At 46.7% G+C, this 71,795-nt stretch overlaps 2 protein-coding genes across 4 annotated transcripts in view; both read right to left on the bottom strand.

The window, feature by feature from the left end:
- Positions 1-21,899: 21,899 nt before the first annotated feature.
- On the bottom strand, positions 21,900-62,417 carry C1QTNF12 (C1q and TNF related 12). 2 transcript variants are annotated; one of them, XM_055001562.1, is made up of 8 exons: positions 61,374-62,417; positions 45,770-45,886; positions 42,637-42,739; positions 39,973-40,154; positions 32,896-33,004; positions 30,979-31,069; positions 26,197-26,275; positions 21,900-24,284 (listed from the first exon to the last, which is right to left on the bottom strand). In XM_055001562.1, exons 1-8 carry the CDS (start codon positions 61,560-61,562, stop codon positions 24,186-24,188), a joined length of 969 nt encoding a protein of 322 aa, XP_054857537.1. In that variant the 5' UTR covers positions 61,563-62,417; the 3' UTR covers positions 21,900-24,185. The 2 variants fall into 2 exon arrangements, with proteins under 2 accessions (XP_054857537.1, XP_054857538.1); XM_055001563.1 differs by lacking the exon at positions 45,770-45,886.
- An 8,257-nt stretch (positions 62,418-70,674) lies between these two features.
- The window catches only part of UBE2J2 (ubiquitin conjugating enzyme E2 J2), an 18,157-nt gene continuing 17,036 nt past the window's right edge, over positions 70,675-71,795 (bottom strand). For both annotated transcript variants that reach the window (XM_055002044.1, XM_055002043.1), the window contains one exon: positions 70,675-71,795. This exon is cut by the window's right edge and continues 1,659 nt beyond it. The gene's annotated coding sequence lies outside the window, so the exon portion shown is untranslated.

The raw sequence follows: 71,795 nt of genomic DNA, 5'->3' as shown, positions 1-71,795 counted from the left end.
TGGCTTCAAGCAGTGGAGACTGGGGAATCAAACCTGCCTCTCCAGATTAGAGCCCTGCTGCTCTTAACCACTACACCAAAAAAATCCATAAAACACATCACTTTAATAATACCACACCATTTCTTATTATATAGCTCAAAGGTGGGTCTTCAAGCTCATCTGGAAGGCCTTCCAGTAAGCAAACTGTTTGAAAACCACCTTAAAATGCCATTAAACAAACCAGAAACACCAGTAAGAGAAAACAGGTAAAACGAAAAGGTGCACAATGGCAACATGCCGACAACATGAAAGAGTGGGAAAGAAGCCACGTCCTCCAGTTTGCAAGATCTGAGCAAGTCTGTTAATGAAAGGACATTTGGGAGGTTTTTCATTCATAGGGTCCAGTAGCACCTTTAAGACTAACCAACTTTATTGTAGCATAAGCTTTTGAGAACCATAGCACTCTTTGTCACATGCAGAGCTGTGGTTCTTGAAAGCTTATGCTACAATAAAGTTGGTTAGGCTTAAAGGTTCTACTGGACTCTTTACTATTTTGCAACTACAGACTAACACGGCTAACTCCTCTGGATCAATGATCCCTAGAGAAGATTGTGAATGTATGTATGTATGAATGAAAAACTGCTGTCTGACTTCTCTGTGGAATGCCATGCCTGAATGAGAGCAGCAGCCTGGCTTGGGAGGCCAGACAATTCCCCCCCAACCAAACGTGTTACAGATAAGACCATCGGGGCTATTACCTGGATTGACAGGCTGAAAACGGGAGGGAAACGCCTGGCTCCGGGCTACCCAGCGGAGCAGAAAGCAGCCCTGCTTGGGAGCAAGCCTAGGTCAAGTGGCTTGGCGCCTCGGGTGTATTAAAGCTATTTACAAGCAGGGATGGATTTATGGGGCCTCCCAGAGGAGGAACGTGTGCTAAGATACTCAAGATACATGATCATGCACCCTCTTGAACATCACACAAAATAATTTAACAAATTTTTATATTTAGGGTTGCCAAGTTCCCTTACCCTCCTGGCGGGAGAGGGGAGACCTGGCCTCGTCTTTGGGGACGTCTTCCCTGAAGTTCAGGAAGTGACGTCATTGCACAGGGTACAGGAGCACTCCTGTGCTTTGCAGCGAGCCAATTTGGGCCTCAAATGGGCCCAATTTGACCCATTGGGTGCTCAAATTGGCCCGCTATGAAGGAGCCGCGATGATGTCTCTTCCGGGAGTGACATTGTTGCTGCCCCCCCCAATGGGCGTATCTACAGCAAAAAGGACCATGGTGTGGAATGTAAGACTAACAAAAACTACAACCATGTAGTCTCTTCTTTATCCATCAATTACATTTTTATCCTCAAAGAAACACAGGGCAGTGTAAAGGGCCCAACAACAACCCTGTGAGGTAGGTTAGATTGAAAGAGAGTGACTGGCTAGGGTTGTCAACTCTATGTTGGGAAATTCCTGGAGATTTGGGGGTTGGATCCCAGAGAAGGTGGGGTTGGGAAAGAACCTCTTCAGGGTATAATGCCGTAGAGTTCATCCTCCAAAGCAGCCATTTTCTACAGGGGAACTGATCTCTGTCACCTGAAGATCCGTTGTAATTCTGAGTGACCTCCAGCTATCACCTGGAAGCTGGCAACCATAGTTTGTCACCCAGTGAACCTCATGGAGGAATGGTTCTTTGAACTAGGGTTACCAACCTCCAGGCGGGGCCTGGAGTTCTCCCAGAATTAGAAGTGATCGCCGGACTACAGACATCAGTTCCGCTGGAAGAAATGGCAGCTTTGGAGGGCAGATCGTATAGCATCACGTCCCAGAGGAGTACGCCATCCCCAAATCTCCAGGAATTTCCCAAAACAGAGCTGGCAACCCTAAATTGAGCCCAGGTCTCTACAATCCTAATACAACACTCTACTTATTCCAAATGGTAAGTAATAATAAATAAGGCATGGCAAAATGAACATTCCTAGCTGCTCCAATAAACGGACGAAAAATGAGTGGCAGAGCAGGAAAACTGGGAGCAGTCCCCTCCCTCATTCTGACAGGACACAGGGAGTCCGTTCTTTCCCACCTCTGTCCCCTATTCTTTCCCCCATTGCCTTCCATTGTAAATAACATCAGCAGTCACTTAACTGACGTCCATCTGCCCTATTGTTGCCCACTATTTATTGCCACCCTGGCTCCGTTCTTCCTGCTTCTGGAGATAACACGTTAACTTACAAGCCTAAAAAGAGCCTCCATAGCAAAGGCAGTGAACCTCTGAATACCGATGCTAGAACACAACGTCAAGGGAAGTTCTTGCCCTCTATGCCCTGTTTGTTGGTCTTCCTTGGCAGTTCGTTGGCCGCTGTATGAAACAGGGCGCTGGCCTTTCACTAGCACTGGATGTTCTTCTCGGGGTGTCAAACTAGCGAAGAGACTCTCAACATAATGGGATAAGATTCAGGTTGTGTCATTGCAACATTTTAAGCCAAATTTGGAAGTCGCAGCTTGAAAAATGCATGCAAAGGATTTCAGGTCTGGTGACCAAGTGAGCAGGAAAAAAACCAATCTGCATGCACATGTTAAGCTTTGGGGCAAGATTGTCAAAGGTAAAATCCAGATACACTGATTGCTATGAAGGCCGTTGTAGGGGGTAATTCAGGCAGGCCTTCACATTTCCCCAAACTGCTAATGCGTCCGACTGCCAGATATGAGTTCCTAAACTAGAAAGAACACATAAATGTCTCCTGTTATTCCTTTCTTTATTTGTTCCAAAGTTTTGCTGAGTCAAGATCTTTATTCCTCACCTGGCCAAACATCTCTGTGAATATCTATCGTCTTTGTCTGGATGCGGTGTATTTCCGATACACATGTCGACGTATTGATACAGCCTGTTTTATGCATATTTGATAGGCTCAAATTTGGTACAAGGTGGCTTGTGCTTTTGAGCTGAACAATGTGCCAGTTGGCCTTGATTTGCTTGTGTGGAATGGCCCTCTATTTGCAAATGAATCTTTTGCAACAATATTATGTTCTAACCTGTGTAGGGAAGGAAAGTATGGGTTTTACATGTAATTAGAGGAATGAGAAATGTGTGTGTGTGCGAGAGAGAGAGAGAGCGCGCACGCCAAATAGCTTGGAGCTGTAGTTATATGTCATATATGTTAAGTTGGGCGGCGAAGACAGTTCCTTTTAACAACATGTCAGTATTATTACTAATTCAGAAAGCAAATAACTGGCTCCAAGCATATTTCTCCTTTTTCTCTCCTGCCTCTCCCCCTTTTCCTTCTAGGCGGATTTAATGTTATGTTTGGGAATGATTCAGAAAGTAGTCAAAAGATAAGTACATTGGAACCTCTGCAGAAAATAGACTTCGGGAGGTGACAGGCCGCAGACTGGCGTGCAACTGCCTGCACGTGGTCAGAACTGCGGGCTGCCCTCTCTGTCTCTAGCCCTGGGGCTGCTAGAAACCTGTCTGCTAAGAACAGATCTGAGGGTTTGCAGTGCAGTCAGAAGTGCAGGAATTACTCTGCTCCCCAGCCCACGAGAGAAGGCCAGGCTCCCAGGTCTGGCCAATCCGCAGGTTTCATACCACCTGCCAATCACAATGTCCCTTACTGCAACCTGCTGTTCCATTCTGTGCCTGCAGGGGGTGCTGGAATTTAAACACACCACAATCACAGGAAGTTTAAATTAAGGATTTAAGCAGATGGATATGACAATTGATGCAAGCCTGTAAGAACATGGGGCATGTGTATGTCATGACTGGTTAAATCCCTCCACCCCAGTCTTCACCTTGCCCTGTCAAGCTGTCCTTCTAGCTGGAGCACAGGGGAGTACTGGATCAGATTCAAGGTTCTGGTATTGACCTATAAGTCCCTGTGCGGACTGGGACCAGCGTATCTACGGGACCGTCTCTCCCCATATATTCCTCAGAGGACACTCCGATCAAGGGACAAACAGCTGTTGGTGGTCCCTGCCCCCAAGGAGGCCCGCCTAGCCTCGACTAGAGCCAGGGCCTTTTCGGTCCTGGCTCCCACCTGGTGGAACGCTCTGTCTGCTGAAACCAGGGCCTGGCAGGACCTACTATCCTTCCACCGGGCCTGCAAGACAGAGTTGTTCCACCAGGCATATGGCTGAGGCTGGGCCTCCGCCGGCCTGGAAAAAGGGGTGCATAAATCTTAACCCTCCCTGTGAAGGCTGTCCACCATCCTGTTTTAAATGTGTTGTTTTTAATGTACATGAATTTTTTAATTGTATTTTTAATATGTTGTTATCCGCCCTGACCTGCTCGCGGGGAGGGCAGAATACAAATCTGAAATGAGTAAATAAATAAATAAAATAATTCCGGGGGGGGGGGAATCTGACAGTGGTGCCTTCCTTTGCAGAAAGTGAAAGGCAAACAGCTGAGCAGCTTTGCTCCCTAAGCATCTGGAACACTCATGCGCCTGCTCGGCATATCAGTGCCGGAGGTTTCACAGACAGAAGCAGGATGCAAGAGAAAGATGTGACTCAGCAAGACAGAGAAGCACGTAGCTCAGCTACTGTCAATGGGCACTTCAACAAGCAGAGAAAAAGGAGTGTGGTAGAATCCTTTTCTCTTTGACAGGCACCTTCCTTGGCCTTTTTAGGGTTGCCAACTCTAGGTTGGGAATTCCTGGAGATTTGAGGGGTGGAGCCAGGAGAGGGTGAGGTTTGGGGAGGGGAGGGGAGAGGCCTCAGAAAGGTAAAATGCCGTAGGGGCCACCCTTCAAAGCAGCCCTTTTCTCCACAGGAATTGACCTCTGTAGCTTGGCGATCTGTTGTAATTCTGGGAGTTCTTCACCCAAAACCTGGAGTTAGTGACCCTATTCAGCCACACCCAGTTCCTGCCTCACTTGCCTTGCTCATAAGTAGACTGTTCCATATGCAAATCTGTTACTCATAACCAATGGAACAGACTGTTGCTGCCTCCAGAACGGACTCCTGTGGCCTTACATCCTTTCACCAAATGCCAGTGAATTCCACTCCTATAGCTAGGAACTTTGGCCAGGCCCCGGGGTAAGCCCCTTGAATTCCAAAGAGGTTCTTTGCGGTGTGGTGGTTCGAGTGCTGGAGATGGCCTAGAGTGTTCCAGGATCTTTGCTTACTATGAAGTCTGTTGGGTGATATTGGGCCAGGCATTCGCTTTCTCTTTTATCCCACGATGAAGGAGGGGAGAATCGTGCAAGCTGCCCTGAGTATTTTAAAGGCAGAGCAGTAGGGTTGCCAGCTCCAAGTTGGGAAATTCCTGGAGACCTGGGGAGGGAAACCTGGAGAAACCTGAAGAAAGTGGGGTTTGGGGAGGGAAGGGACCTTGGCATGGCATAATTTCAAAGTCCACCCCCCAAAGTAGCCATTTTCTCCAGGTGAACTGATCTCTGTGGCCTGGAGACCGGTTGTAATTCCGGGAGATCTCCAGCCACTACCTGGAGGCTGGCAACCCTACAGAGCAGGACAAATAACAACAACAACAACATTCGATTTATATACCACCCTTTCAGGACAACTTAACGTCACACTCTGAGTGGTTTACAAAATGCATTATTATTATCCTCACAACAATCACCCTGTGAGGTGGGTGGGGCTGACAGCTCTGAGAAAGCTGTGACTGACTCACGGTCACCCAGCTGGCTTCAAGCGGAGGAGTGGGGGATCTAACCCAGCTATCCAGATTAGAGTCCTGCCGCTCTTAATCACCACACCGAACTGGCGCATAACAGATAAATTGGGAGGACAGTCTGCTAGCACTCCACTGTTGAGGCTTCAGTGTCCCAAACGGCTCTGCTTTTTTGCTCTTCCCTACAACCCATTTAAATTATGCAAACTAGTTTTAAAATGCGTTACAAAGGGTTGAAATAAGAGAGCATCCTGCAGAATTTTAGTGTGGTTTTTTTCCCAATTGCAGACTGCACTCAGATGTCTGTGTATAAGATAGCTAGCGATCCCAGGTCCCCTGGTGGGGATGGGGCATCCCCTGCTCCCACTCTCTCCCCCCCCACCAATCACCTAGCCGGCGAGGGGGAAGGCAGGGAAACAGGCTTCCTGGCACGCTCCCTGGGCAGCGCTGCATCGCGCTCCTATATTTCGCACTCCCCGTATCTCGCACTCCCGTATTTCGCACTCCCGTACAAGAGCACTCCCGTATTTTGCAGCAGGCCGATTTGGGCCCCAAATGGGCCAAATCGAGCCCATTTGGGACCCAAATTGGCCTGCTGCCGAGTGAGTGGTTGCACTCCCAGTCATGTGTGATGATGTCACTTCCTGGAAGTGATGTCATCTCGTTGCCTCAGGAGCAACAAGAGAGCAACAAAAAGGTGAGTGCTGGGGCCCCCCCATTCCCATCAGGATGGTAAGGGGAGCTAGAATTGATGCATTGTCGAAGGCTTTCACGGCTGGAGAACGATGGTTGTTGTGGGTTTTCCGGGCTGTATTGCCGTGGTCTTGGCATTGTAGTTCCTGACGTTTCGCCAGCAGCTGTGGCTGGCATCTTCAGAGGTGTAGCACCAAAAGACAGAGCTAGAATTATCTGAGCTTTTCATGCACCTATGCACTCAGTTGACAGCGTCGCTGTGCTTTTGTTCACTGCCTCCGTGCCTGGGGTCAGCTCTGGAACCACCTGCCACCATCATGCCAGAAAGAGAGAGGAAAAGAGGATATTGAATGAACGTTTGGCACAAGAATTGGTATACTTATTCCTACAGAGCTCATTTACATTCTTTGCACTGGAGTCAAGGCGACCACAATAAGCAAGAGAGGGAGACTCATGCTGGATTGAAATTTTAACAGATTTCTGGCTCCGGCTTGCTGGGCGCACTCTCTGGCAGGCATGTGGCGGGGCGGCGGGGAGGCCGGGCTCTCAACATCACAACTTCGAAATATTCCTAATGTCATGGGAGGAGGAAGAGAAAGGGATCGGGCAATTTAGGAAGTTGTTATGAGATTGTGATGAAAAACAAAACCTGTTTGCTCTGCGTTGCGCAATTCTGCTCCCATCTGCACCTGAGACGTGGTTCGTCTGAGGGACAATTTGCACTTTTCACAGCCCGAATGTTTTGCTGGGCATCTGCTGTGGTAAACACCGCACATAAGAACTGACTTGCCAGATCACGTCACCGAGCCCAGCATCCCGTTTCTGGCACGGAGCAGCCAAATTCCTGTGAGAAGCTCAGAAGCAAGGTGGGAACTGGGAAGACCTATCCTTGTTTCCCCTCCTCAGTAGGGAGGGGCCATAGCTCAGTGGTCCAGCATCTGCTTGGCATGCAGAAGGTTGCAGGATCAATCCTGGGCATCTCCAGATAAGAGTATCAAGTAGTAGTTGATATGAAAGACCTCATCCAGAGGTCCAATCTTGATTGTAAATTTCTTATTTAAATGATAAACAGCAAGCATAAAATATAAGAAAAGATATAGCACTTGCTCTACGGTGTCCCTCCCTGAGAGCTCTTGCTGCAAAAACAGATCCGAATTGCAGGTCTGACCTCCTGGCTTGGTGGGGGCGTTCATACTCACTTGCAAATGCAATCACACAAGGGGAGCTCCCATGAAAGCGGCGTGCATGTGTGCCGAGCAAGAGACAGCCTGCACGTGAACTGGGGACCGCACATACAATCCTACACTTGAGTGATCCCAAGTAATTCCCAACGTGTATTTCCACTCTCACAAGGTGACCTTAGACAAACTCACTCGCATGACTATTTGTAAAGGTCAAATATTTTTACCACTAAATAGCTACAGGCAGGGGACATGTCGGATTTGGGACACGATACTCCTTACTCTCGTGCGTCTTCGTTGCTTCCCTTTGCCCTCAGACCCTCCTGAATTTTAAGGCAATAGCCAAAAACACAGAGAGAAAATGGCTGTAATCAACAAAGATTGCTATCAGCTCTAAATACAGCTTCAAGCTTGCAAAAATTGGCAAGGGAAACCCCTAAAGAATGTGACCTGTTGAAAATGGCTGGAGTCGGCTGGAACGAAGGCTGTCGATATGGGGCTAAGATGTCAGGTCCCCACAAATGCATCCAGCCATTCTTTCTTTCTCTGATTTTCTGGCATTTCTCTTGAAAGTATAAAGCAGGGAAGGGAGGGAGACGAAGAACAGATCGTTTTACCTGCTTCAAAGGATGCCAGTAGAGCACATATATTTTATTTTTTTATTTACATATTCATTCCTCACTTCTTCCACCGCCGGGGACCCAAAAGCAGCTTACAACATTGTTCTCCCCTGTTCCACTTTAACCCCAGGAACAACAACCCTGTTAGGTAAAATAGAAAAGAGTCCAGTAGCACCTTTAAGACTAACCAACTTTACTGTAGCATAAGCTTTCGAGAACCACAGCTCTCTTCATCAGATGCATCTGTTACTGGAACTGCTCTTTATTTGGATGGGGAACTAGCTTAGCAGTCCAGAACTAAATTTAGCGCGGATCTAACCAATGTATACCAAGGTCCTTTTTCGGAAATTCACATGATAAAGAGGCAGACTACAATTATTCAATCAATAAGGTGTATTTTCTAATAGTGTGGCGTATGCCTGAACTTACACACACATACAAGATTACATATAAGAGCTAGGAAATACAGGGTAGGAAAATTAGAGACGGATGCAGGAGCCGGATACCACGATGACAAGGACATACTTACAATCCGTAGGCAGGTCAGAGATATAGCAGCGGCGTGGTCCAGCGCCAGCACTAGAACCACGGGAAGACAGCAAGGGGGCTGGGATAGGAATGGCACTCGCGCCATGTGGGCTGGGAGGCCATCTTATATACTTTCAAATTACCCAGGGGATGAAGCCCCTTTCAGTGGTTCTCACAACATAAATCAAAGGATTTGGGGCTATCGGAACAGCCTTGATTGGACAATGTTTGAAGGGGGTCAGGGGGAGTCCAGTGGCACCTGGCGTGGGCTTTCGAGGACCACGGTTCTCTTTGTCAGATGCATCTGGCGGGGAGGACTGTGGTTATCGAGGGCTTGTGCTGCAGTGCTGCTGAACTCTTTTTGATTTTGCTACTACAGACTAACACAGCAAACTCCTTTGAATCTTTACACAAGCAAACTGATCCCCACACCAAAAGGAGCTGTCTGCATCTCCATATCAAAGGAGTTGTTTACGTCCCCCCTCTCCTCCTTCCCCCCTTCCCCCCATCTCCTCCTCTATATTTGGCCAGTTTCCTTCTGCCCTCCATGCATCTGACGAAGAGAACGTGGTTCTCGAAAGCTTATGCTACAATAAACTTGGTTAGTCTTAAAGGTGCTACTGGACTCTTTTTGATTTTGAAAATGATATATGTTTGTCGTGGAGAAAATCGGAACTCAACATGTAGTTTAGGTTTTGTTTTCCTTTTTTCTCTTTTTCTCTATCTTTTAAAGTTGTATTTTCTTTTTATATTATTATTAGTTGCTTGTTCTGTTTGTTTTTCTTGTTTATATGTTCTGTTGGTATGTTTTTTTTTAATTGTATTTTTTCTTATCTTTTATGCTTACTGTTTATTGTTTAAATGGAAAAAAGGTTACAACAAAACAGCCATTTTCTCCAGGAGAACTGGTCTCTGTGGCCTGGAGACCAGTTGTGATTCCAGGAGATCTCCAGCCACCACCTGGAGGTTGGCAACCCTAGCTGCACCCCAGAGCGGGTAGTACAGGAGGGAACCTGGAAGGCTGTGCCCCCAGCTAGCCCAACCCCTTGCTGTGCTGTCTCTTCACATTGCATCTCAGTAATAGGAGATGATAGCATGGGAAGCAACTTTCCTAATCAATCGAACACCATCAGCATGAGGCAGGACGTTGATTAATTGCACGAAGACAGAATTATCACCTTGTTCTATCTGCAGGTACAATCCAGCCCTGGAGCCTACAATCCTTGGCAGGAGGGAGGGTTGGCTCCGAAGTTGTTTCATGAAGTTGTCCTTCACAACTTTCCTCCGGTGCTTGTTTTCCCATGAGAAATCCACCCAGAGACCTCAAGGAATGCGCTTCCTAGTTCCTAGTCCATTTCGGGGTCATGGAACATAGCATTCCCCACATGAACAGCAGCAGCCAGGGTTTTCACACTTCTTCTGAATTAGCTATGGAGAGGGGCAACAACATTCATCAGGGTTGCTCTTCTGCCTTGGAAGACATGCTAGAGGTCCCAAGTTCAAATGTTAATGAATAATAACAATTTTATTCACTTCAAAATATTACAGTATTGAACAATTATACCTCCAAAATGTGCTTTTCTGAAGAGTTCTACTCGTGCAATAAAAATATTTTAAATATTGCAAATAGAATTCTTCAGGAGACCCTCAAGATGGATCTAGGGCTATGTATTGCGGTCTAGTACCTCCCGTACCAGAGTCAGGCTGTCAGCTGCAGTTGTGAAAGACTGAAGTGCTGGAGGGGCCAGAAATACCTGAAAGCCTAGGGGCCCCGCCATGGGTTGATACGGCCCTGCATACACTAGCAATAAAGCATGTATGTTCAGGTTGCAGTGAAAAGGAAAAACCTTTGCCCGCTTCTTCAAATTGTCATCTTCATGTCTAAGTATGTAGGAGAGGACATCAGTTACTCTGTGGAGTGAGAAAGGCACTCTGTATGTGCTCAGAGGTCCCTTGCTGCATCTTTAAACGTGGGTCTTCTCCAATACCACTGTAAAGCATGGTATGTGGTAGGGTGGCCAGCTCTGGGCTAAGAAATTCCTGAAGATTTTGGGGGTGGAGCCTGGAGAAGGTAGGGTTTGGGGAGGGGAAGGATGTCCGCTGGGTATAACGCCCTAGAGTCCACATTCCAAGGCATCCATTTTCTCCAAGGGAACTGATATCTGTCACCTGCAGATCATGTGTAACTCCGAGAGATCTCCAGCCACCACCTGGAGCTTGGGAACCCTAGCAGGGGTCAAAAGCATAAAGAGGGGGCAGAATGCTGAACCCCACAAAGGGTTCAGCATCAGTCAGCCATGCACCCTTTTTCTGCACGGAATGGCATTCTTCATTTTAGGAGCAGACCCCTTCCACCACGGACCAACCTGGACCCGTCGGTTGTAGCACAGCCCGGAGTGGCAGAGAGGAAAAAAGCACAGATCATAAGGGGCAGATGGGAATGTCCCTTGCAAGACATCATTCTTTCCAGCTAGGAAAGTTACTCCTTTTTTTCCAGAGAGAATCTCTCTGCTTTTACAGACAGAAAGCCAACAGGTGAGTCTTTTCACACACACCCCTTCCCATCCTTCCACACCAGAAAAAAAATACACTTCACCTGTTGTGCTAGTGGCCATTTCCACACAAGTTGAATAATGCACTTTCAATGCACTTTAGCAATCCTTTGGAAGTGGACTTTTTGTTCCACACATGGGCTGATTCCGCACACGTTGGATAATGCACTTTCAATACACATTATCAATTGTTTAAGGTGGATTTTTTGTTCCGCACACAAAAAAATCCGTTCCAAATGATCTATAAAGAGGATTGGAAGTGCATTATCCAACGTGTGCGGAATCACTCATGGAAAAGCAGTTCCAAATGTTCGCTAAAGAGTATTGAAAGTGGATTATCCAACGTGTGTGGAAGCAGCCTATGTCTCTAAAGAGTCTCTAAGAAAGAATCCAGTTTTAGAAGAAGCTGATTCTAGCATTTCCTTCCAAATGCGGATTCTCTGCCAAGAGCCGGGGAACACACAGCAAACGGTGTGTGTGTGAGTGCGTCTGTGTGTATTTATTTGCCAGACATGGCTATAAACTTAAATAGAATTAAAAGCAGTTACAAGCAGGTGTTTTATAACATTTGGAGGCTGGTGGGGAGAGGCTGGCTTGTAACCCACAAAAAAACCATCAAGCGAAATTGCGGTCAGTTTTGGCAATATAAAATCACATTTCATGCTTGGCTGAAAGCTTGCCTTTCTCTCCTGCCCACCCCCTCCCCTTCTCAGAGTAGGACTTCAAAGTCCAAAATGATTTGTATTACATTGTAAACTCACACATAGCAAAGTTGGGGGGGGGGATGTGATCTGACGCCAGGGCTTCAGAATCAAGATGGGGGGAAGCGTTGCTTGTAAGCTAGGAACGCTCAGGCACTTTTCCCCACCAGAAGTTCTTCTTGAATATGGTGTTTTCCATGGTCATAGATCCAGAGGAGTCAGCCGTGTTAGTCTGTAGTTGCAAAATAGTAAAGAGTCCAGTAGCACCTTTAAGACAAACCAACTTTATTGTAGCATAAGCTTTCGAGAACCACAGCTCTCTTCGTCAGAGGCAGATGCCTCTGACGAAGAGAGCTGTGGTTCTCGAAAGCTTATGCTACAATAAAGTTGCATCTGACAAAGAGAGCTGTGGTTCTCGAAAGCTTATGCTACAATAAAGTTGCATCTGACAAAGAGAGCTGTGGTTCTTGAAAGCTTATGCTACAATAAAGTTGGTTCGTCTTAAAGGTGCTACTGGATTCTTTACTATTCTTGAATGTGGATGTCCCAAAAGATCTGAGCCTGTTTTCGGAGGGGCACTTGTCCATTCGTGATTTATTGCTTTTTGCACTTTGTTATATACATGCCTAGTTTGCCTTACTTTACCATTTCCAGAATGAGTCCCCCGCCCGCAACCCATGGATTGCCAATAGAGGTGAATACACATGCTCAATGATTAAAATACTGTGATGGGTCTTTTGTTTGTTTCTTGCATGCCATTGATATGCCACTCATGTTGGAAAATGTGTGCATTTTATAGGAACATTCAGCACAAGATAGCAGAAAATAAACTGGCAGATATTGATTTTTACAAGGGAGACACAAAAGCCCTGTTCACAAGTTACAGTGAATGCTCATACATCCTGCATGTATGTGGGTACTTCTGTTTGTAAGAAATAGCCAATGTATGTTCTCTTTACAAGTGAAACTGGGGACCTGTACCTGGATAAATGCATGGTTTCAATCACATGTTCTGCTGTGCATGTGTTGAATGTTACATGAAAATTACTCGATGTGCTTATCAAGAAAAATCAGCGTACACTGTACATGGATTGTACGTGCATTCGCTGTAATGTGTAAACAGGGCTAAATTCAAAATAGGAATGTTAAAATCAAACCAGCGTGCTTGCGAAATTTAGTCTAATTCCTAGTTCGAATCAGTGTGCCTATGTGCTCATGCGTGAGTAAAGATCAATGTGCATTCATGCTCTTAAGCTAGTAAGGAAGAAAAAGAGTGATAAATGTGTCAAGATGCACATATGTCAATTCCAAAATTAATTTTCCAAGTCAGACCAGGTGGGTGCAGGAGAACACAGCAGACAGCCGGTCTGTGGCGTTGTAACAAACAGAAAGGGGATAGTGAATCGAACAGAAAACCATGTGGCTGGCATACATTTTGTGGCACATGGTCTACGAAGTCTTGTCTCAGCACTAGATTGACAGAATTAAGACTCTGCCAAGAGCTGAGGCAGAAAAATGGCAACACGGTATCTTATAGCTCATGTTTTGAAACAAAGCCAGATTTTAAGGGATAGATTGGGGGTTGCGATGATGTTTCTCATTTGTGACGCAAGTGATGAGTAAATGACGCCTCCGGCGAGATCTTAGGAAATATTACCTCCTACAGCAAATTGTTTTCCTATCTTGCCCCAACCCAGCTGCTACCCTTCCCATAAACACAAACATCTCTATAATCTGGAGATCAGTTGTCATTCCAGGAGATCGCCAGATCCCACCTGGAACTTGGTGACCTTACTTGCCCCCTCCCACCAATAGGATTGCCAGCCTCCAGGTGGGGCCTTAACTCCAGACTACAGAGATCAATTCCCACGGTGGAAATGGCAGCTTTGGAGGGTGGACTCGACGGCCTCTCATCCTCGCTGAGCTTCTTTCCCTCCCCGAACTCTGCCTTCCCCCGGCTGCACCCTCAAATCTCCAGGAATTTCCCAAGCCAAAGTTGGCAACCCTACAGCCACTGAAGCTATGCCAGAGGGAACAGACCGCAGCTTTTTTGACCTCTGTATAACCCCCCACAGAATCTTCAGAAGCGCAGAAGAGGCACTGCTTCAATCCCACCGGGGTTCCTCCCTCCAGGAAATGCAAAATCACTCCAGAAGCCCCTTTCGATTCTCTTGCAATTTGCTTCCCTTGAGCACTTCTTTTCGAAACAGAGAGGTTGACTCAGAGCCAAGCTACAAGTGACGCCTGACACAGGTTGGACACTTGTCAGCTTCCCTCAAGTTTTGATGGGAAATGTAGGCGTCCTGGTCTTACAGCTTGGCTCTCCATTTAATTGAAGTTTACAGAACCCCCCCCCCTCCACACACACACACACACTCAGCGGAGGGGAAGGGGGAGTGCCCGGTGAGAGTCCGACGCCTGCACTCCCCTCCCGAATGCATGTTCTCCCTCCCATAGACAGCCGCTCTGTAAACTTCAATTAAATGGAGAGCCAAGCTGCAAGACCAGGACGCCTACATTTCCCATCAAAACTTGAGGGAAGCTGACAAGTGTTCAACCTGTGTCAGGCATCACTTGTAGCTTGGCTCTCAGTTTCTGCTGTTGGGGATTGACCTTCTGCCACACAGTGGGCCTTTGCAGGAGCCCAACTATGCCAAATTCTGATGCCAGCCGCACTATCCACCGATCATTTATTATGGTCAAAGAACAGCAAAATGTGTATGTTATGTGCCGTCAAGTTGTCTCCGACCTCTGGCGACCCTATGAATGAAAGACCTCCGAAACGTTCTACCTCTAACAGACCTACTCAGAGGAGAAGTGGAGGACGTGGCTTCTTTGATTGAGTCCAGCCATCTCGTTTTAGGTCTTCCTCTTTTCCTACTGCCTTCCACTTTTCCTAGCATGCATTGACTTTTCCAGAGAATTGTGTCTTCTCATAAGAAGACACCAGCAACATAAAACCTAACAGAACCCAGCCTTACTATTATTATGTTGGGTCCTACAAATGTGTCTCAATTACAGAGATGCTTTCCTCTAGCAGAAGGAATTGGCAGGATCCAACATGCAGACTACTGTTCCGAGATCCATCATGCCTTTTGGCCTCCCACTGCATGCGGCTGTGTTTATCGAAATGGCCTGTCCTTCTACTGATCTGAAAACCCAGGGAGTTTGGGTCCTTTTGGTTAAAGAGAGTGTCAAAAAACATCTCCCGACATGTCAACAAATTTCCTAAGTAAAGTTCAGCAGCTGCACTATGTGAAATGGTAGACATGGAGGACGCATTAGTGTTCATGTGCGTGCATTTGTGCTAAAGACAAGGACAGGGTGGCCAGCTGGGAGCAGCTGGGGGAACAGGAGCATTTGGGGGCAGAAACCAGGGAAAATAAATTCACGTGACACTCTAGGAATTCCCCCAGTCTCTATGGTTAAAAAGGCATAGAGATTAGGGAAATTCTTAGAGTATCATGCGACACTATGGCTGATTCCGCACACGTTGAAGAATGCACTTTCAATGCACTTTAGCTATTGTTTGGAAGTGGATTTTTTGTTTCACACTCGAAAAATTCAGTTCCAAATGATCTCTAAAGAGGATTGGAAGTGCATTATCCAACGTGTGCGGAATCAGCTTATCCCTCCCCGTTTGGTCCCGATGCTCCAAGAGCGAGAACAGGGCTGGAGCATGGGGGCAAGAGGTTGCCTGGTAAGTCGAGACGAGGGGTTGAATCCATACTAAATTTTCCAGTGGCAGAATGGATCTTCCCTGCCTTCCCCCCCTTCTCACTGCAGCCCACTAATCTCCATAAAAAGCTGTTCCTGAGGGATAGGGGACCCTGTGGAATGACCAGAGCAGGGTCTGCAGCAACGATGACAGCATCTCACACTAACACACCTTTTAGAAGGCTACCAGACACTGGTGACTGCCGCAAAAAACTAGATATATGTGGATGAAGTATACGTGGGCATGCTCACCCACACACAAATTCTCTGCCTGTCATCTCTCCAGGGATTGTTGCTAAAGCTCAGGATAGTTTTGTGAGGTGTGGCCGGAGACCTTTCAACACCAGTGCAGGAATGCACCACACAATGTCTGTCGAGAGGCCTGGAACATTTAGTCATACTCTCACCCACCCAGTTCTCCCAAGCTCTGAGCACTGGCAATTACATCAGGTGGCTTGGAAGTTGGTTTGCCAGGTCTCCCGCAATGGCTGGAGGCTTCCTGCCAGCAGCTTTGTTTGCCCAACACCCCTCCGATCGGTGGTTGTAGAATTTTAAAAAATCAACATTGGTTATGTTGCAATGTCAAATCCGTAAGTGATGAAGGGTAGTTCTAGGAATGGCAAGGAACGATAGCCTTTTATCATAGAATTTCCAGAGATTCCTAGAGCTATGCTATGTCACTCCTGGGTTTTAACTGGAAGTAACGTTACAACGTACCTGACGTTGCTCGCCCTCACATTTCTCCACCTCCAGTCCTCCTGTTGGTTGCCAGGCTGACCTCAAAGTATTTATACCCAAGGCAGGTCATGGGGAACCAATCAGCTGCTTCAGGGGTGGAGTGTTCCTTCTTGTTTAGCACATTTGCCTTGACCCTAGCCTGATAAATCACAACTTCCTTTTTTTCCTATTGCTGCCTTTGGTTAAAAAAAAAATTAGTGTGGCATCCGAGATTTATTGTTTTTCAGGGTTTGGATTACCAAGAAGGGCTTGGCAACCTGGGGGAGTCCAGGGTGGCAGGGACATGGGGGGAGGTGTGCCATAGAGTGACAATGTGACATCACTTCCAGGGAAAACCCGGAAGTGAGATCACAGGTCCAGAAACTCTGTGGTAAGATGTACTGATGTCCCTTGCAGATTTTGCCCAGAAGTGACATCACGCCGTCGTCCAACAGTGATTTTTTTTTAAAGATTATTTTTCTTCCACCAGGGATTGCGAGTTGCGGTGTGTAAAATACTATTAAGTTGCAACTGAATTATGGAGACTCCATAGGGTTTTCAAGGCAAAAGACTTCAGAGGTGGTTTGCCACAGGCCCTGGACTTCCTTGGAAGTCTCCCATCCAAGTACTAACCAAAGCTAACCCTGCTTAGCTTCCAAGAGCTGCTGAGATTAGCTGCTTGCCTGAATTATCCAGGTCAGCAATACATACGAAGCTGCCTTTTACTGAATCAGTCTATCGGTCCATCAAGGTCAATATCATCCGCTCAGACTGACAGGAGCTCTCCACAGTCTCGGACGAAGGTTTTTCACTTCACCGACTGCTTTGTCCTTTCAGCTGGAGATGCGGGGATTAAACCTGGGACCAGCATGCGGAGCAGACTCTCTACCACTGAACCACACAGTGATTCCGCACACGTTGGATAATGCACTTCCAATCCTCTTTATAGATCATTTGGAATGGATTTTTTTGTGTGCGGAACAAAAAATCCACCTCAAACGATTGATAATGTGCATTGGAAGTGCATTATCCAACGTGTGCGGAATCAGCCACAGTCTCTCCTCTTTGTTTAATGTATATATAGTTTTAACCATTGTCCGATGTAAATATTTTAAATAAACAGGGCCATATGAAGCAACCTTATAGAGTCAGAGCCTCTGTCCTTCTCGTTCAGTTTGAGAACAGCTGCCGTTGTCCCGGTTCTCAAGCAGAGAAAGGTCTTCCTCAGCACTTCCTATTCCTATAAAATGTATAAGGGGGCGTCAAATGTATGTTGGAAATGTGCTAAACAAGAAGGGGCATTTTTTCATATGTGGTGGACATGTAAGAAAGCAGAGAGTTTTTGGTTGCAGATACAATCATCAATTCAGAAGATTTTGAAGATTAAACTTCAGCTGAAACCAGAGACCTTTCTGGTGGGAATAATGGACAAGCTAACCAACTTCTATAGGAGGCAAAAAGGAAATTCAATTCCTCTAGGATATTTAGCAATTTTTATCGAAAAAATTTTGGTTATATAAAGTGCAGACAGTGCTGAAGTGTATCAAATGCATACAAAAGTTATACAAAAATTATAATCCAGTATCAATAGCATCCATGTACTACTACACAATCAAGTATCACAGATTCATGACCATAACAGGTGGGTAGTCCAACTGGTGCAGTAATCATATCACTTCTTTTTCAGGGTGTGGACCATTGATACTGGATTATAATTTTTGTATAACTTTTGTATGCATTTGATACACTTCAGCACTGTCTGCACTTTATATAACCAAAAAATTTTCGATAAAAATTACTAAATATCCTAGAGGAATTGTATTTCCTTTTTGCCTCCTATAGTAGTTGGTTAGCTTGTGATTCAGTGGAGGCGCCCCGGTTGTATTAGACATTAGGGAATAATGGACAGCCAGCTGGAAAAAAAAGTTTTAGAACGCTGTTCTTATACTTTATTACAGCAACAAGAGTACTTTATGCACAAAAGTGGAAAACTACAACATTGCCTACGGTGGAGGAATGGTTGACAAAAGTTTTGGAGTTTGCGTTAATGGCAAAACTTACTGCATTCATTAGAGAAAGGACATTAGTTAACTTCTTGACTGAATGGAAACCGTTAATAGACTTTTTGCATGAAATGGATAACAAGGATTTGATGACATCTGGATTTATAGATTAAGAAACAGGAACAATAGAAAAAAGAGGGGTTTTGTGACTAACTTAGAATAAGTGGGACTCTAGAAATGCTATATACTTGTTGCGGAGAAAATCGGAACTCAACTTGTAGTGTAATTTAGGTAATTTTTTTTTCTTTTCCTCTTAATTTTATAGATATATGTATTGTTAGTGTGTTATGTTTCGAACTATGTTTTTTTTTCTTGTTCTCTATGTTTGTTGCTTATTGTGTTGTGGTGTGTAGTTTATAGTTTAAATAAAGAAACATTTTAATTCAAAAACACTTCCTAGTCAGGATCCTTTTAACCAGAGGTGTTGGGGACAGAACCTGGGACCTTCACACTGCAAAGAAGTGCTCCACCATAGTGTCTCCCTAGTCCGGTTCTCGGGTAGCCCATTGGAGAATCCTGTCCCCAAACTGATTTGACCTCCAGTTCTCTCCAGGGATTTGGCCGCACAATTTCACACTCCCTTTCCGAGCCAAAACCCACTCCCATTTTCATGCCAAGAGTTTCCATAAGATGAGCGCGGGGGCTGGGGGGTGATAGGAAGAGTCAAAAGCCCTGCCAGTCACAGGGAGTTTGCAAACCCGGGGCTTTCGTCTCTGTCGGGTGAGGAAAGGCAGGCGAGCCGACGCTAATCCAATGTAAATACCCATGGAGTCAGTCTGGAATATGGCATCAAAATCATTTACAAAAACCTGAAATCCGAAGAGGGCTTAAAAACCCCGCAACCTGTCCAATCCCTGCCAGGGAAAATATTCAAAGGGCCGCTTGAGAGCAGAGCCCACAAAGCTGTCTGGGTGCCAGAAAGACTGGTTGCATTAGCGGCTACAGAAAGGGGAGGCGAGGGAAAGAGATGGCACGAGGAGATACACAGTACAGTAAAATCTTGGACCGTAGTCCTCACCACAATCTACTCAGAAGTAGGAATGGCTGGATCGTCCCCATTCTGTGCCTGTATTGTTCCAGTTGAAAACAGCAAGAGTCCAGCAGCACCTAGAAGACCAACAAAATTTGTGGTAGGGTATGAACTTTCATGACCCACAGCTCACTTTTTCAGATATCTGAGCTGTGGCTCACAGACCTTCATACCATGCCACAAATTTTGTTAGTCTTCTAGGTGCTACTAGACTCTTGCTCTTCTCTACTGCTACAGACAGACAAACACGGCTACCCATCTTGTATTGTTCCAAAATGTCACGGTGCTGTGTAGGACGGCGTGTTGCTTCCGTTGCAGTTTTATGGGGAGAATTTCTAATATGAATTATGGCATTGGATTCTTGTTCTTTATTTTTGTATGTAGAGAGCACTCGCCGTGCATGCCTCATTTGCCACAGCTTTCGTTTCATCCATTCATGTTCTGCCTCCATGCCTGGAATGCACACACGCACACTGACTGAATGTTGCAAGAAAGGCAACCTTGTTGCTATTGTACATTAAGGTTCTTTTTTGTGTGGTCTTGTGGCATTTTAACATGTTTATTATGGCAGAAGCATCCGTGAACCAGAAACTACCTCAACAAGTGTACAAACATGCATCTGAAAAAGTGGGATTCGGGTCATGAAAATTTCTGCCACAATAAATTTGTGCATCTTTAAGGCGCCACGAGTCTGTTATTTTCGCTGCAATAGGGTATCATGTCTAGACATCTGGGATTTGTTTTTGTGCGATGTTTTACCAACGCTCATGTGAGCTCCTGTGCATTGTATGACCACCACACAAAAAGAAAGTGGATACAAATGTAGGTATAGTCACATCAAGACTGCTTCCTTTTTTGCTGTATTTGAACATGGAGGAAAGTGAACCAAAGAGAAATGGAAGATCTGGTTAATGGCAGACGCACAGCGCATTGCTTACAACCTGGAAGGCAAATACATAACAATGGGGAGGAGAGTTTGGAAACAAGTCCGGGTAATCTGGCATTCCAAAATCCAGGAAGAAATTTGGAGGAGGCGAATTTCAGAAACATCCCTAGTCAGGAGTAAGATGCATTGATTTTAATGGAACTTGTTTTCTAATCACCATGCCTAGGCTTATAAGAATGCTTACCGGAAAGTAAGAGACATTCTATTTGTTTATAACTCATATCCTGCCTTTCTGCCACCACAGAACTCAAGGCAAGATCCCAAATCTGTGCAAAACCGAATGACTCAGGAGGGCTTTCTACTCAGATTATAGGATTGAGTCATAAGAAATAGCTCAAAGAAATACCTTGATAAGAGCCAGGGACTATAGACTGGGCTACTGAGTACTGTCTGCTGATGTAGATATGTTCCTATTGGGTAGTTCCACATTGCTAAAGATGTCATGTTAATTAATTACTCTTTAATTCAGAAAGGTTTCATCTCTGTGTTTAGCTTTTTGCTAGTGTTCAAATTTTCTCCTACCATACCCTGTAGTATCTGTTTTCATTGAATATCCTAACTGTTGATCATATTGTATTTTGCTCGGTGAAAGTGCAAACTATTGATTATATTGTATTCACCTGCAGTGTGTAATCTGCCTTGGATCTCAGTGAGAAAGGCGGAATAATAATAATAATAATAATAATAATAATAATAATAATAATAATAATAAACAAGTATAACTTGCCAGTATCAAAGAATTCATGGGAACATCAGGTGGAAAAGGTGCTAGAAAATGAACAAATCAAGATCTTGTGGGATTAACAGCGTACATATTACGCTGATATCTGGTTGATACTTAGGTCTTGGGTGGATACTTGGATCCACTTAGCAAGGCCAATCAATAACAACATGTGACCTCTGCTTATTGTTGATTGTTTCAGATAATTCAAATAATAATAAACAACAACAATAATAATAATCTGCAGGTGGAAAGATAGGCAAGGAAAAATTCCTAGCATCTAGAAAGTTAGCACATTCAGGAGAGGACAATTACACTACCCCCTCCTTGATGTGCTACAGGGAAGATTTTTCCCTAACACCAAATTTTGCAAGCTTGGTGGCTCGATATGACTATCTATTTCGACTTTGCTTCTTCATGGTGAGAAATGAACCCATGAGCCCTTTTATTTTCATATCACAACAGCAATAAAAAGGAGATGGTCCAAAGGGAGTGATCATGACAATATATGAGCTCAAAAGCAAGAAAAATGGCCACATTAACTCAATCTGAGCATCACATGTAGCTAGCACTGGTGCTACCATAGCAATATGCTCTGGGGTTAAAGCAAACATGAAGGAAAGTAGTGCATGAAAGATGAAGTCTGGTTCTCAGTCTCTAAACCAGGAATAGGATATTAAGAATATTCTGCCTGTATTATGCCTAAATCAGAAGTTGGTAATAGATTGATACCATGTCCCTGTGCTTTATATGAAGCTTTAAAACAGACTTAAAACAGTGGACGGAGTGAATTTTCTACATTTTGTTTTTATCGCTGCCAATGCCAAACCAGCTCCATAAAGAAGTCAACACTCCCCTCACCAGCCGGCGGATCCCATGCCAGGTCGTTTGGCAGCCAGTACGGTGCGCATGATATGTTTACAACTTTATATGCATGCCCCAGGGGCGGCTGTGTATACAATGTGACTAAATATACAGATTTATTTATATATCTTATTAAAACATAAGATGACAAAAGAAAAGCCAAGAGTCTTTGCTATAACGGTTGCAGTTGCCTGAAATATTTGTCTTCTCGTTTCTTGCCCTTCTCTAATACAAAAAAACAAAATCGCCCAGCCTCCGGGAAGTGTTTAACTTTAAGAGATTGGCACCATAATCCTAAGTAGTCAATGGGCTTAGAAGGGAGTAACTGCTTAGGTTTGCTCAGCTAGGGAGAGACTTAACATTAAAAGACACACAGCGCTTCCACTGAAAACAGCAGTCTTGCGTCTCGTTTGTCCTTTATGTAACATCTAGTACTATATACGTCAAGTCCTCCAGTGATGCACCTCCTTCCTGCACATCATTTTTTAGGGCTGGTGTGGAAGCAAGGAAACGCACAACCATCTGAAGGCATGGAACAAGTGATAGCAGGAGGGGCATTCAACACGGGACTGCCATTTCAAGTGGTAGCCCTGAGTTTCTTACAATGTTGAGCTCTACTCTAAAAGAATTGTTTAGAAAAACTCCCACATTCCAAATTACTCTGTTGGTGTCGATGGTTATTTGTCCACACCATCTGCCAGATTTCAGCGTATCCAAAGAGAAAGAATTGCAAAGTTTGCCAGCCAGCTTGCATTGTTCGTGCCCAAACACATCAAGACTTCGAGGTTCCCCCTTCCCTGGTTAACGTGAAACAAGCACTACGAAATGAACAGCTCAGCCCCAACGGAAATCGCTTTGATGACGTGGCACCAATTTCAGCATCCAAACTTGCATTCTTCCATCTTCTTTGAGCAGGGCTCGGAACTTGCAGTGAAGCACAGATAATATACAGGTCTTTTAATTATAATTCTTATTAAACTATTTTTTTGGGGGAAAAAACCACACACGACCATAGAGCCGTCCCCCAAAAACTTTCCAAGCAGGAGCCACTGATGGCTTGAAAGCAAGTTGGAATGTCTGCATAAATCGGGGATCTAACACTGCTCTGTGTGTGTGTTGTGTGTTGTGTGTGTGTCTGTGTGTTGTGTGTGTGTCTGTGTCTGTGTGTGTAGATGGACCCCCAAATTTGGACAGAGGTGATTCTACCCTTCTTAACTGGCTTTGCTTGTCTCTCATTCCTGATTCGCAATTCCCTTTGTTTGTGACAGCTTTTAGTTGATTTGCTACTATTTTTAAATCCTACACTTCTTTTGAGAAGCTCTAAATTGATCAACTATTGGCTCTCTCCACCCCTCAAGTCCTCTCCCATCTAGGGGACAGACAGGACCACAATTTCCAAGATAAGCATCTTACAAAACTCTGTAATTTAAGCTGCTTTACAATTAAACGTTCCCTATGTGCAGGCAAGCCTGGGTAAAACTGTTTTCAGTTCAGTTGCACAAAATGTGAACAGAAGTATCGCCAAGGCTGTATTTAAAATTTGTTTTTAAAAGGTGGCAATAAAACTGGGAGGGGGTGGGGGTGAAAAATAAAAAGGAAATGTTAAAACTGGGTCACATTTTCATTCCACCCTTTTTCTGAAGCATTCAGGGCAGCTTACATCTTCTCTCCTCTCCTCTGCTGTATCCTCACAACAACTACTTGGAAGAAACGGCGGCTTGCCCAAGGCAATCTCAATAAGCTGTGTAGGGATTCAAACCTGGGTCTCCCAAGTACTACTACAACTCTCAAGCCACTACACCACACTACCTCTCAACCGCCCATGCTACCCACCCACCCCAGGAACGCAGCCCTCACTAATAAAGATCCAGATGGGATTTCCCTGGATTTTTTGTGATGGTGGGTTTGTTTTGTTTTTAACATAATACCTGAAACAAGCCAGATTTGGTGCTCAGACCTCTGACCAGGATTTAGGGGGAAGGATGGAATTTCTACAATGGGAAAATAGATTTTGGTTTTCCATTCAGTGGCTAGAGCCTCCGCCTGTCCCTGTTTTTTTCCACCTCAAACCATCGTTACATCCTTGTAGAAGGAAAGGTACATTTGTTTGACTAAGTCAGTAACAACCCGAGTCAGTTGGCAAGGAGAAGGCAGTTCTCCAGGACGGGAGGGGATCAGAGTTCAGATCGGTACATTCTGGGTTGCGTTCTTTTTCTTCCCCCACCGCGCGGCAATGATGGCCGTTTGGAGTTACACTCCCATGAACATTCCCATGAAATCGGACCCGTTCTGAATGGTGATGGGTGCTCCGGCGCTGTTGTCTATGAATATTGACGTGTACTGCCCTGCCTGTATCAGAGAAGCAAAAAAAGAGGGAAAGGGGGGAAGGAAGAGAGATTAGGGGATTCAAACTTGTGTTGATCGAGCCCATAGTTTTGTTAGCGAAAGCTTTTGTTGTGGCCCAGTTTGATCGAGGGGGAATGTTTGAAGTGGATACTGCTGTTTGGTCTCTCAGAGCCAAGCTACAAGTGACGCCTGACACAGGTTGGACACTTGTCAGCTTCCCTCAAGTTTTGATGGGAAATGTAGGCGTCCTGGTTTTACAGCTTGGCTCTCCATTACAGCTGCAAGACCAGGACGCCTACATTTCCCATCAAAACTTGAGGGAAGCTGACAAGTGTCCAACCTGTGTCAGGCGTCACTTGTAGCTTGGCTCTCAGTGACTTTTGGGGTCGACCATGGTTACTCTTATGCAAACTGAGAGAAGAACTCTTGCCGGTTACATGGTAACTTGAAACCCCCAACTTTCATTTAGGGTTGTGGACATTTAGGCAGAACCTGGAGAGCTCCCAGAATTACAAGGAGGGATCCTAGATGCCCTGGTGGGAGCAAGGAATCCCCTGCCCCCCCCCCCACTCACCTAGCCAGCAAGGGGGAAAGGTGGGGGCAGTGCAGCAATGTCACTCCTAGGAGTGATGGCGTCGCACTGCCCCGAGGATGCTCCCACACTTTGCTGCAGCTCCCAATTGCCCCCTGCAAGGCACGTGCATGCTCCCAGGCCTGTGTGACGACATCACTTCCCAGAAGTGACATCATTGTGCAGGCCCAGGAGCATGCATGCGATGGAAGGAGCAAAGAAAAGGTGAGTGCCGGGTCCCTCCCTCCTTACAACCAATCTCCAGACTACAGAAATCCTGCCTTTATTTTTCTCATCTTGGACTTGGGTTACCAGGTCCCACAGAGCCCAAACTGGGGGACTGGGTGGATTGAGGGGTGCACGCCTTGGGAGTACTTGCCTCCAGTCCTGAGCACTTCCTTGTCACTCCAGGAATAAGGTCATTCCCAACGCAACACTAGATCGGGGCCCAATTTTTATCAAATCACCCCTGCTGCTCCCTGCCCCTCTCACCGCCGCTAGCACACTTTGCTCTCAAGTGCAAGGGGGGAGCAAGAGGAGCACGCTTCCTTTCGCCAGCACACTCCCCCTTGCTCCCCTAAATGCACTCGGGAGCTGAGCGCACTGGCAGCGGCGAGAGGGAGCCGAGCAGACTAGACGAGAGGCCTAGAGAAAGAATCTCTGCCAGGGAGGGGCGGGGGGAGATTCTGCCTCTTCTCCCTGATAGAGGTTCTTTCTCACTACATTTCCCATGGAAACTTGCAGGAAACGGACAAGTGTCCTCCACGTATCAGGCGTCTTGTCTCTTTTGGCTCCACTATTACACCCCTGGAAGAAGGGAAGGCATGCTTGCTTTACTGAGCCAGGACTGCAGAGAAAAAGGCAAAAAGGCCGATGTGGGGCGTGTGCTCTGTGGCATTCATTATAGCCCAATTTGGTCCCTGCCCACACCGCCCTCCTCAGGCTCCACCCCCAAGTCTCCAGGAACTTCCCAACCTTGAGTTGGCAACCCAATCCCCATTTCTGAGAGGAACCCCTCCACTTTCGACCCGGGACTGGCTAGTGACGAGGTAAGTGCCCCCCCTCACTGATACTATAGACTGCTTGTAGTAGGAGAGGCCTGCAGGGCCCACAGGTTTGGACCAAGACTGGGGCTATGACTGCCAAGAGAGAGGGACCCCCACATCAAGAAGGAACAAAGTCAGGCAGGCAGGGAACAGGGAAAACGAAACCGCAGAAGTTGGCCTTTCTTTCTAACAATGGGCAGGTGCTTTGATACATTGTTCTAAAATATCCCCGGCACGCCTCCCCCAGGCCCCACCCTCGCATCAGGCAGAAGCTACAGTTCGGTTCCAACTCCTTTACCTGTAGCTGCAGTAATCCATGGACATAAACAGTGAAGATTTTGCTATTACTTTCCAAGCCGGCAATCACTTCCAAAGACCTACAGAGACACAAAAGAAAGGGGAAACCACAGAAAGGTCAGAAGTTTAGTAAAGCTGAATTTGATCCAAAAGTGACTGTGCTTAAAAAATAATAATAGAACAATGCTGAGGACTAGAGAGTTGTTGCATTAAAATATTAAAATATGACCATATTCCGAAAACCTTGGAATCAACTACAGCTGTGTCAGCATTCTAGAAGCGCTTCCTCTAAAGGGTCTTTTAAAAGATTAGCCATGCCAAATATTCTATCCCCTCCCACCTATGAGAGTGGACATTTAGTGCTCTTTCCAGAAAGTTCAGTCCAAAAAAAAGGTTGCTTTCCAATGAGTGTGGGAAGTTGGGAGTGGTGCAGTGGTCAGAGTGTCGGTCTACAATCTGGGAGACCCAGGTTCGAATCCCCGCTCTGCCATGGAAGCCTGCTGGGTGACCTTGGGCCAGTCCCATACTCTTAGCCTAAGCTACTTCATACGGTTGCTGTGAGGATAAAATGAAAGTTAAGGGAGTGATATAAGTCGCTGTGAGTCCCCACTGGGCATAAAGGCAGGGTATTGATAAAGTTAAATAAATAAATAAATACTAGCAGTTAGAATGGAACCACAGCCGAAAACCGCATCTTGACAGAAGCAGAATGACAGCGTGCTCTTGTGCGCATAAATCTTTCTTCCTTCCCCCTCCCCCACAGCGTTGCGCATGAGTGGCAAACTGTGCACGCGCACCATTAAAATGTCTCCCTTTCCCAACTGACTGCCGGTCTGGACTTGCTCTCATCTTGCCAGAGCAATGGGCCTTATTCCAACCCAGGCCCAGTTTGCCACTCCCAAGAGGTGTGGGAGAAGCCCTGAGAAAGGGGGCACAGTCAAACTCTCCCCATCTGAATTGCCCTCCCCTGCAAATTTGGGGCTTTTGTATTACCAATTTGATTGTGGGTTGCCTGCAGTCTGTCACAGTTACGGCGCGCAACGGTTTCCCCCTCCTCGTAGAGCAGTGATTTCATCTGAAGTGAGAGGCTGTCACAAACATGGGGCAGCATGGGATAGTGGGCGGAGCTGTTTAGAACTAAGCCTCAGTACCTCCATTTCAATGTATCTTGGGTGCCAGACTGGGAAAGAGCCACTTAATTTTGGACAGGTACTGCTGGATGGAGAAGGCATTACTAGGCTAGCTAGAACAGTGACTTGACTCAGAGTGAAGAATTACACGAGGAGGAGCACGTGAAGGGAGTCATAATGTTAGCCGGGAAGTTGAGTTTTAAAAGAGATCGGAAGGCTTTGTCAATTTCCCCTCTCTACAGAGCCAGGGAGATGGCTCCCCAGGGGGATTGTTAATTTCCTCTTTGCCTCCTAGAAGGGGAGGTGAAACTGACAGAGCCTTTGGGAGGCAAAGAGGAAATTAACAAACCTTCTGAGCAAGGATCTCCCTGGCTCTGTAGAGAGGGGAAATTGACAAAGCCTTCCGATCTCTTTTAAAACTCAGCTTCCCGGCTAACGTTGCGACTCCCTTTATGTGCACGTCCTCGTATAATTAGTCTCTTGTAGCTTGGCTTTCAGTCATATACCCAGGATATCTGGGCCACAGTTCGCACTGTATGCAAAAGATCCCAGGGTCCCAAATCACTCCTTTGCATTTCCAGTTACTGACTCTCAAGGTGGCCAGACTGGGAAAGATCTTTTCTCCTTTCCTTTCCTTTCCTTTCCTTTCCTTTCCTTTCCTTTCCTTTCCTTTCCTTTCCTTTCCTTTCCTTTCCTTTCCTTTCCTTTCCTTTCCTTTCCTTTCCTTTCCTTAAAAGCTCATTAATTAGGGAAGATCCTCACGGGAGATGCTGGAAAGACACAGCCAATCACATTTTTATCCTGTTCTTTCTCCAAGAAATTCTGGCTGGCAGTTGTCTCTCTCTCTCCCTCTCCCCTATTTTATCCTCCCAACAGCCTCGTGAGGCAGGCTCGAACCATCTTTGTTTCTTTTTTTATTTTGTACCGGGTCATCGGTTTGTCTCAGTACCAGCTGCTGTCATTGATCTCATCGGTTTCTTTCCAGCCGTCGGTATGCCATGGACACAAAAATAAGGTTGAAAAAGTTGTTAATTTTAAAAGGAAAAAAATGATGTGGGGACAGAAGCATTCGTGCAAAACAAGGATTACGATTTGTGGGTTCTTTGCAAAGAAGGAACAAAATGTTTGAAACGGATTGCTTTTGAAAATGTGGTCTCCTGTGTAATTAATCTGAGGAGAAGTAAAAGTCCAAGGTCTCCTCGGTCCAAATCCGTGATACTCTAACCACTGACTCCCTGATACTCTAACCGCCAACTCCCCACACTGTCTGCCTGTCTGTGTCACATTCCATGTCAATAGCCAGTCCCTCGCTAGAGGAGACACGGATCTGACTCGGTTCACTGTATTGTGATATGTCTGTGTCCAAAATGGACCCTGAAAAAATCCTCAGTGGTTCTTGGTCTGGGTCTATGACGGACTCCACCAAAACCCCTCTCTAGGGGAACCGAGGCCCTTGCCAAGCCAATGGGTTAAGCAGGTCTCCTTTTGCCATTACCTCAGTTTTACAAATAAGTTTAGCACCATTTCCAAGGCCTTTTGTTGCCAACAAAACATAAGGGGGAAAAAAAAAGACTGGCATCGATTCTCTGGGGCCCTGTCTGTTGTTTCATTCTCCAATAAACTGTTTAAATTAGAACTTTAACGGCGAGAGCAATTCCATTTGACTCATGAAGAATGGGATTCATGGCGGGGCAACGTTCCCAAACTCTGCTTGCAATTTTAATGGCTTCCATGGACTTTACAGGGCTGCCATTAGAACCATCTGATTGCAGCTTTCTTTTTAGCGAATTTTTTTTTGGGGGGGAGGGGTGCCATTGTTGTTAATCATGCAGGTGAGAGGGATGGAGAACAATCATCCCGTGGAAATGCAACAAGATGGAAATTCTGACGCGGCAGGAATGCTGAGGCCCGTTTTGGAAAGGACCGGGTGAACGCCACTGCCCTCTGCTGGAGGTACTGCTGGAGATTCTACACCACAAGTACGGGGTGGGCCACTGGAGGGAGGTACCAATGGATTCTACAAGAGACAAAAGCTTCCAACCGGACCTTGTTCCAGTTAAGGATGGTTTCGAATCTCTCATCCTTGCTATTCCTACCTGAAAATCCTTGTTTGGTATAGCAGCTAAAGTGTTGGATTTGGAGAAATGTAGGGTTGCCAGCTCCAGGTTGGGAAATTTCTGGAGATTTGGGCAGTGGAGCCTGGGAAAGGCGGGGTTTGTGGAGGGGAAGGACCTCAGGTGGGTCTAATGTCCATCTTTCAAGGCAGCCATTTTCTCCAGGGGAACTGATCTCTTTCACATGGAGACCAGTTGGAATTATGAGAGATCACCAGCAACCACATCGAGGTTGGCCTGGCAACTCTAGGGAAACAAGTCCAATGCTCCATCTGTCATGAAGCAAACTGGTGATTATGGTACTCTCTCTCTCTCTCTCTCGCTCAACCTAGTCTACCTCACAAGGTTGTTGTGACAATACAGTAGGGGAGGGGAAACTATGAAGTCTCTCTGAGCTCCTTAGAGTCAGGGTGGGATAAAAATAAACTATGCAGATAGTATATGTTTCCTTCCTTGTGTGAGTCAGACCTCTGATTCTTTATTTTAAACTGTTTTTGCTTTCCCACATCAAATTTCCCCCCATAAAACTTACACAGCTTGTAATGGTCTTTGTGCATCAGTGAACTGGCATCGTACATTATACGTATAAACAACATCTATTGTATGAATAAACACCACAGAAATATCACATTAAAGCGTACCAGCTGGATATCCAGTACAAACAAATCTGCTGAATCAATAGCAAGAAATGAAACCAATGAGAGAAATGTAAAAAGATAAGAGGGAGAACTTCCCCTCCCTCTCCCAAAATACTAGAACTCGGAGTCAGCCAACGAAGACGATGGGCAATAGATTCAAGACGGAGGAAAGGAAATGCTTTTTACTCATGAATTGATTAAAATGTGGGATTTGCTGCCAGAAATGTAGTGATGGTCATAGGCAGAGAGATGACTTTAAAAGGGGTTAGACATAGGGGTCATTTTGTAGAAAAAGAGCTGCAGGAACTCATTAGCACAACTCATTTGCATATGCCACGCCCCTTGACATCACCAGAAGTGAGTCATTGGCATAACTGATTTGCGTATGCCCCACCCCTTGACATCACCTATCCTGGCTGCTTTGGACCCAATCCTGGCCATTCTGGCACTTCGCAGTGGCCAATTTGGGCCCATTTGAGGCCTCAGCCGGCCCGCTGTGAAGCACATCCACGGTCTCGCCGCTGCGCAATGACATCAGCAGAAGTGATGTTACTGCACAGCCATGGGACCACATGCGCACAGTGCGCCCAAGGAAAACTTTTACACATCAAGAAGGAGGTAAGTGCCAGGTCTCCCCCCACCCCCCGCCAGGAGGGTAAGAGGACCCAGCGCCCCTAGCTGTGACTGACCCACGGTCACCCAGCTGGCTTCAAGCGGAGGAGCGGGGAATCAAACCTGCCTCTCCAGATTAGAGTCCTGCCGCTCTGAACCACTACACCAAACTGGCTCTCCTACCACCTACAGAAAAAAATGACAGGAGAAATCCTGAAGTGGCAGCCCTGCCCTCTATATTCCATGGTATGAGCCAAAATAATATTTCAGCGGGATCAGACGGACTCACGTGTATCGGTGGCAGAGAGATTCGATGCAGATCAGGACCCGGACATTGTCTCTGGCTCGTAGCTGCAGTTTGCTTTTCAGCTCACTGTGGTCTTAAAGAGAGAGGAATAGAGGAAGAGAAATGATAGAATATCGTTGACACTTGAAAATGGGCAATATTTCAAAATCTACGACATTCTGATTGTTTCAATTCCATTTTAAAAGTCGAGGTTGTGGCCGGACCCTTTTAAAAAAAAATTAATTTTCAACAGCTGCTGATTCATTTAAAGAAACTATGCTGAAGTCAACCTTGCAAACCAATCCCCAACGTCGCCACTTCACAGTTGTTGTGTTTTTTGTACTTGTCAACCTGCACCCACATTTAGTTATTTGCAGCTTGAGAAGGGTGTGTGTGTGCGTGTTTGTAGAATTACCCAAGCAGCCAGGAAAGCAAAGCATAATTTTCTTTGCATGTAAGAGATTTTTACTCACTGCTGGTGTCCAGCATGTTTTTAAGCATATGTAGTAAATTACAAGCTTCGACTTCCCTACTGATTGCTGTCTAATTAGGAATGTTTTAAAAAACAGATTAGAACAATACCAGATTTAATTTTTTACAAGTAGATCTGAACTAGCAATTACCCCCTTTTCCCTTATGCATGTTTGTATATATCACCCCCCTTTCCTTTCCTTTCCTTTCCTTTCCTTTCCTTTCCTTTCCTTTCCTTTCCTTTCCTTTCCTTTCCTTTCCTTTCCTTTCCTTTCCTTTCCTAGAAGACACACCTGTGATTGCATTTTTGAAAAAAAGAAGAAAGGGTTGATGAGAAATGACAGAGAGAAATCCATTGCTTTTGATGCAACACAAAATTCTGGCTTGGCACGATGGGAACAAATTTGGCCGTTTCTTGGGTTCGCTTACTCCCTTCCCTTCTTGCCTCCCTTCTTGTGCCACAAGCAAATCTCCAGAAACATGCTTTGGAAGGAAGGATATCTTAAACTACGGTTTGCTATCCTGGTTCAGTGGGAGATCACAAATCATAATTTATGCCGGTTAAAGCCAGAAAGCCGTGAATTAGCTTGTGGCATCCCGCCTGAACAGTCATAACTAATTAGCTAGTGTGGCTCACAAGGCAGAGAGGGAACAAGCCAGCTGAAAACTAATCCAGACATGCTCTGGTCACACCATACCACGCCTAGATGCAGCAAATGGACTTTGTATTTCCTGACAATGAAAAATGATTTTTTTAAAAAATGACAAGCTTTCCCTGTCTCTGCTTATGATGTAATGTTGCCATTCTTGTTGTATCGAGACTCAATAGAATGGAACAAAATCGATCTAGCAGAGTTCACTTTCAGTTCCCACTGGTGCCGTCAAATTCATTTCAACTGCAACAGGAACCAAGCCTGTTAAACTGTGAGTGTCTATACACAAGACATCTCAGACTCTCTCTACACTAGACATCTTACACGGGGACATTCAAGTGTAAGGAGACACAATGTTAGCTGGGATGTGTAGTTTAAAAAGACAGAGCAGACAGAGATTGCTCCTCAGAGGGTTTTTTAATTTCATCTCCGCCTCCCCAGAGATCTGTCAATTTCACCTCCCCTTTGGGGAGGCGGAGATGAAATTAACAAACCCTCTGAGGAGCAATCTCTGTCTTCTCTGTCTTTTTAAAATACCCTCCTGTAGAGAGGTGAAATTGACAGAGCCTTCGGGGAGGTGAAGATGAAATTAACAGACCATCTGGACAGCAATCTCTGCCAGCTCTGTTTCTTTTAAACTACGCTTCCCGGCTAACATTGCATCTCCCTACACTTGAGCATCCCCATGTAAGCTGTCTCATGTAGAGAGACTCTGTGATGCTTTTGCTCCACAGACCAGGCCGAAGGAAGTGTGTTCACCCATACCCATCTAGCAGAAGCAGTGGATATCACTTACCAATGTGGACGTTGGCTGAAAACTGATAAATGCCGGAGAGCAGAGCAGTGAACCGCCCGGTTGCTAAGTTTAACCCAGATCCTCGAAGGAATGCTCCTTTGGTCAAAGGCTGTGGGAAAAAGGGACATTCCTTTAACCAAAATAGGTCTCCATATGGGTCGTACTCAGCTGCCTCAAACCAAGTTGGATCATTCATCCCTCTAGTTCCCATCGACGTCCCAGGATCAAATCCCGCCATTGCCACGTAAAAGATCTCAGGTGTTGGGAAAGATCGTTTTCTGCCTGCCAATCATATAAGATAAGGCTGATGGACAAACGACGGGACTTTGTTATAAGGCCTCTCTTCTTTTGTCGCGCTGGGATCCCTTTAGAGCAAAACCATCAGGAGCTGTGTATGATGGAAGACAGTTGTGCTCCAGTGGAAGCCACAAGAAGTGTAATAACATTAACCATATAGTGCAAGGATGGTGGAGAATTTACACACTCCTAGGCTGAAAAGTTGCCAACCTCCAGGTAGGGCCTGAAGATCTGCCAGAATTACAATTGATCTCCAGTCTACAGAGATCAGTTCCCCTGGAGAAAATGGCTGCTTTGGAGGGGGTGGACTCTACGGCATTATACCCTGCTGAGATCCCCCCCCTTCTCAGACCCCACCCTCCCTAGGATCCACCCCCAAATTTCCAGGAATTTGTCAACCCAGAGTTGGCAACCCTACTGAGCTGACCCCAGATTTTCTCCTCAGGGGCTTGGGAGGACCACTGATATTTCTCAGAGAGGAATTTTGCAAAGACCTCATAGCTTCTGTGGTATTTCCCTCCTCCGCCTTTTGTGTTTTAATTTTATAAGGATAACGCAAAGCCCCTGGTTTAGCAACACCCATGTGAGGTCCAATCACAAAGCTTGTGGGAGATTAGCGGACTAAAGCTAAAATAAACTCAGGGCGACATATTTCTTATTGGCTTTGGCGCTCATGGAGTCGGTTTGGCTCCAGTTCGGGAGAAAGAGAAATTCGCTTCAGCGTGCCAAGAATGGACCCAGGAGGTTCTAGTGCTGCCTTCAGAATTTGGGGGCTTTTTTTCAATGCTCAGACAGGGACAGTTCAAGCAGGTAAAGGAGCACCAAACACTGAGGGTGGGGGAAGACTTTAAGCAAATGTTACACAGGTGTAGGAAATAAATCTCTGCCGGAGACTCTGGAGAAAAAGTGCTGACTTTGATAGACCAATGACTTGACTCGGTGTCAGGCAACTTCACAGGATAATTTTAATGCCATTTTTATTCCATTCTGATACTATTTTTTAACTGGCATATGTTTTAATTAATCAATTCCTGCTTGGGAAATTCCTGGATATTTGGTGGGTGGAGCTGGAAGAGGGGAGGGACCTCAGCCGGGTATAATGCCATAATGCCCACCTTCCAAAGCAACCGTTGTCTACAGGGGAACGATGGCCTGAAGATCAGCTGTAATTCCAGAGATCTCCAGCCACCACCTGGAGGTTGGCAACTCTAATTTTTAACATAGGTCCCACTAGGGTTGCCAGCCTCCAGGTTGCGGCTGGAGATCTCCCAGAATTGCAACCAATCTGCAGGCCACAGAGATCAGTTCCCTTGGAGAAACTGCCTGCTTTGGAAGGTGGACTTGACAGCAATATACCCTGGTAAAGTCCCTCTTCTCCCTAAACCTTGACCTCTCCAGTCTCTATCCCCCAAATCTCCAGGAATTTCTCAACCTGGAGCTTGCAACCCTAAATAGTAAAATGGCATGAGAGAGTCCAACAGGTCGAGCTTATAGAATGTACATGTTGCTGACTGTACCACTTCAGACCGTGGGTATAGCTGACCACATCTAACCCTGGCTTAGACAGGCTGCAGACAGCGAATTAAGGCAGCTTGGTCGTCGCTTTCTCGACATCCCGGTGTATTGCTAGCTCTCCGCCCCTTCCAAATTTACTCCCACTATTAGGAGAAGTTGCCAGGCCCATTTGGCAGCTCCATTTTGCCCACTTCATTAAAAGCAATTAAACTAAACAGAGGCGGCAACTTAATTCCCTCGAAACCGCTGAGCTGAAATGGAAAGGCAATTTTCCGGCACCAGAAAATTACCGCTTGATAAAACATTCCTGTTTCTTCACGTCTCTTTCTTCTGTGGCTTTATCCTTCTCTCTCCCACACACACAGAAAGAGACAATGTCGAACTCCAGGAAGGGGGGGCAGAGGGGGTAAGAGTGGCACTGGAAGTGCAGCACCAGTAGGTTAAACACCTCACCTCTTCGCTCTCTTCTAGATGCCCTTTGCAGTGCTAAGCCTGGAAGATTTCAAAGCTGTTTTAATTGTAACGGGGGTGGGGTGGGAGGCTTCCCATTTAGCCTTCACAACAGTCCTTTGAGGTAGGTTGGGTTGAGAGAGAATAACTGTCAGAAAGTCATCCCGTGAATTTTATGGCTGAGTGACGATTTGAACCCAGTTCTGCTTAGCGGCTAGTAAATGTATTGTTAGCTTTATTTTTTAAAAACAAAAACAGTCTATGAGAAGATAACTCGTCCACACTCTTAAAATCAAGCCAGAAATGAAATATAACAAGAGACTTAATTTTAAAATGTTGGATGAGTTCATGTCAGAGGAAGAGAGGAATTCTTCACCGTGAGGATCAGTAATGGCAAACCACCTTGCCTAAAATCCAAGTTGTTTATTCCTCCTTGCGCTCTTTGCCCCAGCTTCCGTTTCTTCTGTTTACCTTTTCCCTGTGCTCTCTCTCTTAAAATTGCACACATGTGCAACGAGACGTGCATGGCAAAAAGCAAACCTAGATCCCATTGTACATTAGGCCCTTTGTCGATTTTTTGTGGGTTACATTCATTCTTTACATTAATTCTGATGTGTCAGCTGATATTTCAATTACCGTCTTTATAGTACTTGGTTTTTAATACTGATGGAGCTATAAATTGTCTGCTGCTAATTGGAAAGGCAAGGTAAACATCTTTTAAGTAATAAAGCAAATAAAATGTCTGAATAGCTTGCCTATCTTCTGAGTTCATGGCAGAGACAACATTTAAATTCCCCACCGTCAACGGACGTTACACTGCTGCAGCCCTGAACTCCTGAGCTCAAGCCTCAGCCTCCTGTGCTCAGGCTGGGATTACAGGCGTGCGCCACCGCACCCAGCTCAACATTTAAACTAAGAACTGCCTGACTAATATTTAGGTATCACATTTTTATCCCTCCCTTCCTCCCAAGTGCTTGACATGGTGTACATAGTTCTTCCCTCCCTATTTTATACTCACAACAGCCCTGCAAGGCACAGTAGACTAGGGTTGCCAGCCTCCAGGAGGTGGCTGGAGATCTCCTGGAATTACAGTTTCCGTGACTGCTTTGGAGGGCTGGAGATCTCCTGGAATTACAGTTTCCGCGGCTGCTTTGGAGGGCAGACTATGTATAGCTTTATACCCCACAGAGGTGTCTCTCCTCCCCTCCCCAAACCCAGCCCTCTCCTCGTTCCACCCCCAAACTCTCCAAGAATTTCCAAACCTAGAGCTGGCAACCCTCTTCTGAGAAGACTGAGAGAATGGTTAGATCAAAGTCCAGCCAATGAGTTTCAAGGCTCAGTGAGGATTTGAACCCAGGTCTCTCCAAGCCTCATCTGACCACCACAACATACTGGCTTTCTGTATTACACTGCAGTTAGTTTGCTAGTACTGGATCTAACCCATCAGCTTCACAGCCGTCATGTAAATCTGGAGAAAATCGCATACAAAGGAGCATGGCTTGCTAGGATCGAATACAACGGGGAAAACCAAGCCTCTTTTCTTTGTCCCCTCAAGATTCATCTTCTGCAGGCAGCAGTTAGATGCACTCGTCACAGAGGAGATAATCCAGGAAAATGTAGAGCCCGTCACGTCCTGCACAAAGTGGTATGCGCGGACGCACCCAAAGATGAGGGTGTTGAAACAGCATCGTGACAGGGGCCTGTTTTTCCTTTCGTCACCTTTGGGTAGTCCTCCCTCACCAGGCAGTCGGCGCCCACAGCTGCACCCGAGACACTTCCTTACGTTGCCGCAGCCCAAACTCCAGACAAGCCCCGCTCAGCCCCACCAAAAGCTGGCACAAATGTGCCCGTTGGCATGGGAAGGCACCAGGAATCCGACAAGCATAATTAAAAGGGGAACTGACTCCTTCACTAAAGCCCCGGCCCGTCCACTGATGGCTATTAAGATGTCTCGAGTCTCCTTCACAGGGCCAATTAGAATGGCACCAGGATTCTCTCTCTGTGGGGACCCGGCCCTGGCCTACACCACAAAGAGCCATCAAGCGGGGAGTGCCTACCCACATGCACACACCTTACGTAATGCACACTGGGAAGCCCGAGGCTTCGGCGTGCAGTTAGTCCAAAAAGGTTTCCAAGCTCGCACGCTGGGCTTGCCTCAGTGAAAAAGCAAACATTCGTATTTGCTGAGGTGTTTGGTGTCAGATTAAGGCTGCAGAGACCCAGGTTCAAATTCCTACACTGCCAGGGAAGCTCATAAATTTTGGGCTAATCACTCTTCCACCCGGCCTAACTTATCTCCCAGGACGATTCCCGTGAGGATAAAGAAAAGGCAGAAGAGAAAAAAGTCTGCTGCCTTGACCCCCTCAGAAGACACACAAGATAAAAATGGACTACATAAATAGACCACGGTGGGAGAGGTAGACCTTTAGTTGCCAGGTTCCTTTACCCTCTCATTAGGAGGGGGGTCCCGGCACTCACCTTGTTCTTTGTCTTTCTGGGGAATGACATTGTGCTGGGCCTGGGAGCACCCCGGTTTAGGGGCCCAAATTGGCTCGCGGCAAATCGGCCTGCTCATGAGTGACATTGTCATGCCTCCCACCCCGTGTGTTCCCTGCCTTCACGCACACGCACACACACCAGCCAGGTGAGTGGGGGTAGGGGGCGTGGGTGCGAGTGAGGGATTCCCTGCCCCCACTGGGGGACCTGGGATCCCTAGACAGACCCCTGCTCAGACTATTACTATGCAACCCAGGTTTTCTAGGCTTGTGTCTTTCCATGTCTCCTAAGCAAACCTATATGATTGTTCGACAATACATTATCAACAGAATACACCTGAGCACTTGTGGGTGTGAAATACCTTAGAGTTTGTGAGTGCATTCATGGTAGGGGGAAAGATGCACACAGATAAACACAGAGATTTCACAGCTTGAACTCTGTAGAACGCACTCTTTACAGACTCGTGCTAACAGAGCATCCCCAAACGGGGACAACGAATTGCCAATGGCACACACCGGAAAGCCAGATCTGTCCCTGGTAAACCAGAACAGTTACTCTGCAGGAGTAAGGGGTTGAGCTAAGGTTGCCAACTCTGGGTCGGGAGATTCCTAGAGATTTTGGAGGTGGAGCCTGGGAATGGCAGGGTTTGGGAAAGGAACGGACCTCGGCAGGGTATAATGCCACAGAGTCCACCTTCCAAAGTAACCGTTTTCTCCAGGGGAACTGATCTCTATCATCTGGAGATCAGATGTAATTCCAGAACATCTCCAGGCTCTACCTGGAGGATGAAAACCTTAAGTTGAGCTTTGTCCACAAAGAGCAGAGGTTGGGGGGGGGGGAGGGCAGAAAGACAGTTTTGCAGCCGATCACCACGGAGCCCCCTGGGGGAAAAACAACGGCAATCGTCTCACTCTCTGGGCCTTGACACACAACTTCTATGCTCGGTGAACCAATACATGTAGATGGGGAGCAGGAATGAGTGCACTGGCCGCGCTATTGACTATGCCTGATCGCCGCCAGCTCGTGAACATGACATCTATGCACGGAAGAAACGTATGCACGTCAGCTCTGGCTCTTGTAATCAAGACTACTGCTTTTCTAACTTCTAGATCACCAGGAGGGTATATAAAGCGCCCCCCCCCCACAGCTGTCTCAAGATCAGGTAGCCAGAAGGGAGCTAGCGAACACCTTTTGCGCCATTCCTTCGCCTTCCTTTCTTCTTCCGTCTGCATTTTTCAAAAAGAAAAATATCTAATCCTGTTTTTAAAAATAGCGGCAGCTGCTTTCCACAAAAAGAAGAAAAAGATTTGCTCCAAGCTCCAGCGGTGTGACGCACACAGATCCTGCCCACCTAAGGTTCTCAGTGGTGGATTTTTGGAGATGACTCTTACCCTCATCACATTTAAAGAGATCATGAAAATCCCCCTTAGTCACAATGACAGAGCAGAGCAAGCCGTTTTAAAGGCTGGGATAAAGAGGTAATTAAGGAAGCTATTATTTACGGGAGAAAGATGTTAATTATTAGTGCGTCAAAGCTTCCAAACCCTTTTAAAAAAAACTGTTCTTTTCTTAATTATCTTCAACATTCCTGATGCTAACAATTCAGAATCATGAAAATACACAAGCTTGGTGTGAGTAGGAATTTCTGTTAGTTATGGCAGAAACCACTGATTTTCCATTCCCTTCTTCCAAGGGGAGTGGTGCGTGTGGTTCTCCCTCTTCTTGATCCTCACAAGAACCTCGTGAGGTAATAACAACAACAACATTCGATTTATATACCGCCCTTCAGGACAGCTTAACGCCCACTCAGAGCCGTTTACAAAGTATGTTATCATTATCCCCACAACAAACCCTGTGAGGTGGCTGGGGCTGAGAGAGCTCTGAGAGAGCTGTGACTGGCCCAAGGTCACCCACCTGGCTTCAAGTGGAGGAGTGGGGAATCAAACCTGGCTCTCCAGATTAGAGTCCTGCTGCTCTTAACCACTACACCAAACTGGTAGGTTAGGCAGACAGAGAAGATGTGCCCCCAGGTCACTCAGGGAGCTTCATGACTGTAAGAATTTGGGTCTGGGACTCCCAGACTCTAGCTATAACCACTACACCACATTGCCTCTCAACTATCCAACATATAGAGCAAAAATCTGGGTACAGTCGCACAAAGGGGAAATCGGTCTCCCAAAGCAGCCTCCCTAACTCATGCCCATCATTTGGCACCCGTCTGCCTTAGCAGTGCTACGAGGCCTCCTTTGTTTTGCTAAGAACGCCCCCAATGATACATAACCCCCCCACCCCCCGCTCAGGTTCACTGATATTCCTCACCATCTGGAAGTTCTGGAGTTCCATCAAGGTTTTCTTGTCCACAATGATCTGCCCCTTGAGCTTGCAGTGGAAAGCTTCCTCCACTCGTTTGTAGGGGGAGAGTTCCTCCAGCGACAGCAGGAGAGGAGGCGCCTCGCTGGGAGGGGCTGGCAAAGCTGGCGCCGCTCGCCGTTCAGTGGCTTCTGAAGGGAAAGAAAGCAGGAGGTCATGTTGTGCTGGCATTGGCCTTTCCGTCGCTGTATTCTTTCCTGGTCACAGGTTGTAGTGGAAAAGATTGGTTCCTTAGGAATCGACTTGGAGCCTTTATATAATAGGGGTGTGGTGGCAGTTCTGCAGGTGGTCAAGAGGAGAATTTGGGATATTGAGGCGCAGACTATTAATGCCGGCAGCTCCGGAGTCTGCTCCCCTCATTCACTGTCCCTCTATTCCTCGCACACCACCATGGCGGCGTATATTGTTGATCTGATAAACCCAGTGTTTAGGAGGGCTTTTATGTTAGCGAGGTTCAATCTCTTTCCCTCAGCAGTGGTCACAGGCAGATACGGGGGGATAGACTGTGGGACTGTGCTCTGAGGGAACCCGATTCAATCTCACATATTCTTTTTCGCTGCCCCAAATATTCTGTTATGCGTAGTTTATTGATTCGTCCCCTTTTTCCTGTGCAGAGGGATTTTTTGGATAAGGATCTAAAATTTTTCTTAGCAGACAAGAGTCCAGCAATAACTCCATCCGTTGCTGCATTCTTGGCTTATGTGTGGAAGTCAAGGGTAACATTTTATAAAGCCTCCTACGACTGTGCTGTATCTCGAGATAATTTTGCTGTCTGGGGACACGATTGTGCTGCCCTATGAACTTATTCTACAACATTTCTTCTGTTCCGTCTGTATTATTTATGCCAATAAAGGTCGTTGCTGTGTGTGTGTATTCTTTCCAGAGGACGTGTGTGTTTGGTCTAACTCAAACACGCAGGAGTACAAGGTAGCAAAGTTGCGCAGATATAACTTATTCTGTCCCACCAGCATCACACAAAGTTGGGGCCTAAGGCTAGGGTTGCCACATCCCCTAACCCGGCGGGAGGAAGAGGACCCAGCACTTACCTTGTGCTCTCTTTGTGTTCGGTATCGCATGTGCAAAGCCAGAAACGTATGCACATCAGCTTCGGCATGTGCACGATGATGTCACTTCTGCGAAGTGATATCATCATGCCAGCTGCAGGCATGCTCCAGTGCTTCGTACAGGGCTAATTCTGGCTCATTTGGGGCCAAAACTGACCCCAGCAGAGCTCGGAAGCATGCCCACGGGCAGCGCAATGGCGCCACATCAGAAAGTGACGTCAGGCCTCCCGGGTAGGATTGCCAGCCTCCAGGCAGTGGCTGGAGATCTCCCGGAATTACATCTGGTCTCCAGGCCACAGAGATCAGTTCACCTGGACAAAATGGGTACTTTGGGGGGGTGGAGTCTATGGAATTATGCCATGCCAAGGTCCTTCCCCTCCCCAAACCCCACTTTCTCCAGGTTTCACCCTCCAGATCTCCAGGAATTTCCCAACTTGGAGCTGGCAACCTTACTTCCGGGAGTGCACGCATCATGTGCCTGACGGTGGCAGGGGACCTCTGGGGGGCTTCCCACCTCCCACTGATTGCTGGCAGATCAGCAGGTAACACAGCAAGCCCTCGGGAGTTTGCCCACCACTGGCAGGCCCCTGGGAACCCTAATTAGGGTTTCCAGTCTCCCAGTGGGAGCGAAGAACCCCTTGCTCCCAGTTCCTGCCACCTCTTTCCGGGCCAGCTGGGGGGGATGGGCCCAGGAGCTCGAACACGCCCCCATGTGTTCCAGAGCCTTCGTTGTTACACCAGGAATGATGTCATTCCCAGTGCGACAACGAAGGGAAGGCCTCCACGCGGGGGTATTTTCCTTAAAATCAGTAAGTATCCCCCTGAGCACACCCCCTCAAGAACACCCCGCCCCGTCCCCCAGTTTGGACTCTGGAGAGCCTGACATTCCTAGTCTTCATACCCCACATCTGGGAAATCACACATAAAATAAAAACATAAGAAGAGGCCTGCCGGATCAGATCAAAGAGCCACCTAGTTCAGCCCTCTGTTACTCACACACCAGATGCCCCACCCCGGAAGCAGGCGTTCCCTTTACCTCCCGGGGAGGTGATTTACCAACCCCCAAATTTCCTGCCCTAATGAACTAAGGAGTAGGAGAAAAAACTGCCTCCATATCGTGACAAGCTAGGAATTTCCTTGAGTCTCATTGATGAAGACCATAGATACTAGAAGAGGCAGCCTAGAGTGTCACCCAGAAGTGACATCACATCCTCTTCAAACTCTACCCATCCTAGGCACCACCGCTCAAATGTCCCAGCATTTGCAGAGGCAGTGTTTGGATCCCTACCTAGGAGCCACACAAGCAGGGCAGGAGGGCAACAGCCGTCCGTCATTGCTCCATTACTGCTGGACCCAATGAGGAGCGGATGATGGTTATGAACCTTTCAGGATGCAATTGCCAAAATTCCACATTGCTTTTGCTGCGCAAATAGACCAGTTTCATTCAGAAGCTTTCCCACATTGACCCTGCTGACTGCTGCTGGCCCATCAGCAGCCACTGTCCACCGTCATATGGCTTTTTTGACTTCACGCATTTGATGGATGTTACCTTTTAGCATCTCCTTGAACTCTTGCAGCAACACTTCCTGGGTAACTTCGGCGCCAGGAGGACCAGGCGGCCCCGGAGGGCCTGGAGGGCCAACGAGTCCACGCTGGGGAAAACAAAGGATGAAGATAAAACAATCACATGTATATTAACTCAGCATACTCTGAACCTGCTCTAAGAAATACGGAACATGGTTACCCTGCCAGCCCAGTCTACTATGACTGTCATTGAAGCTGCCCTCTTTTTGCCCAAGATGGTACATTCTGAACGGCAGCAGCTCTTCCAGCCGTGCTCTCTCAGATCCTTTTTGCAGGTGATACCATCAATGTGAACTTCCTTTAATCTTGAACTATGCAACACAGCAGGTATGTCACACCCGCCATTCAAGCAAGGCAGCAGAGAGGCCCTACAAGTTGGAGAACATTCTCAGAATCCTCCGTAAACTATAGGTATTCCCAGGGCTCATTGCAAAGGGGAACGCACAGGAATGCAGTTCCAGCAGTTCCCCAAAGAGGTCACATGTCAGGTGGCCCCATACACCTGACTCTCGGCCATTTTGGGCCCATTTTGGCCTGGATTGAGGCCGAAACGGCCCAGATAGGGCCTCTGATGGGTGGTGGATCACTCTCCCGCTCATCAGCGGCCTGATCCTGACCATTTTGGGCCCCTTTTCAGCCATTTTCAGCCCCTTTTGCCATTTTGGGCCCAAATTTCGGCCCTGAATGGCCAGGATTGGGTCCAAAACAGCCAGAATAGGTGATATCAGGGGGTGTGGCATATACAAATAAGTTATACTAATAACACACTTCTGGTGATGGCAAGAGGCGTGGTATATGCTAATGAGTTATGCTAATGAGTTATGCTAATGAGTTCCTCCAGCTCTTTTTCTACGAAATGACCCCTACAAAATGTGAACAACCACTGGCCGGTCTCATCCTATCTTACCCTCTTCAACTGATCCACCAGCGTTTCAGACCACGAAGTATCTTTCCCTTCTATTACCTGAGATCTTTTTCACTGGAGATGTTTGTGGTTAAAGTGGACACCTTCCGCTTGCTCTATCACTGGGCTGGATTCTGCTGGGTCTCCAGTGGGGTTCTCTTTTAACAGGAGACACCAAGGACTGAATTGCAGGGCTTTGTACATGCAAAAATATGTGCTTCAACCTCAGAGCTCTCCTATAATATACGAAACTGTCCTTTTGATGAATCAAATCAAAGCTCTATGTGTCATTTTAAGGAAGGCTATAGGGGAGGGAAGGGATAATTATTCACATGCATTTATTCCCGGATGGAATCTACATTTTTGTTGAACTGGAGATATAAAAAGCAACTACAGGGTATGGCTGGAAACCCCCGTGCTTTTCTGAATTTCTGCCCTGCAATTCCACCCCGGACCTTGCTGAGAATCTTCTCTAGCAACCCTGAAATTATTCCCCCAAAGTCTAGGTTGGTGCAGTCTACCTGGACTGGCTGCAGCACTCCAGTACACATCCCAGCTCTACAACCCAAGATAACTGGAGAAACCAGAGAAGAGGGGAATGCCTAGATCCTTCTCCACACAAATCATGTGGGCTACTACAGATGTATGGTTCCTCCTTCTTGGCTCGCCCTGAGAACTTGTGAAGAGAAGGAAAAAAAGGAATCCAGAAAAGGAAACCTTTTCCAGACTCCCCCCTGCCTTCTCACTGGATTACCATCATCCTAGGCTTTGTGTGTTGAGAGACAGGCTATTCTATATTATAAATATCGATTGTTATGGCAGGCTGTCTTTGTAAGAAAGGCATTCCCTCTTCAGTAACAGGCAGCAACTGTATTTTCCTCCCGAGAGAAAAAGACAACTTCAGGAGGGTATTTTTATGAAAGTAATACAGCTGTATTATAGTAGAATGGTTTGAGAAGGTGCTTTAATAAAGGGAATAGTGCTGTGAACTTTACAGCTGTGTACAGTATGTATTATTTGTTTCCTCTATGTATTACCCTGTTCTCTCTGTATTGTTTTTGACATATGTAATACCCTTTTCTGCATTCTTTAACATACCATGTCTAACACTTACACTTTGTTTCAGATTTCTGTAATCTTAATCAAATTACATTGCTTACTAGTTCTCTCATCCTACGCATTGCATTGACTTTCAATTTGTAATCTGCCTTGATTCTCAGTGAGAAAGGCGGACTATAATTGTCAATATATAATAAATAAGATCAGACAAAGTCAAAGTGTACACTCAGGGCCATCAGATAGGCAATAATAAAATTACTTTGCTGCTGGGGACCCCAGCCATTGACAATATTGCCCGCTCTGAATTACCCAGGCCCCATTCTGGACTCTGTTTCTTTATCACACTAGGGCTGGAGTCCCTAACCATTTTGAGCCTTCCAGATTTTTGGAATGTTAAGGCAGGGGGTGATGGGCATGACTCCAAAATGACTGCCAAAGAAGAGGCAGCCAAGCACACATGCACCCACGAAAAGATGGGGTGTGGGAATATACACACATTTACAGAGAGAGAGAATAAACCCAAGATGGATAACAGAGAGAGAGAAGTTGATGACCAGTGGGTGAAAGGGAGGATAAAACATACAGAGAAGAAGACCAAAGGCGAAGATGGGATAACACAGAGAGAAAACCATCAGGTAGGATAATACACAAACATACATGGAGGGAAGAAGACCAAGCCCCTTTATTTGTATGAAGGCAGCCAGTCACTGGTCTTGCCTTCACCATAGCTCTGCCCTCATTCCTTCAGCACATGGCAGGGTGCCTGAGGATGTATCTGAGGACACCACACTGGGGAAACTCTTTGCTAGGGTGTTACAGAATGTTGGGATGTGGAAGGTGGTAGAACATTGGGAGACTGAGAAGGAATGTTGAGAGACTGAGAAGGAATGTTGAGAGATCGAAAAAGATTGTTGAGAGAATGAGAAGGAATGTTAGCAGAGAGGGTGGAATGTTGGGAGAGGGGATAGAATTTTAGAAGAATTAAGTAGAATGTCAAGCGAGGGGGACTGAATGGGTGCAAAGGTTGGCAGAGGGTGCTGGAAGAGCAGGATGGAATGTTTGGAGAGGAGGACAGAATGTTTGGAACTGGCTGCTTTTACATCGGCAATAGACTCTTGTTGTTAAGGCAACCTACTAATTTCTTATCTTTCCCTTTGCATTTCTTTTTGTTGTTGCCATCATCAGGACGATGTACAAATGAAATCCACGTACGACGCGGGTCGGTGATGCGAGGGTCTGGGGACTCAAGCATCTAAGGAGAGAAGAAGAAGCATTTGAGGGCAATGTGAATCTTTCATCCACTCCCCAGCAGCTTAAAAAAAGAACAGTTCCAACATTCATCATATCCTTGTCCTCTGATGAACCATAAATGCAGAAGATAAATTCTGGATCTGAAATGAGAGGTGATGAATTTTAGATTGGAAAAAAATCTCAAACAGATTATTTTCAAATTTGCATGTGAAAATTCCCTGCTCAGTTCATAAGTTCAGATGTCAAACTTGGGGTGCAAATATGGAAATAATACTGTTTGTTTTTGTTTGTTTTTTAAAAAATCACACTTCAAAACTATTACAGTTGCCTCTCTTGCTGTCGTCATGATATGCATATTTTTCTTTCCAAATTTTAAAAATGTAAGTTTCAAAAACTGGATGTTTGTATTTAAAGGTTTGGGAAGGTCTTAAAAGATGGAGACTTTCTACTGAGTATTTGTGGGTAGAGGGGTGGAAATGCTTGAATCTGAGCAATGAGTTTATGAAGCATTATCCTTAGATATGAAAGAGTGAAGACAGATGTAATATAGGAAATGTGAAGGCAGAGGTAACAAAAGAGCACTTGCAATTGTCTCTTGCCAATCTAATATGAACCATTTCCCCCCCGCACGCACGCACGCACGCACGCACGCACACACACACACACTTCAGGTGTATTGCCCTACCCTGGATCTACTTTCTCCATTGGCCACAGAAAGTTAATAAAGCCAGGAAAAATTTAGACCAAAAGAAGAGGGGTTTTTGGCAATGCTTGGAAGGTAGAACAGGCACTGCTTCCTCCCATCTCACACACCTGAGCAAAATACAATGACTTCACCTTCTGTGGGGCTTATTTGCATTCTCTTTTTAGTCACTGTTTCCACCAGTGAAGGAATCAGAGGCAACTGAGCCAACAGCAGACAACTGCGTGAGTCTGGGATATGTTATGGGTTGAGCAAACTTCAGTTCACTTGGTATGCATGTGTGGCCGTTCACCTGCAAAGTTCCATAACTAAGGAAACCACTGAGAGTTCTCTTTATACATTATCTCTGTCTTCACCTATGTTTTTCGTCCCTGTGTAGAGATTGGTGGGCCTGAAAGATGGGAAGAAACAATGAGTCATGCAGAGATGCATCAGGCACACTCCTCTGCGGATAGATAATTCTGCTGCATCGGGAGCAGGGATGAACAGATTTCTGTCATTTCATCCTTCAGCTGTTCTGGAATCTTTTTCTAACCTGCATTCCATTCCCCTTCAACTCTGGCTTAACCAGGAATTGGATTTAGTAAAACGTCAATTTTAAAACTGAACGCAACCCCAGAAGAGGAACTTGCCACAAATGTCAGCCCCTCCCACTCATGTGCAGCTTCCCTCCCTTTGTGCAACCAATGAACACATGCACATAATAAAATCTTTTTGTGCAGTGTTTTCCCAAAGTGCATATTGCTTAAACACTGCGCAAAAAGGAACTTCAGTACCACTATGGATTCACAATCACATCAAGACAACTTTTTGGGCAGTATTTTTTCATTGCGCATGTACCTGCAACACAGTAAGGCATGACAAGACTAAAAGCCCCCAAACATGGTGACTACTGAATTCTTTTTGCCCCAAGTAAAGAGATAAAAAATTGAACAGAGGGGAACAAGTAATGTATCAGTTCTGCATGGGAAACAAGACTTCAGTATCCAAGGAAAAATTCAGACAAGGAGAATTTCAGAAGCTACCTTATTTAGGCTTACCATTTGCATGCCGGCAGCTGGTAAACCTCTATCCTTGGCTGCCAACCCTCTACTCAAGAAATTGAGGAGCAGGAGAAAAAATGTCTAGAAAATGGCCCCCTCCATAGTGATGCTACCGGGCACAGCCCTCAAAATCGTCCGGCATTTGCTGAGGCAGTGCCGGCAACCCTCTTGAAGAACGATTAAACGAGGAGCCAATTCACAACCAAATTAGATGCATTGCTGAATTACCAGCACAGCAACAGTGTGTTGGGAGGAGATCCACTCAGAATAGGAACTCTGGCAGAGAAGCAGCAGGCAGCCTCCTTTGTCACTGGATGCTTCGGGTTCACAGAATAATCTCTTCTTTAATTCACTTTGGGAATTACATTCTTAAAGTTGAGGCCAGAATAACTGACCAGACACCTACCCACCCTCAGTTCTCATTCCTGCCACACACACTTCTTTTGGCTCATTTTATTCTACAGAGACTTCAATGGGACACATTTCCAGGGACAAGGGGAAAAAAAATCCCCATCTTTTTGACTCTCCTTTTGGCTGCAGATTTGGGCAGAAACTCAGTGAGAGTTGGAGATTAAGGAACTATGCAAACAATTTGTAGCTGGCAACACCGTGAAACACTGACGGGCGCTGCTGAGAAGATGATACATGCTTGGTGGCAATTATGGCTACTAGAACATTTGCATGCCCTCCCACTGTCTGTGTCTACCAGGGACTGTCCTGGCTTGAAGGTCTCTGCCTCTTGCAAATCTCTGCTCTGTCCTCGGACTTGCCTTCCAAGAATACCTCTCCTTGTAGGGCTTGGTCTCCAGGCCCCTGATCATCCTCTGCACCCTCTCGATTTTGGCCACATCCTTTTTGAAGTGAGGCCTCCAGAAGTGCACACAATACTCCAGGTGCGACCTGCCCAATGCGGTATATACTGGGATAATGACATCCTGTGATTTGGATGTTACGCCCCAAGATTGTGTTCATCTTTTTTGCTGCTGCATCAGACTGAGTGCTCATATTTAGCTTCCTATCCACCCGTATCCCAAGATCTTGTTCCCAAACACTGCTACCCAGAAGCGTATCCCTCATCCAGTATGCATGCTTTGCATTTTTGTTACCCAGGTGGAGAACCTGGCACTTCTCCATGTTAAGTTGGATCTTATTCAAATCTGCCCACTTTTCCAGTGTGTTCAGATCTCATTGAATTCTATCCCCATCTTCAAGCGTGTTTGCTACTCCTCCCAATTTGGTGTCATCTGCAAATTTAATTTGCAATCCCTTCACACCCTCATCCAGAGCATTTATAAAAACATTGAAAAGCTCTGGGCCCAGGAGTGAGCCCTGTGGCACTCCACTGGACACCTCCTTCCAATCAGACACGATGCCATTGACAACTACTCTTTGACTGCACTTATCCAGCCAGCTCCCTATCCATCCTAAAGTCCAGTCCACAGTCCACCAGTTTACCCACTGCCGGCTGCTGCGTCCGGCCGGGGGCGTGTGGCAGTGGTGGCCGTGGTGGCGTGGGGACGGCCGGCTGTAGCAGCTGCGGGCCAGGCATGCCAGCTCCGTGGCACGTACCTCTGCCCCAGCACCTCCTCTGGTGCCCCCGGTGCCTGCCTCACTGCCTCAATGGTGGCACCGGTCCTGAGTTTACCCTCAGAACATCATCAAAAGCTTTACTGAAATCCAGATAAACTATAGCAACAGTATTCCCGCGATCCAGTAAGCCTGTTGTTTGATCATAGAAGGAGATGAGGTTGGTCTGGCAGGACCTGTTGGGGACAGAGCCATGCTGACTTCCCCATATCACCATGTTGTCCGCCAGATACGTGCAGATTAGGTTCGCCTAATAATACTGACAGAGTTTGTTGTGGCAATGGTGAGATTTGAACCTCTCTACTTTCTTAGCCCCTATGCTGTACCAGCTCGCTAGTCTGTGTCCAGCTAACCTTTGATAAAGACAAAATGATGCAATCCTAAACAGAGTTACTCCAATCTAACCCCATTGAAATCAATGGGTTTGGACTGGAGTAACTCTGCTTTGGATTGCACTGAAAGCCTGGGCACTATAAATCTGCAGCAGCTGCCACAAAATTCTTGGATGATTTTGCTACCTCAGACTAATGAGGCTACACCCCTGGGATTTGACAAAGCAGAAAGGACGATTGCGGGTAACAGAATATAAGGGCAGTTGAGTGTATATAGCAGGATCCAGAATTCACAGCCATTCTTAGCTCACACCATGTGCTGTTCTGGGGAAGGGGGTGCAATTCACATCCTAGAAAACTCTGGCATGAAATCCACGTTCCTAACACCATTAAGCGAATGATCACGCAGATGGCTTTCTGTTTAGGCAAGACTCCTCAGGGATGTGAATGTAGGCTGCCATTTCCCTGGAACGAACACATAGACACACACACACACACACAGAGCAAAACCTGGCGTAATTCAACATCCTGAACACGAAAGACTTTTGCTGTTGTTTTTCAGGAACAAGATCCTAGCTCTTAAAGCGTGTGGCAATGCTGGCTGAAATTTTAGAAACCGGAGGAGGGTAACTGAATGCAATCTCTCGTGGTTGGAATGAGGTTGTAAACCTCCAGATAGAGGCTGGCGTTCTCCTGGAATTACAAGGGATCTCCAGGCTACAGTGATCACTTCCCCTGGAGGAAATGGCAGCTTCAAAGCTAGGGTTGCTTGGGAAACCCCTGGAGATTTGGGGGGCGGAGCATGCAGAGGATGGAGTTTGGGGAAGAGATGGACCTCAGCAGGGTATAATGCCATTGAGTCCACCCTTCAAAGCAACCATTTTCTCCAGGGCAACTGATCACAGTGGTTAAGTGGTTCGGTTGTGAATCAGCACTCTGCTGGTTTGACTTCCAGTCCTGCCATGAGGTCCTTTCAGCCCCAGCTCCCCAGCTGCGTTGTGGGGATAATAATAACACTAACTTGTTCACTGCTCTGGGTGAGGCACTAATCTGTCTAGAAGAGCGGTATGTAAGCACACTGTTATTATTAGAGCTGCTGTAGCATAGTTGTTAATTGGTTGGGTTGTGAATCAGCCCTCTGCTGGTTTGAATGCCACTACTGCCATGAGTTCAGCAGGTGCACTTGTATATGCCACTTGTCTCAGCCCCAGCTCCTTAGCTGTATTGTAGGGAATAATAATACACTATGAGAGCTGCTATGATGTAGCGGTTAAGTGGTTGGGATGTGCATCAGCACTCTGCTAGTTCGAATCCTACTAAGGCCATGAGCTCAGCAGGTGGCCTTGGGCAAGCCACTCCTCCCATCCCCAGCTCCCCAGCTGTATTGTGGGGATAATAATAACACTAACTTGTTCCCCGTTCTGGGTGAAGCACTAATCTGTCTAGAAGAGCAGTATATAAGCACAATGATGATGATGATGATGATGATGATGATGATGATGATGATGATGATGATGATAGTGGTGGCCTGGTGATCAGTTATAATTCAAGGACATCTCCAGCCACCACCTGGAGGCTGGCAACCCTAGTGGACTCTATGGCTGAGCTCTCTCTCCTCCCCAAACTCTGCCCTGTCCAGATTCCAAATCTCCAGGAATCTCCCAGCCTGGAGTTGGCGATGCCAGGGCTTCACAAGACAGGGGTTGTCATTGCACTCCACCACTTGTGCATGTTATGTACATAAGAGATGCAGCATTAACATCTGTAAACTGAATGTCTTGATGGGGGGGGTTGGAGGGGGCAGGGGTCCAGATAAAATCACTTCAGGGTCCCCATCTGGTATACAAACCACCCATCGGCTACCCCGATTTAGCCAACTCCTAATTCCTCTTTGGCCCCGGGTGGATGCTCAGAGAATGGCAACTGTCTGCCTCATGCGCCAAAGGAAGTGGATCCCAGAGTCTTCGTTGCATTCCATGATAATTGAGTAATTAGTGTCAAAGTTACATCTGTCAAGCACAACCTCACGTCTAGCAGACATCCCTGGAACGGGACCAGGAGGCAGCTCTTCTGCGGGACCCCAAATTGCTAGCGCTGAAGCAAACTTCAGAGGGAGGGAAAGACTAATCTTCAAGAAACCACTCTGATTCACTCTAGCCTGCAAGAATTTCAACCTGTACACTCCCTGTTAAAGCCGCCTTCTGTGGGCCATACAACCAGACAGCCGAGAGTTTGGGTTTCGTGTTTATCAAACTGGAACAATTCTGAAATTTTTCTCCTCCAAATTTCTCCCTCGATTTGGGAGTTTCGAATTACCCGGTTTGACTTTCCAAAGCAGAGCCGATGCATTCGGAACGGTCCATTCCATTAGGATCACTTTTGCAACAAATGCACCGCAGCGCACATACGTGTGAGGGCCACACCCCACCAAAAGAATCGGGACGCAATCGCAAGGATCAGGGAGGTTGCTTTTTTGCTGTGCTTACTCAATGCGGACAAGCACATCAGCAAGGTGGAATGGGAGAAGAGACATAATTCAAGTGAAGGAAGGAAGCCCATTGGAGCACATTGCAGGTGCTCCGTTTAGGGAACGAATTTTAGAAATTCTCCAAAACGGAACTACAGCGAAGGAAGATAAATACAAAGCAGAGCAAGATTGCAGAACGAGAGAGGAAAGGGACAGGGTAAAACCAGTCAGTGATATTATGGAAAGACTTGTGGGAAGAATCCAAACAGACCTGGGGTCTATCAATGTCAATATTGTTTATCAGACTGGAAGTGGCTCTCTAGGCTCTTTCACAACACCTGAACCTTTTAACTGGAGATGCGAGGAATTGAACCTAGGACTTTTTGTGCGCAAAGCAGAGATTCTTGCACCAGCCACAGCCCCTCCCCTGCAGATGGGGGCGAGTGGCAGGGTGTGCCTAGCCCCTCCCTGCTCCCTCTGGTTCTCTCTTGCTCCTCATTGGGGCATCCAGGAAATCAGAGCTTTTTGTGCGCTAGGAAAGTGGTGGTGAGCCATGACTGGGTATGCTGGAGTGGATAAATACTTTTTGTTGATTAGTAACTTCGATGGAGTTCATGTGTTTGATGCGCACCCTCCCCCCAGAGTTGCCAGGTCCAGGTTGGGAAATTCCTGGAGATTTGGGAGGTGGAGCCTAGAGAGGGTGGTGTTTGGGGAGGGGAGGGGCCTCCCAATGGTATGATGCCGTAGAGTCCACCCTCCAAAGCAGCCCTTTTCTGCAGGGGAACTGATCGCTGTGGCCTGGAGATCAGATGTAATTCCTCGAGCTCTTCAGCCACCACCTGGAGGCTGGCAACCCACAAAGATGAGCATTTGAAAGTAGGGTTGCCAACCCCCAGGTGGTGGCTGGAGATCTCCACAAATTACATCTGATCTCCAGGTCACAGAGATCAGTTCCCTTAGAGAAAATGGAAGGTTTGGAGGGTGGACTCCAAACAGAACCAGTTTGGTGTAGTGGTTAAGGGCAGTGGGACTCTAATCTGGAGAACCGGGTTTGATTCCCCACTCCTCCCCTTGAAGCCAGCTGGGTGACCTTGGGTCAGTCACAGCTCTCTCAGAGCTCTCTCAGCCCCTCCCACCTCTCAGGGTGTTTGTTGTTGTGGGGATAATAATAATGACATACTTTGTAAACTGCTCTGAGTGGGTGTTAAGTCACCCACAGGGTGGTATATACATTGAATGTTATTATTATGTTATTATTATAACCCCATGGAGGGTCCTCCTCCCCCCAAACCCCTCCCTCTCCAGGCTCTACCCCAAAATCTCCAGGAATTTCCCATCTTGGAGCCGGCAGCTCTATTTGAAAGAGAAATGGCGGTTGGTGCAACATCATCTCTCAACTTCCAATTCCCCATCTACAACATGGGAGCAGCAAAATTTGGGTCCAGTAGCACCTTAAAGCCCAACTAAAAAAGGTAAAAAAAGGGTCTGACGATGCATCTGACAAAGAGAGCTGTGGTTCTCAAAAGCTGATGCTACAATAAAGTTGGTTAGTCTTAAAGGTGCTACTGGATTCTTTACCTCACCGCTATGAGACTCACTGGGTGGCCTCAGGACAGTCACGCTCTCTCAACCTAAGCTGCCTCGCAAGGTTGTTGTGTAGTTCAACGGAGGAAGGGAGGACCCATACGTGCTACCCGGGAAAGGCAGGAGAAAAGGGCAATGGAAGAGAATACAGAGGAGACAAGCTGTTCTGCGCTACGAGGAAGCAGACCCAGAGAGTGGCTCTGAGCAGTCCGGTACAGCCATCTTGCGCAAGCACAGCGACCGCACGGGGCTGGCGACCTCTCCGTCTGCTGCTAGGGGCTTCCTTCCGTTACCAATCCCTCTCGGAGAGGCAGCCAGGCCGCTCCTCAACTTCCCCGCAAGCCAGCGTGATTGACAGCTAGAATAAATGCTCTGCCCTTGTGGTATTATTATTTAATTACGACGGCATGCATCAGCAATCCAAGGACTGGGCAGGGAAGCCTCTCGCTGTTGATCTTGGCAGGAGTCGGCACCGCCACAACGGCGCTCACTGCCAACTCAGGTACGGCCCGAGACCCACGTCTGCACCACCAAGCCGGACGAGGAGCTGAAGCATCTTCAATTTTGGTGTCATTGGGTAGCGGTTAGAGTGCCGGTCTAGGATCTAGGAGGCCTGGGTTCGAATCCCTGCTTGCTGGGTGACCTGGGGCCAGTTACACCCTCTCGGTTGGACCTACCTCACAGGGTTATTGAGAAGATAAAACGGAGGAGAGGAGAATGATGTAAACCATGTTGGGGAGAAAGGCAGGATATAAAGGAAGTCAGTAAATAAGAGAATAACTTTAAAAATAGAGTCCTTACTGGACTATCTAGGGTGTGAAGGTCCATCTGGCCTGGTGATGCCCAGTGGCCAGCTTGCACGAATGAGGGCTACACCCTCCTCTCACACACTGTTTGTCCACAGCATCTGGCTAGAAAGCTCTTACCATTCTCACCATTCTTACCAGTATACATGCCTATTATAATGTCCAGCACGTGGGCATTAACTAAGGTATAACAGTTACCCATCAGAGTAAAGGCCCCGGCTCCAAGTCCAGCCTCATGCTTCCAGCTGGTTGTGTCCGGAAGGTCACAGGCAGTACATCAAAATGCCAGCTGTTCTCTGTTGTTAGCCCCCAGCATTTGGCAATCAGGGATACACTGCCTTTGAAAATGGAGGTTCCATTCTAAGACATCTTGGCTAAATTAGAACAGAGCCCTAACCTGGATAGCCCAGGCAAGTCCAATCTCGTCAGATCTCGGAAGCTCAGCGGGTCAACCTTGATTAGTAATTGGATGGGAGACCTCCAACGAAAACCAGGGTTACAGAGGCAGGCAATGGTAAACCATCTCTGTTGCCATACTTGATGGCACTTTCCATCAACAATAAGGACAGAAGAACAGGTGTGCTCAAAGCTCATCTAACCCAGGGTCCTTTCCTAACAGCAGCCATCTAGATGCCTCCAAGAAGCTCACAAGCCGGGGTATGAAGGCAAAAGGCCTCTCCCTGTTTTTCATCCTCGGTTTCAGGTGTTTGGAGGTATACTGCCACTGTATCTGGAGGCTCTGTTCAATGACCATGCCTAAGGATCTCAACAGGGACACAGAACCCCAATGTTTGGAGGCAGTATACTGCCGGATCTCAGCTCCTAGAGGATAAAGCATCTATTGGGAACAAGATGATTTTAATCATATTTATATTATATGATTTTAATTGGTATATGATTTAATTCTATATGATTTCATTGTATATAATTGGTATATGATTTAATTGTATATGATTTTAATTGGTGATTTTTTTTCTGTTTTATTGTATTGTATTTTATCCCATTGTGGAATTGTATTTTAAGACTGCTGTACCCCGTCCTGAGCCCGTTTACAGGGAGGGTGGGCTAAACACCAACTAAACTAAACTAAACTAAACTAAACTAAACTAAACTAAACTAAACTAAACTAAACTAAACTAAACTAAACTAAACTAAACTAAACTAAACTAAACTAAACTAAACTAAACGATAGACTATTGGGCTGATCCGGCCGGACGGGTCTTAATTGTTCACCTACAACCACATCTATCTCATGAGTTTCCTATGAGGCTCTTGTTCACATCTTGTTCTGTCAAAAGACTAATACATTCTTCACTGGTGTTCTGTGGCATACAGCCTCCAAACATGTACCAACTGTACCAGTCACATGTAATATGAACCTAAGAACCCTTCAGGATAATGCCAAGGATCCATCTAGTCCAATATCCTATTTCCAACAGGAGCATAACGGAGACAGCTGTCCTCGGGAAAATTGTACCGCATTAAGGGTACAGTATCTCTGAACGTGAAGGTTCCACTTAGCTGTCAGAGCTAATAGCCACTGATACACATCTTAGCCACTTCTGCTAATGTGTCTCACCCTGATATGAATTGCCTTGATGGGAAAAGATCGTGTTGTATCTTGCCCAGCACCCTCTTTCCAACAGTGGCTAGCCAAGCACCACCAGGAAGTGTACAAACAGGGCCAGGAAGGGCAGTGCAACGAACTCTGCATTTAGAAACACATGCCCCTCTTCACTGCAGTGCACAGATGTGGCACACGCGCAAAACAACTTGGGACTTGTCTGTAGGCACTGGAAGTGAGAGAGCGTTCTTGTTGCGTCGACTTTTGTGTTCCCACAGGGCTGTCCTTCAGTGCTCATGTCAGAGGAAATATCATCAGAGCACGTGGATCAAATGAGACAGAAGGACGGGAGGTTTGGGAGCAAATCTTCTGCTGTTTTTTTATACTGCAAACTGGAGGGGAGTGGTTTAGCCCTTTACCATTTTATCATTTCTGCAGTTTCAATTTTCCCCCACGAACACCTCGCCAGGGAGAAGCAATTATTTATATGCTTTTGTCCTGGAGCAAACTGGATGGTACGGGAAATTAAGATTGTGAAAACGTCATGGGGGAAAGGGTTAACTTCCCCTACTCTGGAGCTTTGATCCAAACCGCCTTCCCACTGCTGTGGTTCCATCGATGGATTTCCAGTCATCATGTTTACTTTGGCCCTTGGAGCTCCCCCCTTCCCAGTCTGCGATCTTCCCACAGGCCATGTGAAGTTTTATTCCCATTTCACAGATGGGGAAAACTGAGGCCATAAGAGGCTGGGACTCGAACCCAGACTCGAACCCGACTCAGCTGGGATTCGAACCCAGACCCCACCACCACCATTGTACTTTCTCTTCCTTCAGAAGCAAGCCCTTTTCCTGTCTGCCCAGGCAATCCCCCCAAAGCGGATGCCTTGGCAGACGACGGCATCAGGAATGTTCACCCTGTCGGAAAACGCCACTCAACCGACTAATTGACAGACGCCCCTGAAATTGTGCAGGTAGAAAGAAACAATTGTCTTCTGCAGTTGTCTCCAGGGAGAAAATCTCTTTCCCCCCCTAGGGGTAATTAGCTCCTATTAACTAATTAACCACGATGAGGTAATTACCCACTATTAAGTCCCTGCGCAGACACTTTCGGATTAAGCAGAAAATGACACTTCTAAACGGTTGCAAACCTTAATGGGAACAAAGTATCTTTAAGAGGCATTAAGGCTTGCCTCTTGGTGGCCACACCCCTCGTTCATGTGGATTCCCAAGTCAACTTCTCCCCCCACCTCCCCTCCCCGTCTGCAGACAAGCCCCAAACTGTTCGGCGCACCACATCCAGCCTCCCTTTGCACGCTCTTGCGTAGACCGCCATGCACGGATCAGTAAGGGCAGTGGCGGGGGGAACCACAGACAGCCTTCGTCTGAGATTCGTGTGCAATAGAATAAAATACTTCTTTACCCAACAAGTGACTAAAATGGGAAACTTGCTGCCAGTGGGTGTAGCAACAGCCACAAGCTTTTCGTGTTCTGTGCCGCCAGGTCACCTCTGACCTACGGCAACCCTACTAATGGATCCCGGGGAGTCAGCTGTGTTAGTCTGTAGCAGCAAAATAGTAAAGAGTCCAGTAGCACCTTTGACCAACTTGATTGTAGCATAAGCTTTCGAGAGCCACAGCTCTCTTCGTCAGATGCATCTGATGAAGAGAGCTGTGGCTCTCGAAAGCTTATGCTACAGTAAAGTTGCATCTGACGAAGAGAGCTGTGGCTCTCGAAAGCTTATGCTACAGTAAAGTTGCATCTGACGAAGAGAGCTGTGGCTCTCGAAAGCTTATGCTACAATAAAGTTGCATCTGACGAAGAGAGCTGTGGCTCTTGAAAGCTTATGCTACAATAAAGGTGCATCTGACGAAGAGAGCTGTGGCTCTTGACAGCTTATGCTACAATAAAGTTGGTTAGTCTTAAAGGTGCTACTGGACCCTATGAATGAAAAACCTCCCAAACGTCCTTTCATTAACAGACTTGCTCAGATCTTGCAAACTGGAGGACGTGGCTTCTTTTATTGAATCAAGTCATCTCATTTTAGGTCTTACTCTTTTCCTACTGCCTTCCACTTTTCCTAGCATTATTGACTTTTCCAGAGGGATATTTACCAAAAAGACAAATCAGTGGGTTCTAGATCAAATCAAGCCACCAGCTTAGGTGGCTTTAAAAGGGGATTAGACAGATTTCACGGAGGACAGGTCTATCTGGGGTTACTAGCTACGGTGACTAAAGGAACCTCCATGTCCAGAGGCAGTCAACCTTTGAATAATGGTACTAGGAGACTACATCATGGGAGGCCTCCGCCTCTGTGCCCTAGGCTGCTGTGTGATACAAGATGTTGCACTAGATAGACTACAAGTCTAATTTACTAGGGCAGTTCTTGTGGCTTTAGGCAGGGCTGACTAGGGTTGCCAACTGCAAGTTGAGAAATTCCGGGAGATCTTGAGGGAGAAACCTGGAGAAACCTGGAGAAAGTGGGGTTTGGGGAGAGGAAGGACCTTGGCATGGCATAATTCCTTAGGGTCTACCCCAAAGTAGCCATTTTCTCCAGGTGAACTGGTCTCTGTGGCCTGGAGATGAGTTGTAATTCCGGGAGATCTCCAGCCACTACCTGGAGGCTGGCAACCCTAGGGCTGAACTATGGGGCTTCAAAAACATGAATGGAAAATTGGGCCCATGACCAAGAGGCCCCTTGCCAAGACTGTGTGTTTTGGTGTCAAAATTAGCATCAGAAATGTTGACATTGAGCCAGGACAATTTTTAAGCTTGGAATCTTCGGTGCCCTAACGATCAACATCCTTTAACGTGAATAAATATTTTCCTTAATTACCTCTTTATTCGCCCCTCCTCTTTCAAGTGCTGGGCTCTTCTAAGTCACGATAGCTAAAGTGGATTTTTATTATTGTTTATCGGTGGGATGGCTGATAAGGATCTCTAGAAATCCACCAATGGGAATCTTGGGTGGGTAAGAGTGGGTGGATCACGTGGATGCCGGTTGGAGCATTACTGTTTTTTGTGGGGTAGTCGCTCGCCACCTCTCATTTATTTACTAGATACATCCCTGTTCTAAAAATAAGTTGTCATTCTTTGATGGTAACTTTCATGTGACAAATTTAAAATCCTTTAAAGAAAATCCTTTGGTGGGTCGAAGAAACGCCTTTCCTGAAAGTGTCTGGAGCAGAAACTGGACCAGAAATTTATAGTACAGTACATAGAATTATAGTTGGAAGGGGTCTCCAAGGTCATCTAGTCCAACCCCCTGCACAATGCAGGAAATTCACAACTACCCGCTCCCCTACACACATTGCCTGTGACCCCTGCTCCATGCCCAGAAAATGGCAAAACTCCATCAGGATCCCTAGTCAAACTGGCCTGGGGAAAATTGCTACCTGACCCCAAGAGGGCGATCAGCATTACCCTGGGCATGTAAGAAGGGGCCACGAGAACCAAGCACTGATGTGACCTTTCCTGCCCTCCCGCACATGATCTGCCTAGGTTCAGAATCAGCATTGCTATCAGTTGGCCATCTAGCCTCTCCTTTGTAGGCCCTCAGGAGATGCTGAGGAACTTCTCTGTAGAGCCCCTGTGAATTGCACATTCTAGGGGCATGCAATCAGCGTGCCCAGGGCTGTTCGACTTCCCTGTTGAACCACACAGCACTGATGCGTCTCACTGTTGCCCAGCATACATGGAGACTATCCTGTGGAACACCACCCGCCTGCAAGCGCATGCATCTCAAAAGTTCTCATCCAAATTTCTCCCTGGAGCTTGAAGTTTCAAATTACCTGGTCTTGTTTCCAAAGCATTAGCTCGTCTTGTTTTTAATTCCTATCTTTTCCACAAAGTCAAATGGGCATGTGATGTTTGCCACATCTATTTTTTTTTAACCTTCTGTATTAATGATGCACACATGTGCATTGATACAACACTGCAAAAGTGTAATCTTAGTCTAGGTGTATAGCAAGACTCTTTTTGCACAGCGTTTTACCCATCTGCAAGAGCACTGAAAGAATTGTCTGTTTGGTAGTTTTATCTATGCGTACCTGCACGCTGACAACACAAAAAGAGGGAAACGTAGATGAAAGGAAGGAGCTGGAAACTTCAGTCAATGGCACATGCTCCAATTCTGGAATTAATTTTAGAAATTCTTCTAGATAAACCAGGTTTAAAAAAGAGTGGAATGCACCACACAGAGAAATTCCAGAGCAGGGGAACTCGGCTCCTCTTACATAGGAGTGGCAGGCCAGCTTAATTGATTCTGCTCTCCCTTGTTGCCTGTCTAAAACCTATTTAAACTTGATACTGGGTGGGGACATAAGAACTCAGCCACGTGATTCTGCATGTACCAAATATCTCATTTAATTCAGGTTTAAGCTAGGGACCATTGTTGCATCTTGTGGCAGGGAGTTCCATAAGTTAATTACACATTACATGAAAAAGCACTGCCTTTTATCTGTCTGGAAGTTGCCAATCCACTTCGTTAGGAATGACTTTGACTTTGGGTAATAAGGTTTCCCTTTTCTTCCATGGCACTTTATGGGAATTGACAGTTTGTGTGGCATGGTGGTTAGCATGTCAGAATAGGGCCTGGGACAACCGGGTTCGACTCCTCATTTTGGCTCAAAAACTTACCAGGTGACTCTGGGCCTGTTGCTATTTCTTGATTACCTACCTCACAAGACTGTTGTGAGGATACGGTGAGGGAGGGGAGAATGTTGAAAAAGCCAATTTGGCTTCTTCATCAGGGAGAAAAATGAGATACAAATGTTGAAAAATAAGGAAAAATATAAGGGATCCCAGAATATTTCCCATCTGTTCACAGACCAAACCAAGCCTGTTTAGTTTCAGCATCTCATACCTTCAGATCAGATCCTGAGATTGTCACCATAATGAGAGAGGAAGACCAGTTTCTGTCTTTCCACAGCATTCATAATTGTACATCCAGCTAGCCAAGAAACCCACAAGCATAACCTGATAGAGATACCAATCTGCTGACAATTACCTCCAACATCTAATAGACTGCCTCTGAAAATGGAGGTCCCACTCTTAAGCTATCATAGCCGACGGTCACCAGTCCCTTTGTCTTATACTAACCTGTATAGATAGGCAAGCCATCACTTCATCTTGCAGCAATGCATTCCATAAGTTCAACAATTTAAATGTGACCAATACATGTGCAGGGACAAGCCCACAGCCCAATGAATGTGTCTTAACAGACTTAAAAGTCACTCCTGTCCTTCCTCAGCTTGCCCTATCTGTGAAATGGGACTCCAAACAAGCTATCTTGTTAGTTGTACAGATGGAAGAGCAATGGAAGGGTTAAGAGCTAGCACCCCAGATTGTAGGGTAGACAGTAAAAAACCGCAAAGGATGCCCCTGAATGTCTGTTTTGAGACTGACCTTGGAGTGCCCATTTAGTTCTTCACTGTTGGAGAGTGTCGTGTTGAAGGGTTCTGTGTATTGGTTGGGCTCCTTCACCTTCTTTCGTTCTTTCTTTGCCGCAGCAGCTCGGAAACGGGAGAACTCTTGGCACAACAAGGTTGCCAAAACGAACCAGCTCCAGTATCTCATTTTGGCTTTGGGGGACATCTTCTCACTGGAAAGTCCAGAGGGCAAAGACCCTCCAAAGACAGAAACCCAACGAAGGTAAGGCTTGGGGGGGAATTGCTGATGTCTTCTTTCTTGGCTCAGTTAAACAATTTATTCCCAATTGACTTCAGTTTGGATTATCCCAAGCAAGTTCCGGACGGCTTGCCGATCAACTTGACATGCCGAAATGATGCACGTTTTGAAATACTTCGTGAAAATCAAAAATCCGAAAACCAGCTAAAGTCTGGTTGATCAGCTCGAACAGCTGGCCATCTTATCTTTCACAGTTGATGTTTGTCCCAAAAGGAATGTGCAAACCTCAAGTTCCAAACTGGTACAAAGGAGAAACCAGAAAAACTCAAAGAAATGAATGATAACAGAGGAGAACCAAAAAAAACAAAACTTGGGGGAGTTGTGGTGGGCCAGGAGGTTGACCTGTGATTTTCTTTTGTCTCAGTAACAAATTTCACCTCTGGTCACAGAAGGTTGCCAACGTGGTCCATTCCAAGCATCCATCTAGGTGGAATTCGGCAAAGTGCTTGTTCCTTCCTTACTGAGGGGCAGGTTCTTCTTCCATAGATGCTCGAGGACACTTTCAAATCCCCACGACACCACGCTGCCACATGCCAAATGTTCAGCTCTGGATCTCCCTATTCTTCCAAGAGTCAAAAGAGTTTCTCAGGCACCTCTGAGGAGAGCCAATGGAAGCAATTCCACCACCCGGACACCACCTTTCTCCAACCGTCCGTCAGCTGCTAAGAACTGCAAGGAGGCCAGACCCACGCATCTTTTTCACTTCGGTAGGTCTCTCTAGTAGGGATGTTTCGCTCTGACTGTTCTCTGAATTTCCCTCGCCTTTCCTTTCTCCCTCAGCTCTACCTCAGCAAATAAATACTTCTTTTGTGGGAGAGTTTTCCATCAGCTTGAAGGAGGGGTGGGGGGGGAGGGAGAAGAAAAGAAAGGAGCGAAACACATCTGGGGAGGGAGGGAGGGATCGCATTCTAATGAGCTGTCAGGCTAGTCTTTTCACACTCCTGTTAAGGGGAGACTGGCAGCTAAGTGGAATCTTCCCCGTGCCAAAAAGATTTAGATCAGCAATGTCTTTCTCCTCCCTCCTTTCCATCTTCCCTTGTCCTCTTCCTTGTTATCTAAGAGGGATCGCCACTTTTCAGCGGAGAATTCTGGCAGAATGTGCAGCGCAGACCCTGGACTTTACACCAAGGGCCCAAGCATCGTTTGGGGAGGGGGTCCAGGGCATATTTGTAAGCTTCCCCCCCCCCATACACACAATTGCCCATTCTTTACAGGGACCAAGCCTCGTTTCTCAACTTCTTTGTTGGGTATGAGCACACGACTATAATCTGTGATGGCTGAATTGAACCTCCATGTACAAAGGAAATATACCTTTGAACACTACATAGTGCTGAGATATGAATGGCAGCTGAGACCACAGCTTTCAAGTCCTGCTTCTTGGATACATCTGGCTGGTTATCATCTTTTTAATTTATTTTATTTATTTACGTTAGTTACAGTCCGCCTTTCACATGGAGACTCGAGGCGGATTATGATCATAGTAGTACACTAGAACAGTGCAACAGATAGAGGGTCAGCCAAGGACCTTGAGTTCAAATTCCCACAAAGTTCACTGAGTCCATGGGCCAGTTGTGTTCTCTCTCTCTCTCTCTCTCTCTCTCTCTCTCTCTCTGCCTAACCAACCTCACAGGTTTGTTGCAAGGATAAAATGGAGGAAGGGTCTGTTCCTTGGATCTCCTTGGAGGAAGAGTGAGGCAAAAAAAAGAGGGCAAGGTGAGGCTTGTTCTGAGCCAACACAGCAGTTTTTGTGCTCTAAATAGAACCTCCATGTGCAAAAGCAGTATAGCTTAATGTTACAGGTTAAGCATGGGAGTCTCTGTGCTTGTGCATAAGAGAATGTTGGACTAAGTGGAATTTGATGTAATCCAGCAAGGCACTTCTGCAGTTCTTGTGTTCTGGGGTCCAATTTGGGCACTTTCGAACAATGTCCAGTGTGGTTCGTCTCGCCCACACCCAGTTAGGACTATGCTTGGGGGAGATGCCTCAGACTCATGTAACATACACCAGCATCAACAGCAGCCTTGCTGGATGGCTTCTGGGTCCCGTCCGGTGGACCTCCCGGGGACGTCTGACCGGCCACCAGGTAAAACAGAATGCTGACCAAGATGGAAATTTGTTCTGATCCATTAGGGCTCTTCTAAGGGAAGACACACACACCTAAGGCCTGTTGATAAGCCCAGGGAAGTTCTTCGAGGGAACTTCGCATATCTTTAATTGGGACCGACAGAAAATATTAAGGCAGTTTGTTAAACGACACTGTTGACATCTTCCGTGAGCTGGAGGAGAAACTCTCCACCTAGTGGGCAAAGCTGAGCTGAAGATGGAGTGAAAATCACCCTTTGCAATTTCAGTCCAAGGAAAATTTGGAGATTCCTACCAGGGAGAAAAACTAGGAATTTTTGGAGAGGGGAAAGAGTTTTGTTAAAGCTACTAAAATTACAGGAGCATCTTACACCTCCCCAAACCTCAGTCCCTGCCTCCCCTCCCCACATCAGACTTGTGCTTCCTGGTACAAAGTTATGACTTCTAACCTGCATTAAGCCAAGTGACCCTTATATGATGAGGGACAGGGTGGTGTAGCATTTCAAAGTCAGATGAGGACTGGGGAGTTACTGATTCATACCTCCGTTCCTTGATGAATTGCATCGTCTCTTTTGGCCCAGCCTACCTTGCAGGGTTGTTGTGAGAATAAAACAGGGGAGGTTGGAGAGAACTTAATACGCTGCCCTGAATTCCTTGGAGGAAGAATGGGGGGGGGATGCAATCAAGAGATAGTAGCTGTGTTATGAGAAATCCTTAAAGGGTCTGATAAAGAGGCAATGTTGTCTAGTGGTTAGAGGGCTGGGGAGTATCAGAAGAGCACCATTTTCAGGGAGCAGACTGTAAACCCATGCAGGCCCTATGGCCTTTTTAAGGTTCCCCAGGGTTGCCAACTGAGTTGGGAAATTCCTGGAGATCTGGAGTGGGGCCTGAGGAGGGGGGGTTTAAGGAGGGGAGGGATCTCCGCAGGACATAATGCCATAGAGTCCAGTCCACCTTCCAAAGCAGCCATTTCCTCCAGATAGTTTCAGGCAGCGAGCCGTGTTAGTCTGCAGTAGAACAGGATTTGAATCCAGTGGCGCCTTAGAGACCAACAAGATATTCAGGGTGTACGCTTCAGAGTATCTGAACAAGACAGCGTTGACTCTTGAAAACGTATACCTTGAAAATCTTGTTGGTCTCTAAGGCGCCACTGCACTCAAATCCTGCATTTTCTCCAGGGGAAGTGATCTCTGTGGCCTGGAGATCCGTTGGAATTCCAGGAAATCTCCTGCTGCCACCTGGAGGTTGGCAACTCAATCCTTTGCAGACACCCCAAACTTCTTCAGCAAACAAATTGGCACGATTTCCTCTAAGCTAGACAGTCTGTAGAACTCGACGACAGGGGGAAACTAAAAAAAAGAACTTATTCCAGTTGGAGAAGTCTTTGGCACTGAATGTGTTTGTTTTGCTGGAGCTTAGGGTACCAAAGGCGTGATTCTCTCAGTGTGCATGGGGGGCGGGGGGGGGTTGCTTGCAGCCATGGAGGAGGAGGAGGAGGAGGGACTAGGGGGTAGAGGCAAAGCACAGCCCCTCGCCAGATCTGCCGCAGTGTCTAGGCTGCCGAGCTGCCGCCTGACAGATCATCCTATTAACGTATCATCAAGTACCCTTACAAATTTGGGATGCTGTCTGCCGCTAACCTGGACAGGGCAGGACGAAGCGACGCCAGGGAAAGTTAAATATTATTAAGCAAGAATGGCTGCCGCATAGTTCTCAAGGAATGCAAGATAGTTGGGGTTGCAAGGGGGGGGGGTAGGAGAAGTTCAATGGGTTAACTGTTTAATCCACTGTACTGAAACTGGGTTTGCTTTTTAAAAATAAAAGCAGGTACATCCGAACTTTCCTTCAACTGCTCTTTCTTTATTCAACTCTGGGTTAATGGTTTTAGTCAGAAAAAGGGAAGCAAAACAACACAGAGACTGTACTCATGTTTTTCTTTAAAAGATCATCTTGAGACCAAGCCAGAGGCCTCTGGGAAGGCCATGGACACGTTATAAAATCAGCAGCCCCCTCCTCTATTCGTGCTCACCCCACTACTGCTGGTCAGGTGTATACTGCCTCTGTCCATGGAAGCTCCACTTTGTTAGCACAGCATGGTACGTAATCGTTGGTCGATCCATCCATTACCCACTGTTCAGAACCAAAACCAACGGTCCGGCAAGGGAACTCCCCCCACCACTTCTTACACCACTGGATACAAACCAGTCCTCCAGGGCTTTGCGCCTTCTTACCTCTCCACACACCTGCCCATGGCCTCCACTTCTTCAGCCTCCACTTCCCACCCTAAGGCTGCCAACTCCAGCCTGGGAAATTCCTGGAGATTTAGGAGCAGAGACTGTGGAGGGGACAATTTGGGGAGTGATTTTCCTAGAATCAGTAGTATGCTGTCTGCCCTTCAAAGTCGCCATTTTCTCCAGGGGCCCTGATCTTGGTCGTCTGGAGAGCAGCTGTAATTCCAGAACACCAGGCTCCGCCTGGGGGTTGGCAACCCTCCCTTCTCCTTAATTGCCTCTACCTTTTCCTCCCCTGTAGGCCTGGAATTGCCTGTCAAGTAGTGTATCATGTGTTAGGAAATTCATGGAGAACTCGGAGTGGAGGCAGGGGGTAGCAAGGTTTGGGGAGAGATCTCACTTGGGCATAATGCATGGAATTCACCCTCCAAAGCAGCCATTTTCTCCAGGGGAACTGTTCTCCGTTGTCCAGTGATCTGTTGTAATTCCAGGAGATCTCCAGCTACCACCTGGAGGCTGGCAACCCGACTTCCTTCCTTCGTGAGGCACACAAACCTGCAGCACCCCTCTTGCAACTACACGCAAATGCATATAAAGGGGTGTTTTGCAACGTTGCTCTGGTTGCCACACACACACACACACACACACACCCCATTGCATTTTAAACTGCAAGTACCTCAGAGCAGGGACCTGACTTTTTCATTGTCGCTCTGCCAAGATGCCACCAAAGCGATCTTCAAAACTTAATTTGTAGAAACTGGGGGGGGGGGAGATTCAGGGGTTTCTCTGCAGCAGCAATGGCAATACTTCGACGGCCTCGCAGTGCCACCTTCTGGTAGGAGATGGCAGCTTTTCAAAAGGAGCAAAGCCACAGCTGTGAAGACACTCCCCGACCTGTCCCTGCTGCAGCATCTTCTCAGATATACTGCCTCTGAATACGGAAGTTTGTCACCCCTACTGATTTATCTACCACCAGCTTTGCCAACCAGTTGCCTTCATGCTGTCTTGGTGGGCTTCCCAGAAGCAACACAGAGCTCCTCCCCTCCCCTCCCCCCACTACTCAAAGTCATCCTGCCTCTGTGTGTGGGGAGAGCCCAAGGTCCATCAGAATGTAAGAAGTGGGTTGCCTGACCCACACAAGGTCATCTAGTTGAGCATCCTCTTCCGAAAGCCATCAGCCAGATGTGTCCGGCAAACTTCGTGCTTGTCTGCTGCAGCTGGTGTTGGAGGCAGACTGCAGCTACACATTGAGGCTCCATTTATAACTGGGCATGGCCAAGATCTACATTCACTAAAGCTTTCCCCAACAACCAGATGTGGCACAATTCCATCCCCCCTCCCAGCGTCAGCAGGAGGTACACTGCCCCTGCACGTGGCAGCTCTATTCCTAGAGCAGCTAACAAGAGCCCCCTACCTCCATCAGACCGGAAGATCGGGCCAATCCCAGCACTCTTTCGAATGGCGGTCATCCAGCTGCCTCCAGGGCACCTATGCGAGAAATCTCCAACCCAACCAAGAGCCCAGGACCCAGAGCAGGTTTGTAAATGCGATAGCTGCGTTCCATCCCTCTTCCTTCCCTTTCAGTCTTGCCCAAATAAATATTTACTGCGTCTGAAAGCAGTGCCCAAAGCCCCCTAACAACGGCTTGGCAGGTTCCCAGTCGGGAGGGATTCCTTGGTAATTGACAGAGCAGATATCTCTTTGATAAACGGGAAGCAAGTGCCACAGGAAAGAGAAAGCCATCTGGCGCAGAAGACATGCGCTGTAAGCGTTACGCCTTTTTGCCCAAGAATTCTGGCCTTTTGATGGAGACGCCGCAAAACCCACAAAAAGAATTCTTAACCTCCAACGCTTTCCTTTCGGCCGCCAGTTCCTTTCCCACCTCAGGCCTAGTCCACACCTGCAACAGATTGCACTGTACCATTTCTTATTTTCATTTACTTCATCGATGCTCTGTCTTTGACTGCAATGGGGATTGAAGCAGCATATATCATTCTCTTCCACCCCCTTTGTCCTCACAACAGCCCTGCGAGGTGGGTTGGGCCGGGAGTGGGTGACTAGCGCAAGCTCACCCAGCAAGCTTCCATGGCAGAGCAGGGATTTCAACCTCCATTGCTTATCCTCTCTCTGTCCCCCAACAATTCCTCAAAGGCTGACTTATTTTGGTATTTAAGATTATGGTTGAGTGCCCATTAGGAATGCAGCTAAATGATGCCTCCCACAGATCCTGTGGGGTTTCTGCACAGCCTTAGGTATGCAAAAATTCTAAATTTTTAAAAATATACCTCTCTCTTTGCCCAGAATGCACTCATAAGGGGCAAGGATGCTCACTCCACCCACAAGGGAACGTTGAGGGCAGTTTACCTGTTGAGGGTAGGGGCAACCGGCAAACACCAGCTTCTAAAAATCCTACAGAGCACATGGGATAAGTCCCAACTCTCCCATGGAGCAGGTAAGATTACCTTAATCCATACACGATTCTCAAATTGCTATTGCCCCCCAGCAATTCCTCAAGTCCCCCCACGCATTTCCATTAACACGACTGAGTTGTTTCATTTCACAGGAATCCGGATCAAGTTCCCAAAAGAAGGAAACTGCACCCACGGAGAGCTCCGTGCAAGAATCCCAAGTTCCCCCACAAATATTGCAAACAAAGAATCCCTGCTAGGCGATTCGTCAGTCTTACCTAGGAACTTGATGCTTGCCACGGAAGGGCAAACGTTTGCCCATGGCCTGTGGACCCTGCCCAACACATTGCGGGGTCAGGCCCAGGATTGCCCTATCTCACCACTAAGGTGTCCGAGCATTCTGTCTGCCCACAACAAAAATACATCCGCATCCTCTCAGGCCTGGCTGCAAACACCTGCTCAGGGCTCCGGAAATAAATTGCAGCCCTTTGGGATAGCAATGCTGTTTTTGAGCATTCGAGACACCTGTCAAACACCACTTGGTTTGCTAATGGAACTCACTGGTAGAAGTCATCCTTCGCACACAGACGGGCCTGGGCGTATTTTACATGTAGGTTTTTTTAACGCAAGATTTTGGGGTAGGGAGAGGTGACCGGAACTAGAACGAAGTGTAAAATGGGGAACGAGCTGCACTGTAGGTTTTGCACCATGGCTGATTAATCAAACAAATCAGCTGATTGGCTGTTATTTTACAGTGGATAAATACAGTCAAGTATTCCATGAACTCCACTTTGTTGATGGGAACTTACTTTTCATCATTCTAGTGTTCTTCATTACCAAAGACAGACCTGAGGCCTGCCTCTGCCCTCCCCCTTCCCCGCAGCATCCCAAACGGGACAAATTAAACATTAGATCAAACTCCTCCTACTGGCTACCTGCTAGAAAGGCAGGTACCTGCGAACAGGAACAAGGCCTAGGTGTCCAAGGTCACTCCCTGAACCTTTTGAAGAGTCAGCTTCCTACTTTCAACAGTATCTGCTCACAAGTATTAAACATGTTGGTGAAAAGCTCTTGTTGTTGTTCCAACAAAGCTAAATTATTTCAAAGAACACCTGATTAATATTTGACAGTACTCAAACAGTTAATTGACCAAATCTTTTTCATAGGACATAGGAGCTCAAACTCGGGAATATCGGCAGGAAGAACGATCTGCTTTGGAACATCCAAACTACAGTTCTGAGGATGCCGACTGTGATGAGTCATTATGTGAACTGGGGGAGGAGGAACAGATCCGGAGGCTCACGCTGCCCCCCAGCCCACAAGCATACAATGATGAAATACTTTCACCACACAGCAGTTTGTCATTACATTCCTGGTTTAAGCCTGGTGGAGAGAAACTGGGGTTTATGGTACAGACCAAGCAAACTACGACTTGTCATGGAAGTATTTCATTAACTGAGCCATGGATCAAGGGAGGAGGGACCACACCAATCTGAGGATCTTTCAAGTAGTTCAGAGAACAGGGCACGATCCTGGCTCTCGGGTCTCACCGTCACTCTGTACTGGTGGAAAGCATGCTCTAGAATGAGAAGCACCCTCCCATGTGGATAGATCACCATGAGTAGCCGTGTTAGTATGGCTGTAGCAGCAGAAAAGAGCAAGAGTCCAGTAGCAGCTATAAAACTAACATTTGTGGTAGGGGCTCAGCTTTCGTGAGTCACAGCTCACTTCTTCTATTGGAAGAAATGAGTTGTGACTCACAAAAGCTCATCCCCTACCACAAATGTTGTTAGTCTTATATGTGCTACTGGCCTCCTGCTCTTTTCTCCCCCCACGTGGTTGCACACTGCAGAGGAAGTTTCGTAGTGACAATCATACTGTCCCAGAGAATCCTGGACACCTGCTAGTTTCTTCCTGAAGAACCCTCGGATAAACTACGAAGGAATCAGGAGGATTCACCAGCATGCAGTTTGAAAGCCACTTTCTCCAAGACCCCCAGCTCTGGCACTCCTGTGTGCACCCCCAGACCATTAAAGAGCAGAGATGCCGCGTTTCAGTGTGTAACAGAGAAAACAGAGGCCTTTGTAGAAAGAGAGATACATTAAGATCTTCCCATGATGAGAGCCGACGAAAAGCATGTACAGGAAGCCAAGGTGAAGAACAGTCATAAATAAAATTTGATCCAAAAAAGGAAAGGAAGAAAAAAAAAAAGCCTAAAATCTCCAAAGTGTTTCATAAATACAGATCTTAAGTCATCCCCCAGCACGCTCATCTCTCGCCTCGGCAATCCCCCCCCCACCCCCCCAAATAAGGTCTCCTCTTTAAGATATTTCTTTTCATTGTATGGATCTATCCAGTTGCCGTCGCCTAATCGGTACCTACTGTAGAGAAATTGGTCAAAGCAGATATTCGCTGTTTCGCTACCCTAAATGGCTCATGGGTTTATTTAATGCTTTCAATCTGTGCTTCCCATCAACATGCACACACCCTTAGCCTTCTCGTAGCTACCTCAAATTATCCAGTCCGAGCAGAGATCAAAGTTCTCTCTTTTTTAGGCTAGAAAAAAGGAAGATAAAACCAGCAGCTTGGGTTTTTAAAAGGTGCGGTGAAAGGGGGGAATAGCGCATTCTTAGAACACAGGAGGTAACTTTTATTGAGCTGGGGTGGGGGGTGGAATTAAAAACGCAAGTATACTGGATTTTAAGTCATACTTTTGACAAACCTGGAATCATAAAGAGAATGCCTCACTTTCTAGATGGGACTTTTAAGAGTCAGAAAGAGTTTGGAAAGGCACTCCAGTCTGCCTCTGGGCAAAGGCAAAAATTAGAGGGAGGGATTCAGAAGACACCCCCCCACACACACACACAAACATACACACACTCCCTAATGCAAGTCATCTCCTAGGCTAGCTATTAAAATACACATTATGAGGAGTTTTATTATCAGGCAAGGTTGAACCACTACTTTGAGTTTGGGGCTGCTGAAATGGCACATTCTCGGACCTTTGATGTGAGTGGCGCCCCTACCCTTACACAGCCAGTGATGGGAGTTTTGCCCCAAGGGAAGGGGGGGCTATACAGCTATGAACCGCTTATGAAAATCCAGTAGACGGGATCCATTAGTGTTTCCCCAGTTCAGTTTGACATGCAAGGTTGCATTTTGGAATACTCTCAAATCACACTGAAAACAAACTCCTTTGGTAGCAGAATCCTGGTTCCTGACACACTAGCTTTCTATGAGCAAGTGTCTTTTTGGCACAGGACAGCTTTCAAACACAGAGAGAGACCCCCCCCACACACACACACACAAAACACACCCTTTCATGAGAAGCATCGCTCCACTGAATCTGCTAACTGCACAAACTGAGATGGGGCTGAACTGCCAATATGGAAATATCGGGAAGGGGGCATCTTCAAGAA

The sequence above is a fragment of the Eublepharis macularius genome, chromosome 17 (genome assembly GCF_028583425.1).
Source record: "Eublepharis macularius isolate TG4126 chromosome 17, MPM_Emac_v1.0, whole genome shotgun sequence".
Taxonomy (NCBI): domain Eukaryota; kingdom Metazoa; phylum Chordata; class Lepidosauria; order Squamata; family Eublepharidae; genus Eublepharis; species Eublepharis macularius.
The sequence above is the reverse complement of the archived record's forward strand: the minus strand, read 5'-3'. Positions and strand labels throughout refer to the sequence as shown.

Bases quoted from the DNA above. Each gene is read 5' to 3' on its own strand.
- C1QTNF12 (XM_055001562.1), bottom strand. From the start codon at position 61,562: ATGTCCCCCAAAGCCAAAATGAGATACTGGAGCTGGTTCGTTTTGGCA. The intron at 45,887-61,373 runs GTCAGTCTCAAA...TTCTCTCCTTAG, and splicing joins AACTAAATGGGCACTCCAAG to ATGCTTGAGTCCCCAGACCC. The intron at 42,740-45,769 runs GTAGGTTGCCTT...TGTTTTCCCCAG, and splicing joins AAGGGAAAGATAAGAAATTA to CGTGGACTCGTTGGCCCTCC.